The sequence below is a fragment of the Leptodactylus fuscus genome, chromosome 1, assembly GCF_031893055.1.
Source record: "Leptodactylus fuscus isolate aLepFus1 chromosome 1, aLepFus1.hap2, whole genome shotgun sequence".
Taxonomy (NCBI): Eukaryota; Metazoa; Chordata; class Amphibia; order Anura; family Leptodactylidae; genus Leptodactylus; species Leptodactylus fuscus.
The window spans coordinates 191,725,640-191,797,728 of NC_134265.1; the positions used below are offsets into that span (position 1 = coordinate 191,725,640).

The 72,089-nt window shown below is 42.9% G+C and overlaps 1 protein-coding gene across 1 annotated transcript; it reads left to right on the forward strand.

The window, feature by feature from the left end:
• Positions 1-8,246: 8,246 nt before the first annotated feature.
• On the forward strand, positions 8,247-44,637 carry TM6SF2 (transmembrane 6 superfamily member 2). Its single transcript, XM_075280458.1, has 10 exons — positions 8,247-8,401; positions 14,881-14,984; positions 16,287-16,384; positions 26,178-26,281; positions 29,301-29,383; positions 32,759-32,883; positions 32,983-33,084; positions 33,652-33,744; positions 44,047-44,166; positions 44,268-44,637. The coding sequence occupies exons 1-10, from the start codon at positions 8,286-8,288 to the stop codon at positions 44,472-44,474; spliced, it is 1,152 nt and encodes a 383-aa protein (XP_075136559.1). The 5' UTR covers positions 8,247-8,285; the 3' UTR covers positions 44,475-44,637.
• Positions 44,638-72,089: the final 27,452 nt, after the last annotated feature.

Consider the following 72,089-nt stretch of genomic DNA (forward strand, 5'->3'; position numbering starts at 1 on the left):
ATTCTGGGTCCTGTCCCAATTGGCGGAAAGTCTGTCCCAGATTCAATTCATCTGCATCCAGGGAGGATGCAGATAAGTTGAATACAGTGGTGAAGTGGGGGACATTAAACCAGGGGCTGCTAGAGAGGGACATTAATGTCCCCCTATAGTTGCCCCCAGTTTAATGTCCCCCTACAGCTCCCCTCACGGTTTATTGTCCCCCACCAGCTAGCCCCACAGTTTAATGTCCCTCTCCAAGGACATTAAACTGTCATACAATGAAAATGGGAGACATGGAAGCATACATATAAGTATTGTAAGTATAAGTATTGTCCCACAATGACGGGGCCTCCCTTCACTTGGGAGATCAGGAGTGAGGAGCCAAGTGGTGCAAATGTTGGTAAACTATGATTTACAGTCTTCTGACTGAGAAAGGAAGAAAACCAGTAGAAAAGGAAATAGAGAAGAGGCAGGATAGGGGGTAGAGAAATTTGTCACCATTGACACAATACCTTAAATGGCGTTTTATAACATAAATATATTTTGGGCCTTTTTACAGGTCGCCTGCTACGTTTAAGACCATTGCTCATCAGAAAAGGGAGAGCTTCAATCTGTTTCCCATTTAGGGACATAGGGAAGTTGGGTACGGTAGAAAGAGTAGATTAGACGAGTATATTTGTGTTATTAGTCCTCTAGCGTGTGGATATTTCAGGTAGAAATTTTTGAAGCTAGTGAGTCTAAGGGTTTGAGACAAGACTGAGACTTAGCGCCTAAACTAGATTTATACATTTACTTTGAAAATTATGACTAAGTTAAGTTTTTGCATTTTGGGTATAAGGGGAATTTCTGCTGCCATGTGCAATATGAAGTTGCTTCCACAGAGAATAAAGGGAAAATGTTCTGAAACTGAGATTGGGAGGGCTCTGAAAAAATATAGAATCTTGGGTAGAAAGGTCAAATTGATATAGTAGGTGTGAAGGAGCGCTATGTGGCTTTTGGAATGAAGTGTCATGTTTGCAGAGACCCTGAGGTACCAGTAAAGTGGAATCCACAAGGGAGTGACCCCATTTTGAAAACTTCTTCTACTTGTATGAATGGGGAGGGGGAAATAACTTCTGCTGGCTTTTCCCTCATAAACTGTAAATGTGGGGTGTACCCTGATATACGCTCGCACAGCTGATACATTTCTTTCTTGCTACAGCCAGATTTGTTCTTATAATTTGCTGATTTTTGGGGTTTTTGTCTTCATGTCGTGCAAGCTATGTTTTTTTTTCTGGTGATGTAGCCATATGAGGACTTATTTTTTTATGGTATGAGATGCATTTTGTAATGATACCATTTTGGGGTATGGTCAGGGGCGTAATTACCGGGGTAGCAGCTGCCACAGGGCTCGGCGACAGCCACTACCGCTGCGTTTTTGTTTATTTTTTAAATAGGCCGTTACCGGCTGTAGTAACTCCAGCCAGTAACGGGCCCTATTTACATACCGATCTTGGTTCATGCCCATGGCCGCCTGCGGAGGCTGCTGCGAGCAGGAGTGGGGGATCAGTAAGGGCTCATTCACACGGAGTAAACGCGGCACGCAATGTGCCACGTTTATGAGACGTTTGCGCCGCAATTTTGACTGTGCATGTTTACGGTTTGCGTTAGTCCTGGAATAGTTGGTAGGTTTTTATGGGCCCTTGGGTGACAGAGCCTCAGTGGGCCCTTTTGTGGAGCAAATCATGTGGTGACAGTAAAACAGCAGGTACCACAGAGACCCAAATATTTTATTTAGAAAAAAAAATATGTAAACTTAAAAAAACACTAGTGCAAAATAGAGAAAGTGCAAGATATCAGAGAAACTTTTGAAAAATTTGCCTCTCTGTAAGTTGTAAACTTCCAAACAATTTTAAACATTTTATGCTAAGTTTTGCTAGATTTTTAACAGTAGTTATTTTTAACAGTAGTTACTTTTCTTAGGCAGAGCCTCTGCTGAGACACTATTAAAGGGTCTCAGCAGAGGCTCTTGCTCTCCCCAGCCTGTACTGAGACCCCCTAATAAAAACAGTTGAAAATTCCATACTCCCCCTCTTCCTCCCTGCCTCTCTTCCCCCTTCTCCCCCCTGAAGAATACTCACCAGTGGGGGAGCCCGGTCCTGTTCTTTTTGTTTGTAGGAGGCGGGAGTCGGGACACTGCGTGCCGCTGCGGCCGAACGAAGCGAGTGACGTCATCACATCATGCTTACACAGCCACTAGTCGGAGCGCCATGGCAAAGCAAGGAGCTGAGCTGTGACAGCTCCTTGCTTTAGTTGTGTATGTATTCAACTCAGATCTGCGTCCGGAGGATGCAGATATGAGTTGAAATCGGGACATGCGTTCTGTGCTGGGGGAAGGCAAGTGCTGGGGCGGGCAAGTTCCGGGGGGCCCCAGAGGCTCTGAGGGCCCCAGCACTTGCCCGACTATGCCGTGTGCTGATGCCGGCCCTGGGTGTGGCCCTGGAACTATAGGGTAGAGGAAGATCTAGCCGTATGCAGAAGCTGTTCTATAGTCCAGTAATAGTGGAGTTTGAGGACGTTATCTCTAGGTTTACAGGGAGTGAGGGACTATGTCCATCTGCAGGGGTTCATTAGGGATGTGTGGTCAGAGTTCCTGGAAGATGGCCATGACAGTGTATTGCTGATCTTTCTGATCATAGCTATCAACTGTTTATGAGGGATTTGCCTACTGACTGCACAGCCCTGCAGGCAAACTAAGCAACACTTTCGTGTACTATTACCATATACATGCATTATGACTGGAACTGTTGCTGTATTTTCATGCTTGCAATATAGCAGTTATTGAAAATATAGTCTTGGCAGGGTCAAGGCATGAAAAATGTACAGTTGTGTGGCACACATCTTGAGCGCCCCTATACTGAAATCTGGATCTGACCCTGACTACACTATTCAAATCTTTATAGCTGAAAAAAAAAAATCTCATTTTCATTTTGGTTTGGGAAACATAAAATCTTTTTGTGGATTGTCATAATAAAGCAGGGTATATTGAGAAATCTTTCCCCTCCAACATGAATGCTAGATTTGGGTAGTATGCTCTCTATTGATGTGAGCGATCACTATATCTCTTCTGTGAAACACTGGGTACTATGAGCAACAAAAATAATTGATGCAAAAGAGAGTCTCTGTAAGCAGACTGACGTTATAACATGATTTATCATCAGTCATGTGTAACATTTCTAGAGATTTCCCAAATTGTAATTTAAGCTTCTGCAAATGCCACTTTGTCATAATTTATTTTTAGGCTGTGTTCACACGGAGGAATTTCCAGTGGCTTTTGGGGTGGATTTCACCCCCAAATGCAGAGGGGATTCCTCCCGGAATCTGCCTCCCATTGTTTTCAAACGGAGGCAGAGATCACAGCAGAATGCGGAAAAAAAGAAGCGTCCTGCTTGATCTTGCCGCAGCTCGAGACTCCCTTCTGACTAGACCCATTCATCCGGGCGTAATCAGGGGCGGGCTACCGCAACGGAACGCTGATGTGAACATACCTTATTGTTTTTTGTGGAAGTCATTGATGAAAGCTGTTTTTCAGCGCATTAATAAGAAGTAGCTGGCCCACCAACGGGGGAGGAGAGGAAGTGTAGCTTATGATGTCACACTGAGTAAACGCTAGCTTATTTTGTAGAATAAAATTATACTTGTAAATTTTGCTATCCCATTGACTTCAATGATATTTTTTACACGTGTAAAAATACGCCTGTAAAAATACGCCTGTAAAATGTCATTGAAGTCAATGGGAGTCTTATTTTTACATGTGTATTTTTGCACGTGTATTCTGCAAAAATACACGCACGTTTACTCAGTGTGAATGCACCCACAGCAGCACACTACTGGGGTATTTTTGCCCATGTGTGCTGGTAAGACATGAATGGAATTTTAAATGAACAAAAAAATGGTTAAATATCAACCCTTCCCCCTACTCAATACACACATTGGGTGGTTGGTACTTCATTCCTTACATTGTATAATGTAATAATATAATGTTTTATAATGTTTAATATAATTATAATGTTTAATATAATGTTTTATTTTACACTTTGTCTAACCCCTGTGAAGTAAAAGCCGAGTTCATGGCTGCCTTAAACCAGCGGGCCAAGGGGTCTTCGAAACCTTGAACCCTTTATTCTTCCCAGCAAATGACAAATAGAGGTCTTCCGACTGCTTAAAGGTAGAGTTCTGAGACGTTTGGCAACATCCAGCGAATTAATTTTTAAATTCCTCTAGGGTTGATGGCCTGGGACCAAAGCAGGACAGAAAAAAAAAACACTTTGGGGGTCGGTACTTCCTTCCTTATATTGCAGAGGGGTTAATATTTAACCATTTGCTTGTTCATTAAAAATTCCATACTGTCCTACCAGCACACAGGGACAGAAATGTCCCAGTATTGTGCTGCTGGTGGGATGGAAGGGTATGTCTGAAAATCGGTGGAGTAATAAAAGGTGTTCCATAGGAGCCACAACACTTAAAGAGGACCTTTCACCACTTTTGGGCACATGCAGTGTTATATACTGCCGGAAAGCTGACAGTGCGCTGAGTTCAGCACACTGTCGGCTTTCCCGATCTGTGCCCGGTGTGAAGAGCTTACGGTCCGGTACCGTAGCTCTTCTATGGTCAGAAGGGCGTTTCTGACCATTAGCCAGAGACGTCCTTCTGCCTCACGGCGCCAATCGCGCTGTGCTGTGGAGCGGGGAGGAACGCCCCCTCCCTCTGCTCACAGCGCTCGTCCATAGACGAGCATTATCAGGAGGGGAGGGGGACGTTCCTCCCCGCTCCACAGCACAGCGCGATTGGCGCCGTGAGGCAGAAGGACGTCTCTGGCTAATGGTCAGAAACGCCCTTCTGACCATAGAAGAGCTACGGTACCGGACCGTAAGCTCTTCACACCGGGCACAGATCGGGAAAGCCGACAGTGTGCTGAACTCAGCGCACTGTCAGCTTTCCGGCAGTATATAACACTGCATGTGCCCAGATATGGTGAAAGGTCCTCTTTAAGGTCTTTGACTTATTTCCTCAATAGTTTCGTACCACAAAAAAAAAACTGTGTGAATGTAACCATAACAATTTCAAACTATTTCTAAGATTAAAAATTGTTATTTTACACTTTTTTTTACCGTCCTAAAACAAATATTGACAGGTTGGAGATATAAAGTTAAAATATATGGTTCATTTGCTTTTGCACTTGGTAAGGATGATGTCATCCCTGGATAAAACAGATATCAGACAGCCACGTCACGTACTCTGTAGAAACCTTTCCTGGTTTAGGACTTTATCCTAGGCCTGCTGAATGAAACAAGGTCACAATACTGAGGAAATCCAAAGCATGTTTGATGAGTTGTGCCTGGACTCTGCTCTCTTATCTCCTTATCCTGCACACATACATGACTCTTGAACTGACCCGTATTTCTGATAGCAAGTTTCATTTTGATCTAGAAATAAAAGGTGAATAAAGAGTAAAAGTTAGGAACGTATTTTTTTAAGTTTTTATTATTAGAAACACCAATTTTTACCAGATTTTTACAATTTAAACTTTCAGAAATAACATTCCTGTTATATGGATCAGTGCAATGACAGTGTTTTACCCATTTTGCACAATATGAATTCTTTCTTTGCGGGGTGGGGAGGGGAATTAATGTGTTTTGTGTTGCCATGCTTTGAAAGCTTTTTTTTTTTTTTTTTACAAAATTAGATATAGTTTTATTTTTTATTTCCATGGGGAAAAAGGCATTACATTCAGATAAGTCTGACCTTTCTAGCCTTGTTGCTGTTTTAACATACTTGTTGACCCGGGTGACAAACTCCTTTTAACCTTTCGCTAGCAGGGATTTCTGGAACATTTTGCACCACTTCTAGCCAGGTCAATTTTCTCAATTTTGAAATGTACAAATAAACCCTAAATTACAAAATTAAAAAAAAAAATCATACTAACTAGAGATGAGCGAGTAGTATTCGATCGAATACCTCCCATCCATAGTTATTGGTGTACTCGGTCGAATACCACGTGGTAAACATTTGATTCCCCTCCCACCTTGCCTGGCGCTTTTTTTTTACACCAAAAACTATGAAGGGGGGGTTATTCAATCAAATATACTCGCTCATCTCTAATACTAACCCCTCGTATTCCTATATATTTTCTGAAAGTAGATGTGCGACATTGTCAAAGTGCTACTTAGGCACCTTCATGAAATTTTGATTTAAACTGTATGATATATATATATATATATATATATATATATATATATATATATATATATATATAGTTTATATACAGTATATATATAGTGTATATACAGTATATATATATATAGTGTGTGTATATATATATATAAACAACCCAAAAAACATGTAAATTCATATTAGTTTCTAAAAGTGTAACCCAAACAAAAGACTATACAACTAAAAATAGAGTTCAGCATGTGAGAAGTATATCACTTGGGCCTACACCTGCATGAACATATCTTCATAAAATCAAGCAAAAAAGCGCTGCGGGGAAAACCGTGGCGGAAACGCATTGCGGATCTTCCCGCATCGCTTTACAATTATACCTGTGGGGAAACCGCCACAGTTTCCGTAGGTGTAATTGACATGCTGTGATTTCCACAAAAAAAAAGCACCTGTTTTGAAAATTGTGGCGCATCCGCAACGGAATTTTTAACTGCAAAGTGGGCATGGGATTCACTAGAATCCCATCCACTTGGCCCTGACTGTAAAAAGCCACGATTTTTCCAGCGCCGTTTTTGTCGCGGGCAAATTGCGGTGTTTAAATCTTGTAGGGCCCCGGCAGCTGAAAATGTTAAAGTGTAGGGGGCGTTTACACTTGCGCCCCTGTCCGTCCACCGTGTTTCTGTCTTAATCACCGGAGAAACTGGATAGGGTACGGCTTGCTGACTGTCAGCTTTAAGGGTGCATTCACACTGAGTAAACGCTAGCTTATTCTGAACGTAAAACACGTTCAGAATAAGCGGCGTCTAAAGCAGCTCCATTCATTTCTATGGGAGCGGGGATACGAGCGCTCCCCATAGAAATGAATGGGCTGCTTCTTTCACTCCGTGCAGTCCCATTGAAGTGAATGGGGAGTGCCGGCGTATACGGCAAGCTCTGCTCATGCCGGAGCGTACACGCCGGCACTCCCCATTCACTTCAATGGGACTGCACGGAGTGAAAGAAGCAGCCCATTCATTTCTATGGGGAGCGCTCGTATCCCCGCTCCCATAGAAATGAATGGAGCTGCTTTAGACGCCGCTTATTCTGAACGTGTTTTACGTTCAGAATAAGCTAGCGTTTACTCAGTGTGAATTCACCCTAAAACCCATTTAGGGCGGGCGCCCGGTCTCCGCTTTGCAGGTCTCTGTTTCCTGCCCAAGAAACTGTACAGGAGATGGAAACCAGCAGGCAGTTTTCAAACTCATTCATTTGGGTTTGCAAAGTTTCCGCCCATGAGTGTCTTCTGGTGTCCACGGCAAAACCGTTTTTTTTTTTAACTGGACACAAAGTCAGACATGCAGGAGTTTATGTCCGGTTAAAAAAAAGCGTTTTTTCCGTGGAGACCAGAAGACGCTCACGAGTGGACACTGACTGCCGGGTTTCCGTTTCCTGTCGGCAGAAGACAGAAACCCACAAAGCGGAGATCGGGTGCTGGTGTGAACCTGCCCTCCGTTTTAAAACCCTGGCATCCGTATGCAGCCTCTCTGCCTGGAAAGCGTTTTTTTTTTTTGGATGGACACAAAGTCCTGTATGTCAGACTTTGTGTCTGTCCAAAAAAAACAGACACCAGCGGTTATCTCTAAGGCTGAGTTCACACAGAGTTTTTTGGTCAGGAATCCACCTCAAATCAGCTTCCAAAAAAGGGCCTCCCAATAGAACTCTTTTGGGAGGCTTTTTTTTTTTTTTTTTGGAGGCTGATTTTGAGGCAGATTCCTGACCAAAAAACCCTGTGTGAAAAAAACACCCATTGAAATGAATGGCTTTCTGACCGCCGGTAAAACCTCCCCTAATTCAGTTTCTCTGGGGATCAGGACGGAAACACTGTGAATGGACGGGTACAAGTGTGATGCCCCCTAAGGTGATGCCCCGGCTTTATCATATACTATGCTGTCAGGAGAATATGACTTCACACTGCCCTGGCTTTATCAGCCTTGTTATGTCGCAATATCTGAGCCGAGACAAAGCGAGCGAGTGAACTTTGTATGGGCAGAAGGACGAGCGCCCCCCCACTCCTCCGCCCGCAGCTCACAGCAGCAGTCAGACCTGTGCCGGGCTTCACCTCCTGTATGCCGGGAAACACCCTGACAGCCATGGGTCTCCCGGAGCCCACCGGGTCCTTTCTACTCTCCCTCACGGCTGTCCCCATCTCTTATATGGTGAACTCCATGTCTTCCGTGTCTGAGTGAGTACTGTGTATATACACGTGTATACGGCGGCACCTGGCAGGAGTGCAGCTCTGAGGTGGTCACTTCCGGCGGGCCCGTGGTTATAATAGTGTCATGGCTATCACATTAAGGGCCTGTCACCTCCATTCTCTGCTGTGTTATAGAACTAATGGAGGATTATTACAGCTAAAAGAAGCAGGCTGCTGACAACATGTCTGTACTTAGCCTCAAATTCACTTTACATTACATACTGTGTAACCAGAAGCCAGCACCCAGTCTATTTACTTCAAGGGGTTTACCACCTGGGACAGGCATGGATATGCAGTAAATGCCCAGCATATGCAGACCCCAGCTCTGATCCCTGCACCCTATGGCCAGTGTAAGTTAGAGGATTCCCTGCTTATAAAGCTCTCTTCATTTATATGTATATGAGTATATGTGATATAGATCTTTTCCATGTCATCCTGGTTAGTATGGCCTGGTTTCTACACATCTGGGTCTTCAATACAGTACAATGTTGAAGCAGAGAACTGCAGGGGTATGGGGTGAGGTGAGTATTATTTACTCCCCCCCCCCCCCCCCTGAATGGACTACCGAACGCATTGGTGAGCTTTTGAAAGCACATGGACCCCATAGACTAGAATGCAGTCCGTGTGCTTTCTGCGCGGTGTCCACATGAAACATGCAGACAGAAAAGTACTTCACGATCTACTCTCCTGTCTGCATGACTCGTCAAGACACCATGCAAAAAACACATGGACCCCATTATGGGTTTCAGTGTTCACCGCTTGCCAATGCGTTCGGTAGTTTGTTTGGGGGGTGGGGGTCCCCATGCGGACTCCCCGAACGGATTGCAGAACGCAGGCTGTAGGTCATTTGAAAGGGGGGCTCAAAGTTTATTGTAGGTGCATACTGTGCAGGGGCACAAAACAATTTGGGCGGAGCCAAAGTGGAATTGGACAGGTGTGAAGATGAGTCATATCATATGTTTGTCCCTCTTTCAGTCCTTTGAAAGTTGGGAGCTATACCATTGATACTCTACATTGGAATACCCCCTTATGATTTACCTCCAATGGCCATTTTTGCGTTTATTGTCGCATCATAACTTTATTTTTTTTTGTCAATGTAACTGTGTCAGAGGTTGTGTTTTGCATGAAAAAATTTGTTTATTGGGATATACATGTCATTGAATACTTTTTTATTTACGCTTTAAGGGAGGGAATAGAAAGAAAGCATAAATGCCACTATTGTTTTTCTATTATTTAAGTTTTGAGCTGTTTTTGCAGTCCAAAGGGAGTCTGTCACTAGGATGAAGCATGTTAAACTAGCAACACAGTTGGATTCGTCAGGCTAACCTGAATGTAATGCTTTTCCCCATGAAACTTCCTACCTCCATTACCGAGATATTAATTTATTTCACAGTATACGAATGAGTAGTCTGGAGAACCAAGTGCGGATTCATTGCATTAAAATGCTATGTCCCACACTACAGTAATACGCTTTCTTTCACCCCTACATTTCAGGGATGAATGCTGAAATCTCATATGGCCCTGTATTCTCTTATTCATGGCTGCATATTACGGTAGAGCAGTGTGGGTTGTAGTAGTTTGGAGCAATTGAGCCGCCCTTTGTGCTTTGTGTAATAAGTGAATATCTCGGCATTGGAAATTCACATTTTCATGGAGAAAAAGGTGCTGCATTCAGGTTCACCTGACCTATCTAACTGTTGCTGGTTTAATATTAGAGATGAGCGAGTACTGTTCGGATCAGCCGATCCGAACAGCACGCTCCATAGAAATGGATGCACCTGGTACTGCCGCTTTGACGGTGGCCGGCCGCTTAACCCCCCGTGTGCCGGCTACGTCCATTCATTTCTATGTGAGCGTGCTGTTTGGATTGGCTGATCCGAACAGTACTCGCTCATCTCTATTTAATATGCATCATGCTGGTGGCAGATTCCCTTTAGATAACATGATAAATGTATTCTCTGCGTCAATTCAATTGCAGTGATACTACTCTTGCACTAAAAAAACAACCTTTTTCTTATTAAAATAAATAAATAAATGACATCGCTATTCAGGGCCATAACTTTTTTTTATTTTTCTGTCAGCTGATTTCTAGGGCTTATTGATGTGAATGAATAATATTTCACATCTTTACAGACACAGCCATATCCAAGATATGTATTTTTTTTAATTTTAAGGATATTTTGGTGGGGAAAATTAGTGTTTTGGGCTTTTTTTATACGTTTTTTTTTTTATATGTTATGCTTTTATTTAAAGAGGACCTTTCAAGTCCTCAGGCACATGCGGTTTTATATACCATATAAATCCGCATTTGCCTGAGGACATGAAGGGTCCTCTTTAAATTTTCTAGCCTATTTTTTCATTTCTTGTGATCTTTTGATCTATTACATAATGCATTGCACTACTTATGTAATGCAATATAATAGGCTGTCAGTTTGAAAATAAAATAAACTATTTTGCTGCTTTTTTTTTTTTTTTTTTTTTTTTGGAGCCAAAGACAGGAATGGTTATAGAAGGAATGGGAAATATATAGGGAGTACTTATATTTCTACCTTCTGTTCAATCCACTCTTGGCTTTGTCTCAAAAACCGCAGGAAAATCTGTAACAAATAAAGCTGTGTTTCCACAACGTGGGGCCTTAGCCATATTCAAATTGGTTGCTTGAAGTCAAGGGTGTGGACAGCTAGCTGAATACATCAAGCTCTCAATGGCCTAAGAGTAAGTTCAGACAGGGTTTTTTGGACTGGAACCTGTTTTAGTTGGATTAAAAACTCTAGGTGGCGTAAATGCAGAGGTTTGGCCGTGTTAGAAGTGCCACTTCATTTTACATCACTTGCAAAGTGAATGAGATTCTTGTGAATCCCATCTACACATTGCAGACAAAATATGTCTAGCGGAAATGCTTTGATTTCCAAAACCGTTGCTTCTTTGAAAATCCAAAGTATGTCATTATACCTACGGAAAAGCTGGTGGTTTCCCTATAGGTATAATTGAAGCAAAAGTCTGCGGATGAAACCTCTGTAAACTTTGTGAAAGCGCTGGGGAAAAACCTACAATGAGTTTCCGCCGTGGGTTTTCCCACAGCTCTTTGTTGCTATGGCCTGCTACATGGGGCCTTAGCCTAAGCTGGATCCTGCTAAGTTCAGTTATCAATGCATCAAAGCTACAAATGCTCAACTGGAAATGTCAGATGTGTCTTTACATAATGAAACAGAATAACAACTATGGCTATAGCACAATCTAAGCCTTAGTACAGTCCAAAATGTCTATTTACCAAGGCTGACCTATTTTAAGCAAGTCATAGTGGAGTATCCAAGTGGAGTGATTGGCACCAAATTTCTTAAAAGGCTCCCACCTGTCAATAAATTCTATGATCTCAAAAAGGTAGAAAATTACCATAAGCATATATTTGTCACGAGTAAACACAGATTTGCACAAGAAATTGCTCCTTTTTTCAGTTTTGCATAAATGTGACATTCTCTTAGTGTACTCCCAGACCTTCTGGTATCGTAGTCAAGAATTCACCTTTCAAGCTACCCTGTAGGGTATAACATTTTTGTGGTTCTATGAATAAAACATGACCATATAATTCCCACCTCATTCCTGTTAAAGTCGCTGATTCCAGGCAGAAGCTTCAAATAATTCAGTTCTTGTAAAATGTATATTATATAGTAGCTTGTAAAAATGGGTATTAGCCAATGCTAATTTTGCCAGTTAATTGCTTTAAAACATATCTACTATGTCAACAAGTGGTGATATTTAGTAATACACATGACCTTTGACTCTCAGGCAGGGCCGCCATCAGGAATTTTGGGGCCCCATACAGCCTAAGTGTCTGCCCCCCCCCACACACTTTAAAACTACCTTATTTTGCGTCATACCAATTCTGTATTACATTTCCCTTTATTTAGCAGCATTACAAGGCTTAATCAGATTCTATTTGCAGGTAAAATCTGCTACGTGTGACCGCGCCTATAGAGAGCCAACACCATTTATAAGAGCCCTCCTAATAAATCCTCAGGGCTTATTCACGTTGCGTTTTTGGCCTCCCTTGCCGGGATATGTTGGTAACCAGTCAGAATCAGCTGTCAACTTATCCCTGCACGAAGAACTGGCCATTAAAAAAAAAAGGGGGGCCTGCAGTTCTCCGTGCAGGAATAAGTGGGTAGCTGATTGTGACTGGTTACCAACGTATCCCAGCAAGGGAGGCCAAAAATGCAATGTGAACACTCCTTTAAAGTGAAAGTCCCACCCCCAAACAGGCTGCTATGCTAGTAACATAGCGGCCTACATCATTATTATTCTCCAGCTAAAAACTTATATATTATTGCCCCAGTTCCCTCTCCGCAGTGCCGCACACCCGATGTCCCAACAATCCCCCCCCCCCCCCCGTCTACCCTCTAACATCTTTCCATTGCCTCCTGTACCCATACCTCCCAACTTTTGAAGAACCAAAAGAGGGACAAAATGTGCGGCGCGCTTTGCGCGCCGTGGGAAATTTAGCCCCACCCACTGTTATGTTGACTCCGCCCACTCATTAATTTTTCATGTGCCCGCACACTGTATAATCCTCCTACAGTCACCCGTAAATTATATGTCCCCCCTCTGTCTCTCCCCCAGCTTCATATACACCCTTCATCTGCCCCCAGATTCATGTCCCCTCCATCTCTGCCCCCAGATTCATGTCCCCTCCATCTCTGCCCCCAGATTCATGTCCCCTCCATCTCTGCCCCAGATTCATGTCCCCTCCATCTCTGCCCCCAGATTCATGTCCCTTCCATCTCTGCCCCCAGATTCATGTCCCTCCATCTCTGCCCCCAGTGTCATGCCGTCCTCTCCTTCATCTGCCCCCAGTTTCACGTTCCACTTACCTTCTCCTTCGTTCCCCCGCTGCTCTCTGCGCGCCTCTCTCTCTTACTGGCGCACAGTTGTAGACGCGATGTGACGTCATCACATCGCGTCTACACTGCCGGGTAGCCGGCGGCAGCGGCGAAGCGAGGAGCTGACACAGGTCAGCTCCTCGCTTCAGCCGCATATGTGTCAGCGAGAGAGGCCGCAGCGGCGAAGCGAGGAGCTGACACATATGCGGCTGAAGCGAGGAGCTGACCTGTGTCAGCTCCTCGCTTCGCCGCTGCTGCCTCTCTCCCTGACACATATGCGGCGGAAGCGAGGAGCTGACCTGTGTCAGCTCCTTGCTTCGCCGCTGCCGCCAGCTACCCGGCAGTGTAGACGCGATGTCAGCGAGAGAGGCGGCAGCGGCGAAGTGAGGAGCTGACACAGGTCAGCTCCCCGCTTCAGCCGCATATGTGTCAGGGAGAGAGGCAGCAGCGGCGAAGCGAGGAGCTGACCTGTGTCAGCTCCTTGCTTCAGCCGCGTAAGTGTTTAACTCAGATCTGCGCAAATCTGAGTTGAAACAAACAGGACATACAATGACTGCTGCCGGCGCCAGGGGGCCCAGGCCCCCCCCCAATTTTTAAATTTGGCCGGGCCCCTGACGCCAGTAGCAGTAGTACTGGCCTATCGGCGGCCCTGCTCTCAAGTATTAGAGGAATGAATTTATTCAGCAGTTAGTATACAGCAATGCTAGTAAATGCAGCTACATTATCCAATACAGTGGACAGGATTTTAATTTACTATCTTTTAAAGGGAAAGTGTTGATAGGAATCAACTTAATGTTTAAATCACATTTTAATATTAAACATGTTTTCAAAGAATTTTTATGATATTGTTTTAATTTTCCATGTAATTATCTATATTTCATAAAATTCTAAAAATTCCAACTCTTATCAGTAAGCCTAAATTAGTTTGTTGCTTCCTGTCTCCTGGAGATAGACCATGGGCCATAGACACAATGGTCTGGAGTAAACCCTATTAACTTTTATGGGAGAGTTTTCTAGGAATATATTGTGACCTCAGCAGAGGTTATTGCACAGAGGGGAGTAGATAAACTGTGAACATACCTGTTGTTACTGGTGAATTCTGTGTCTTCTCTACATATACTGATAGCTATTATCATCAGTGTGTTGTGGTGGGTGCTATAAAGAAATTTCCTACAGAAAACAGTCTCTGCCTATTATTTGGTTTAGTAGCCAGAGGGAGAACTGCAGGATTGTTAGGATTTTTTTTTTTTTACTAAACAAAAATGGAAATGTTTAAGAAAAAAAAAGCCTCACCAAAATTCTTTAAAAATATGTTTTACGTAAAGCTTGATTAAATATAATTTCTGGTGAAACATTCCCTTTAAGAATTATTTGTCCTAGATCACACATTACATATTGTATGCTGTTTTGGTTGTGTTTCTATTCACCGTAGAATATAATCAAAAGTGCCCCTACATGCTGATGTTTGGAAAAGCCCTTCAATCAAACTAACAATATCATTTAGTGACCATCCTTTCCTTCCAATTTTTTATTTTTTTTATGTGGAAGATGAAATGTTTCATGGTCTGATTATTTTGTTTCTCATTTCAGCCCACTTGTTGTAGCTGGCATTGGAGTGCTGGTGCTGCTGTCATTGTTAGTCATGTTATTTTTCTTTGTACAAGGAAACCCGCCCAAAGATCCTCTATTTTATGGTAAGCATCTTTGATTTCCTTTAATTGCACCTGGGGTGTGGCCACATCTGCACAAGCAACCAGTTTTAACTGTTGTCGCTGCACGTTAGGACCTGCTGATCTTTATCATCTTGAACATTTATCACTCATTTGTAGATTTATTGTTAATTTAAAGTCAGCCATACATATTAGATTTAAATAAGTTAAAAAGGTTTTACCATCTACCTTTTTCAGCATTCGGCCTGCTCTCTCTTATTAACTTCCTGTAGCCTTCAGCAAGCTGGTAGGAGCGCTTTGACTGTTTGATGGACAGGGTACTCCAGTAGATATAGACATTGCCCTTACCATGAGATGTTATTTATTATGATTACTAGAAGTCAATAATACATATCAAATATGTACAGTAAATGTATATTACATTACACTAGTTTGGAGAGAAAAAAACTTTCATACTCCCAGGACAGATTGTGAGATTGCATTACTCTTAAGACTTATATTTGTGAGATAACGGACACTGACCACCGCCTGTCCAAGCCCATATCAGCAGAATGCAACTAAGTGACCTGTAAGACCAGGAGATAACAGCTCATAAAGCTGATGATAGTATGTAAAACAATTTGTCATTGTTTAATTATACCTGATAATTTTTTTTTTTATTAAATTTAGCAATTTTTACCAACTTTAGTCTAATGTGAATGGGTACCTTAATATGGGGTGACAATTGGTAGCTGTAACACTTCCTGGCCAGCAGCTCCTCTATGACAGTTGTCTTTATAGGTATGTTCACAGCAATGAAGTGAGCATACTGATGGTCAACACTACAGTGCATTTGTAAGAATCACTAATTGTAATCGCTAATCTGTAACATTTGCTCCTTTCATTACACATAGAGCAATACTAACCCCATGGCATCAAATAAACCTCAGTCCAAATAATATATGCCATTATGTTGAGCACAGACAAATTGACAGATCGGAGCAGTTCACACTGGTGTTCAGTGGTCTCTGTGACAGCTGCATTTTTTGGACGCAGCATTAACAGTTTACCAGTAGCCTCAGGAAAACAATAAAAACCATCCATCTGGATAATTCTTTTAGTCTACACTGCTATCTACTAGCAAGCACCGAACTGGGAAGATTTGTTTCAACTCATTTTTCTTTATATGGGTTTAATGTGCCTTAAAATGTTTCATTTGATGTAAAGAGTAGGAAAATAATTCAAGTAATGTTTTCATGTTTAACGTCTCTGTCCTCTTCCTGGTCGTGCCACTTACCTATTTATGAATTTTTATTTCCTTCCTTTCCTTTCTTCAAACATATTTAGTTTTTGCAATCTTCTCCTTCACGAGTGTCATCGACTTAATAATATGGATGGAAGAAGACGGCTACATCAGCGGATTTATGGAGTTCTACATGAAAGAGGTAGGCATTATAGTCAGGTGCACGGTCCCTGCAGATGTGCCATGCTCTCCACTGGTGCTACAAATATGGGTAATGAACTTCTAGAAGAAGTGTTTCTAAGAAACAGCCACCTGCTTTGAGCTGTTGCCAGTTTCAACAAGATACATGTTGACTTTCAGCCCAAGCACTTTGCATTTCGTTTTGAGGCAAAAATACTCTATGGATTGAAAATCTAAAATCTCTTCAGTATGAGTAGTATGTGAAAAATAAATGCAACTTAAAGGGAATTTGTTTTTACATATAAAGAATTGAATGTTACAGATGTGTGTGTGTGTGTGTATGTATATATATATTTTTTGGAAATGGTTTTTGTTTTTTCACTTTATGTAATTATTGTATTTCAATTTTAATTAATTTAATTTAGTGATCTACATTTTGAAACATCATTTGCACATTTTTTATTTTTTTTAATTTTTTTATAATAACAAAGTTAACCATTTAAGGACACGGCCTCTTTCTGGGTGGATCAAAAAAACAAAATACATCAATTCTTGCATTGCCTTTATCATTTAGAATTTTTGCCATTCAGTATACAGCACAAATAGCATGTTACCTTTATTCTTTGGATCAGTACGATTATGACAATACCTAATTTATTTGTTTTTTTTTATTCATTTATTTTAGCTTAATTTTGAAGTACAAAAATCTATTTGGGGAGCGAAATCATTTGTTTTCTGTGTGTTTTTTTTTTTTTTACATAATAAATAGAGATGAGCGAATAGCATTCGATCGAGTACATGTTCGATCGGATATCAGGCGGTTCGCGATGTTCGATTCCAGTCGAACACCACGTGGCAAACTCACTAAAAATTTGATTCCCCTCCCATCTTCCCTGGCGCTTTTTTTGCACCAATAACTGCGCAGTGGAGGTTGGACAGGAACTACGACAACGGAGGCATTGAAAAAAATTGGAAAAAGTAATAGGCTGGCTAAATCAGGTGACCTCTAGAGATGAGCGAACAGTGAAATGTTCGATTCGAGTAGCCGCTCAATACTCGACTGTTCGATCGAACATCGAACCCCATTATAGTCTATGGGGAATAAATACTCGTTTAGGGGGAAACCACTGTTCGACTTAGGAGGGTCACCAAGTCCACTATGACACCCCAGGAAATGATGCCAACACCTCTGGAATGCAACTGGGACAGTAGGGGAAGCATGTCTGGGGGCATCTAACATGCCCAAGTCACTGTATTACGTCGGGATCCCTCTCAGCTTGTGATATGCGCGAGCTGACTTTTTCCCATAGGAATGCTGTACTCTGTATGGCATTTGGCCAATCAACGCTGGTTCTGCCGGAGCCTCGTCTGTAAGGAGGCGGGGTCTAATATCGGACCAGAATGGAGACTGCTGTGGACCGATCTTAGACTCCGCCTCCTCCAGCAGAACCAGCATTGATTGGCCAAATGCTGTACTCTGTATGGCATTTGGCCAATCAACGCTGGTCAATGCATTCCTATGCCGAGATGTAGCAGTGCTGGCTGTGCGCTCAGCACTACTACACCGGAGATGAAGCAGAGTATTGCAGTACATACAGTAAGTCAGCCTCTGCAGATGCATTGGTTGACTTCCTCACATTTGTGGGTAGGATCAACCAGGTTTGTGGGCTCAGGCAGACTTGGGGTCACTGATCAGTTCTATGGACATCAGCACACAACCCCCCCCCTTCAGGAACATTCCACCAGAAGGTGAACGAGGGGGAAGGGGGTGGTTGTAATCATGAGGACAACCGCTTAGATTGGTACAGTATCTGAGGACTTAATGCCGCAGCATCTCTACTTTCACTACTTGCCACTGTGTCTGTACTAGTGGCTGGTACTGAAAGGGAGATAGAGAAGAAGCCCCACACAGTGGAATTGCAAGGTGCTTCTCATTCATTTTTATTCTGTCTTAAGCCTGGATTTGCTCAGGAATTATATTCAATACACAAATATAAACATAGGGCATACAAGATAGAGGTTGACACTAAAGAAGTGAATACATTTGCCAGAAAAAACAGGCAAGACTACACAAACACAATTTATAAAAAAAAATATAACAAAGTTTATTAATAATGAATGCATAAAAACACAATTATTATACTCTGGGGTCTGAAAATACCCCAGAGTATAATAATTGTTCATGGTGTTCATTATGGGGCATAATCCCGTGTGCAGGGGCCACAATGGGGTATAATACTGTGTGCAGGGGCCACTATGGGGTATAATACTGTGTGCAGGGGCCACTGAGGGACATAATAGAGCGCGCAGGAATGCAGCGGGGGGGGCGTCGTTCGGTCAAGGTCTTCGGTGTCGGTCAGGAATGGGGGGGGGGGTTGCATGTCAAAAGTTTGCCACGGGGCCCCGCCATTCCTAGTTACGCCACTGCTTTTCAGGTTCTGTCCTGGAACCTCTACTGTTTTCCATTCATACCCTTGGCCTAAGCCAATGATGGCGAACCTTTATGAGACCAAGTGCCCAAACTGCAACCCAAAACCGAATAAATTATCGCGGAGTGCCAACATGGCAATTTATCCTTAAATCTCTGTGAATCCACCATTGCGGACCCACAAATTGCAGTCGTGTGAAATGGGGCTTTACAGAGCTTGTACTGAAAGGTAAAGGTCTCTGCATTTGGTACTTTTGAACAATTAATGTTCACTATTTACATCACATAGGATCTGTTTTATAGCAACCGTGAAATTTTATTACAGCCTGTACTAATATCATGTCTGCTATAAAACTATAGATACTGTGTGATATAAATAGTGAGGGGACCCCACACAGTACAATCTCCCCCACAGTGGCCCCCACACAGTACAATCTGCCCAACAGTGGCCCCACACACAGTACTATCTGCCCTGCAGTGGCTCCCAAAAAGGATTATATACTCCACAGTAGCCCCCTCCCCACACAGTATTAAATGCTCCACAGTAGTCCCCCCTCCCCACACAATATTAAATACTGCACAGTAATTCCCCCTATTCAAACAGTATTAAATGTTTCACAGTAGTCCCCCTCCCCACACAGTTCACACACAAATATACTTCCCTGAAGAGCCGCCGGGCGTCCTTCTCTTGTTGATTGTGGGCACTGGTGAATTACGTCACACAGCCCCCCTACTTGATCTATCAGAGATAATGGTGACTCACTTACCCGAGTCTCTGTTGTCTTTGGGGAACCTTCTCCTATGCATCCTCTATACCAGAGGTGGGCAATTAATTTTCCCTTGGGGTCACGTGAGAAATTAAAATTGTTCTAGATGGCTATGCGCGCTGTGGCATATTTAGCTCCACCCACTTCTACATTGACTCTGCTCATTCTCATCCATTTTCCTTTGTGTCTCCACACAGTATAATGCTCCTACAGTCCCTTACATTATATGTCCCCACATTATAACGTACCCCTCCAAATACCCCACAGTAATAAGTCCCTCTCCTCGTGCCCCAGTTTAAACTAGCAGAGACTAGAATGGGACATTAAACTGGGGCAGCTGGAGGGGGACATTAAACAGTGGGGGTAGTTGGAGAGGGACATTAAACTGGGGGCAACTAGAGGCAGATATGTCCCCTTCAGCTACCACCCCATGGTTTAATATCCTCCTCCAGTTGACCCCAGTTTAATGTACCCCTCCATCTGCCTTCAATTTAACTGCCCTCTACATTTGCTCCCAGTTCTCTCCTCTTGCTCACACATGCTGTCTTTTCTTTCCTCCTTATCTTCCATCAGTCTCCATTCCCAGCAGCTTGCTCTTTCTGTGTAACACAACCACACTGTCCCATGTGGCTCTGCCCACTAACGAGGCTTATCATATCCTAGTGAGCTAAAGGACCTTTGATGACGTCATCTAAGGTCCTTTAGCTGACTTGACATTCTGCATCTACCTTTATCCTACACCCTATGTGGGCCGTTCAGAGACAGAGGGTCGGATGTGGCCCACGGGCTGTATAATTCCCATGTCTGCTCTATACACTGGAAACTGCTACCACAGTACATAAGACTATATTCCACCCCCACAGTAACAACCTTCAGGAGGACCCTGAAGATTTATCTCTTCACTTCAGGAAAGACTGCAACCACACCACCATCTGAACAGCTTCTACACTCACCTGCTGTCTGTATCCCTCTTCACTTATAGAGTTTCTGAGCGGGTTCTTCTCTCCCACTGTACAAGCTAGCTAATAGAGCTGCTGATAGGGCTTGCACTAATTTTAAAGAGTAAATATGAGTTTATTAAAAAGGTATTTATTATTTAAGTCTCACATTTCAGCTTGTGTCAGGGGAAAGGCTATGAAGCCTCCAACAACTCTCTTATGTGTTATTTCCATCATACAGTAATACTTGCCATTACAGGAATCTTTGATACCTACTGTTATTGCAGTGCTAAGAATTTGATTATGCGACCATTATTGAAGTCTGTTTTTCTCTTCTATTATAGGATAAGAGCAATGGACTTAAAGGGGTATTCCCATGTCGCATACTCACCAGTCTTCACTGCTGTAAAATCTTCTTTCTTCCTGGTTTCTTGCATCATTTGGTGGGCGGGGTTTCACATGCAACCTGTCGTTTAGCTCCGCCCCCAAATTAGCGTGTCGTTCCGCCCACCGCATAGCGTGATCCTATGTGGCGGCTGAAGGGCCTGTGATGTCATCACAGGTCCTTAAACAACACTATATGCACAATATTGGACTATGAAGTACAGGCAGGAGCAACTCCATTCTGTGTTACATACAGACACTGCCTGTCTCTGCCATAATGAACACAATTGTATTAGCTAGCCTGATAACTGGGAGAACAGAAGACGTTCAGAAATGAAAGCAGCTCCTCTCCCCTATCTGAGTGCAGGACCTAGGTCACGTGGTGTAGACACAGGAATAGCTAGATACACAGGCTCGCTCCCTGCACTTAGCCCCTCCTCCCTCCCCCCTGAGAGCAGGCAGATACATCACTTTACTTTTGAGCAGATAAGTCAAGGGCTGTGTCAACAATGAATTGAATAAAGTAATATAGTGGACAAACAAAGCAGTTTTGCTGAAGCAGTGTATTTAGGAAAAGTCTTACATCCACATTAACAAGCAGTATAGATAGGATCCTTGTGATGGGACAACCCCTTTAAAGGGATTGTTCCATTAAGGACACTTTTCCCTTATCCATAGGACAGGGGATAATTGTCTGATTGCTAGGGTCATGAACTCTAGATTCCCCAGTGAACATAAGAACAAAAGTTCCCTTAACCACTTCAGTACCGGGCCAATTTGTGGTCCAGGTTTTGAGGTCTGTAAAATTTTTCTCGTATGTCTTAGTCAACTAATTTTTGCGTCTTTTTTCGGGGACGCATAGGGCTTTATTTTTATGTTATTTTTATTTTCAAATGTGTTTTAATTTTTTTTATATCCAGGAAAATATAAACAAAATAGGAGGGAAATTGTGTCTGGTTTTCAATTTATAATTTTTTTTTATTTAATAACACAAAGTGTCACTGAAAAACTTTATAATATAGTTTTTCCTCTCCGATACGGTAATTTTTATGGTACTATTCCGTTATCGGGCCAGCAGCAGCGCAGTTCAGCAGCAGCTTTCGGGACAGCAGTTCAGCAGCGGGAATTACAATGACATCCGAGGACTGCTGGCCCGATGCTTGTGCCCAGTAACCAGTACATCGATGACCCCCCTCCCCCATCCTTCTCCTCCTGCCAGTGCTGCCCCCCAGCTCTCCTTACATCTTCCCCGTACCCTCTCCCCGCCACACGACTAGGCCTCACCTCAGCGCTAGTACCGAGACCGAAAGGAAAGACACCGGGGCTCAATCCAGGCCCTGACAAGAAACACGCCGACTATAGGAACGGTGAGCTACAGCGAGCCGGAGGGACAAACTTTCTGCAGCGTCCGGCGGCTATCTAGTAGCATTCATTGCTCAAGATTTACGGTGAGGCCTATTACAGGGAGAGGGTACGGGGCAGATGTAAGAAGAGCTGGGGGGCAGCACTGGAAGGAAGAGGAGGATGAGGGCATCGATCGATGTACTGCCTACTACACACAAGCACGGCCTCTATCATCGGGCCAGCATCGGCTTAGTCATGTGGCGGGGAGAGGGTACGGGGTAGATGTAAGGAGAGCTGGGGGGCAGCACTGGAAGGAGGAGGAGATGGAGGGGGGGTCATTGATGTACTGGCTACTGGGCACAAGCATCGGGCCAGCAGTCCTCGGATGTCATTGTAATTCCCGCTGCTGAACTGAACTGCTGTCCCGAAAGCTGGTGCTGAAATGCGCTGCTGCTGGCCCGATAACGGAATAGTACCATTTTTATTTTGTATGGTGTCGTCGGGGGTGGGGCTATAACCTTTAATAACGGCGTTTTATTAGCGTATTATTTATTTATTTATTATTATTATTTTATTTACTTTTTTTAAAAACTTTTTTATTATATATATATATATTTTTTTTTTCCAGATTGTGTCCCCATAAGGTGATAAGAGACCTTTGGGGACATCTGATCACTTTTTTTTTTGTACTTGAGGCTGATTTCTCCTATAACTGGGGCTGGTACATTTAACCTCAGTTACAGGAGAAATACAGACTTCTGCACACTGTATACACAGCTTACTGAGCTGATCTGGGTCCTGTAGGACCCAGCAGCTCTGTCAGGACACTGCTCCCAGCGGATCACGTGTCTGCCGGGTCAGAGGGCGGCTAATTTATGGCAGCGTCCATAGCTGTGTATACAGCGCTCATTGAGCGCTGTATACACAGCGATCGAGATAGCAGAGGAGGTAATAAATCTTCCCTGCTATCTCTCTGGGAGCTCCGGCTGAAGTTACAGCCGGCTCCTAGTGAAAGCAGCTACACGATCTCCGTGCAGCTGCTGTGTTCTGACTTGGACGTACAGGTACGTCCTGTCAGAACAAGGCAACCACTTCCCGGACGTATATATTGTCTATGGGCGGTCCGGAAGTGGTTAAAGGGGTTGGCCACTTTCAGACCAATATTGAGAAACAATTGTTATTGTTTGTATAATAAAAAGTTATGCAATTTTCCAATATACTTTCTGTATCAATTCCTCATGGTTTTCTAGATCTCTGCTTGCTGTTCATTCTGTTACTTCTAGTGGATAAAACTCTGACCATGGTCATGTGATTTACAGTCCATGGTCATGTGATGAGGACACAGGTGTCGCTCGTTATAGTCACAGCACAGTAATCAGACATCAGCCTGGTAATCACCTGTGTGCTCATCACATGACCAGGGACTGTAAATCACATGACCATGGTCAGACTTTTTTCCACTAGAAGTAACAGAATGAATGACAGCAAGCAGAGATCTAGAAAACCGTGAGGAATTGATACAGAAAGTATATTGTACAACTTTTTATTGAACAAACCATAACATTTGTTTCCCAGTATTTGTCTGAAAGTGGCCAACCCCTTTGAAGCCCCTTGTTAATGGATTGCCAGTGTGCTTGCATGATCAGCGCTCCCTTCACTTCTATGGCAGAAATTACAGTCCTGGCAGCCCCAAAGTAGTGAATTTAGTGCAAGTCATGCAAGCGCACTGGGGCTCCATTCACAAGGATGCTTTAGGGGAACTTCTGGTCCACCATCCTCCTTATCACAGGGGGAACCCTATGGCCAGGGGATAAGTTTCCATAACAGGGCACCCCCTTTAAACGTCTGTAGAATTATTGGTGCAGGTGGAGCCTCCTCTATCTGCATTCACTCACATTGTTAAACACATGACAGAAGTTTTCTTAAAGTTTTTTACTTTTGTACATGGAAGCGCAAAACATACATGCAGGTCATTTTATTCAGTTACAAAAGTAAATAAAACAAAATAATTCTTGATGTGTTTTTTTTTTTGTTTGTTTGGTTTTTTTACATTACAGTGAATACAAATAGAGGGGCTCCATCTACATCAGTCATTCCATCATCATTTAAGTCTGTTGCTCTGATCCAATGATAGATGACAGAAATGGACCTCAATAATGGTAGTGTGAATGTAGCCTTATGCACCAACATTACCTGACATGTCACATATGCCATACAAAACCTTTATTGAAATGGGAATTTTATAAAAACTAGTGCTATCTAATGTAATTGGTCTGCTTGATTGCTTGATAGGTTTCTTGGTATGTCTGAAAAGCAGGAAACAGAGTCTATGACAGATTTGCTGAGGTTTACATTCAAGCAGTCACAGCATATCATACTAATGCTGTGTCGGCTTTCCCAGCCTTTCTTTAGGAAATTACTGTCCAGTAGGTTTTGACTCCTCTGAGATCACAGGACTCAAAAAAGAGGATTTTCTGGAGAGTGGCTTCAAAGAGCATATGTTACTCAGGAGGGTATGGCATCCTTTGATCAGATCAGGGCATCCTATTATCGATAATGCACTTTCTAAATGAACAGGGGGATAGAGCTGGATAACATAATTTACGCTTTTACGCAATATACAGAACAGAGGCCTCTTTTGGCCTGACCATGTGATTGTGCCCTTGGCACCTAATCAGAAAGGGGACTCTAGACAGCTTTTCCTTATTGGAGCGAATTTTTCTCAGTACTTATCTGGAAGTCAAATGAAAATCTTTTTTCTTTTTGTTTGCATTTTGTTGTGTTTTTTTTTTTTTTTTTTTTTAATAATCTTTCTATTTTAGCTGTAATTAAAATTGGTATTTTAAAACTACTTTCTCACTGTATTTGTAGTGTAAATCAGAGACAATGTTCTCAGGTACACCCTCAATGGATTCTATCATATAAGCTTACATTGGCATCTGTTGTCCATAGGTTCCTTTTTTAAAAGAAAATGTAGAGTTCTTTATTTTTCCTGAACACCTCTCTATTTAATTGTGTTGTACACTGTTCCATTCAGCCAAAAAACGAAAAGGTATACTGACGAAAACACGCTTTTAGCCTTCTTTGCATTAATTGCAAAGACGCATATGGCAAGGCAGCATTAGCCAACTTGAACTGTAGTGTACAGCGTGCGCAGGGGATATTTCAGATTGCTTATTCCTAGATGTGCACGACAGTGACATTGCATTATTATTCATTCATTCATTCATTCATTCAGTCACAGCATATCATTCGTTCATTCATGTGAATTGGGACTGTTCACATTAACAATATTTTAACAGTCTGTTGTATTTGACATTGTAATCAGAATATATGCCATGTTCTATTTTATGGATTTTAATGGATTTCTCCATACTCTAGTGTTTGAAGAATCGTTGAAAACGGGTGCCCCTTGGGTTCACGACAGTGCAAGATATACATTTTTCATGGCCATTTTGCACAATGTTTGTGTGAATGTAGTCTTAAAGTAGGTTAGCTGGGATCATTGATCACTGCTCCTATAATGAAGCAGAAGTTATATGAAGTGAAGCAGCCAAAAGCCGCAGAGTATAAAGCATCCGTCATGGGTTAAAACCAGCAGGCAATCACTTTTGTAGAATTGCTCATGATATATGCAGCCACAGTACCTAGAGTGAGGATTATATATTTTTCCTACATTTGTAGATTGAGCCTTCCTTTTGTAAAGCTCGCTAGCAGTCCACTAATGCATTGTTGTTCACTATATTAAAATATGCTCCTACAACAGGGGAGTACATGTACAGCATAGATATTTAGTGCACCTGGAGAAGTGTCTAGACTATAATCTCAAGGACATGCTATCATAAGCCTTTTACAATGTTGTGTTGACACAGATGGCAACAAGAGAATTATACTACAGTATATAATGTGGAAATGTCAGTAATAAGAGTTGCTAATGTTATTTTCTTCCTCTAGGGGGAGCCATACCTCCGTACTGCACATGGAATGCTGATATGCCTTTGGGATGGGACAGTGCATTACTTCCTCTACTTGGTTATGTTGGGAGCAATTGCTCGTGGGTAAGTAAAGGAATAATTTGCTTTGGGAATTGGATACATCTTAGAAACTTTACATTTATAAGATTGCCAGACATTTCTGGCATTCAGTACAACTAATAGTTTTAAATTATGTTAAATAGAGATGAGCGAACACTGTTCGGATCAGCCGATCTGAACAGCACGCACCCATAGAAATGAATGGAAGCACCTGCGCCGCCGGCCGGCCGCCGGCAAAGTCAGCATCACAGGTGCTTCCATTCATTTCTATGGGAGCGTGCTGTTCGGATCGGCTGATCCGAACAGTGTTCGCTCATCTCTAATATTAAAGTCATCGTTTTCCTCCTAAATCGCTAAACTGTATAAAAATAGAAATTTATAGTTCTGAAAGGGTCATCTATTTATTTTATTTTATTTTATTTTTTTCAATTGATGACTTTTATCCATGGGATAGGTGATCAGTATCAGGCTTGGTCAGCCTTGTGAAGGGTTCATGTTGCATGAACAATACTGCAGCATCTTTATTGTAAACATGTCACAGGACACTATTCACACCGATTAATACCGTGCTTTTGGTAGCAGCTGTGAAGGATATTTCAGGTTTTACTTGCAGTCCTAAAGTGCCTATCTCCTTTAACTATGTCTAGTTTGAACTCTTAGGCCAGGGCTGCGGTCTGAGAGCGCCAGAAATGCCGCTGAAAAAAAACATGGCATTTTACAGCGAATCCCATCCCTACTTTGCGGGAAAATACAGGAGACACTACAATTTCTCAAAACTAGAGATGAGCGAACAGTGTTCTATCGAACACATGTTCGATCGGATATCAGGGTGTTCGCCATGTTCGAATCGAATCGAACACCGCGTGGTAAAGTGCGCCAAAATTCGATTCCCCTCCCACCTTCCCTGGCGCCTTTTTTGCACCAATAACAGCGCAGGGGAGGTGGGACAGGAACTACGACACCGGGGGCATTGAAAAAAATTGGAAAAAGTCATTGGCTGCCGAAATCAGGTGACCTCCATTTTAGACGAATAGTGGATTTCAAATCCGGGTCATATGAGAATGTGAACTTTGTGACTATGAGACAGGGATAGCTGTACAGGCAGGGATAGCTAGGGATAACCTTTATTTAGGGGGGAATGTTATTAAAAATAACTTTTTGGGGCTCTATCGGGTGTGTAATTGTGATTTTTGTGAGATAAACTTTTTCCCATAGGGATGCATTGGCCAGCGCTGTTTGGCCGAATTCCGTACTCTGGCCAATCAGTGCTGGCCAATGCATTCTATTGGCGTGATGAAGCAGTGCTGAATGTGTGTGTTTAGCTCAACTACACCGGTGGAGTAGTTGAGCTAAGCACACAGATTCAGCTCTGCTTCAATCAGCGCTGGCCAATGCATTCTATTAGCTTGATGAAGCAGAGTGTGCACAAGGGTTCAAGCGCACCCTCGGCTCTGATGTAGTAGAGCCGAGGCTGCACAAGGGTTCAAGCGCACCCTCGGCTCTGATGGTGCTTAGCACACACATTCAGCTCTACTTCATCGGGCTAATAGAATGCATTGGCCAATCAGCGCTGGCCAATGCATTCTATTAGCGTGAACTGAGTTTGCACAGGGGTTCTAGTGCACCCTCGGCTCTGCTACATCAGATTGCTACATCTGATGTAGCAGTGCCGAGTGTGCATCAGATGTGTAGTTGAGCAGAACTGGCTCAGCACTGCTAAGTCTCTGCATTCGCATAGGAATGCATTGGCCAGCCTTCGGCCAATCAGCGCTGGCTCTGCCGGAGGAGGCGGAGTCTAAGGTCGGACCTGAATGGAGACTGGTGTGGAGCGATCTTAGACTCCGCCTCCTCCAGCAGAGCCAGCGCTGATTGGTCGAGTTCCGTACTCTGGCCAATCAGCACTGGCCAATGCATTTCTATGGGGAAAAGTTAGCTTGCGAAAATCGCAAACTGACAGGGATTTCCATGAAATAAAGTGACTTTTATGCCCCCAGACATGCTTCCCCTGCTGTCCCAGTGTCATTCCAGGGTGTTGGTATCATTTCCTGGGGTGTCATAGTGGACTTGGTGACCCTCCAGACACGGATTTGGGTTTCCCCCTTAACGAGTATATGTTCCCCATAGACTATAATGGGGTTCGAAACCCATTCGAACACTCGAACAGTGAGCGGCTGTTCGAATCGAATTTCGAACCTCGAACATTTTAGTGTTCGCTCATCTCTACTCAAAACCGTTGTGGTTTTGGAAATCGCAGCATGTCAATTTTGTCATTTTCCCTATAGGTATAATTGAAGCAAAAAAACTTTGGGAATAACCGCTATGTCTTGCCACTGCGGTTTTTCCCACAGCAAATTTTTGCTGCGGGACGCTATGTGGTGCCTTACCTAGCCTTAAAGAGAACCTTTCACCACAGTGAAAGGTCACAGTGGGAATCCTTCCTCTAGCTCCCATTTATGCAAGTTTGACTACCCAATATACATGCAGTGACTATCCAGCTCTGATTCTGGTGGACTTTGTCACCATGTACCACATGGTTCCCTATTTGCAGCTATGAACAGATAATGTTGTTGCCGGCAGCTTGCTTTTTGGTGGCTTTCTTTTGAAAAACGATTGTCTAGTTGGGACCTCTCTGTACATGGACCATTTGGTTTCTATCCTGAAGAGCTTTATATAAAGTGTTACAATTATCTGCTTACATCACTTTTTTTTTTTTTTTTTTTCTATAAATGTAGATTGTGAGCCCCATATAGGGATCACAATGTTTTTATACCTTTCCTTTGCCAGACTTTTTTTTTCTGGGCGGAGGGAAGAAAATGTTACAAGAGAAAAAAAATATTAAAGCATGAAGATTAGTGTTGTGAATGATGGGACAAGGTTCATTGGACAGAATCAGTTATTTTTACTGATGTATAGAAAAGCTATTGCTTTAGCAGATTGTTTTTTCCGGTCAGATTATAAACTGTACTGCTGAATGTAATTGGTGGTGCCACGCACAGCTTAGTTTCTAACAAGACAGGTTTTATTTTTATGTTTTTCTACCCAGAAAGAACTACAAGACCGTGGGACTTTACTGGCTGGGCTCTCTACTTATGAGCATGCTGGTCTTTTTGCCTGGAAATGTGATTGGTAAGTCAACATTTATAATTCATGTTCTAAAACTTTCTACTAGACCAGGGATCTCAAACGTGGATTGCGTGCAGGCCCCAGTGCTATTATTAGCAGGCCACAGACAGGGGTGGGTAGCCAGTCTTTCCTGGTTCTGCTTCTCTAGAAAATGAAGCCTGATTGCAGAACTGGGGAGAAGTGGAGCTATGACTCAATTCTGTAACTGGAAGAGCACGACACCTATTCCTACCACTTTCAGAGTTCACTAAATGTTTTCGGATATAATCTTCGTACATAGTACAGTACCTATGCGTCAGAAAGCGGTCTACTAGAGCTACCATCATCCAACATAGAATTAAATGCTAAAATTGACTGCTTGTAGCTGTCACTTTTTACATGAATTGTACACAAAATACTTTTTACATCTAATAAAAAAAAAAAAAAAAATATTAGTAATTTTCCCAACACATTTCTCATTGTGTCTAAACACTTGTCATGGTTTTTTCAAGTTGTATATTTTGCAACTGATTTCCAACATTTTATGGCACCTTTTTTTTTTTCAGTAGTGTTATGAAGGTGTATTTCAATAGCGTTCTATAGTCCTGTAGAAAACATCTGACACATTCTGGAGTATAAGAAATTATGAAGTGGGTAATGTGATCCTTTTTTTTTTTTTTTCCAATTGCAATTTTAATTTAATTTTTATACAAGAAAATGAACAAACAAGGGATGTAAAGCATCAGGAAAATACACCAGCCCACAACAAGAGAGTCATAAAACACAAAAAAGGAGAGACAAAGAAAAGGACAATTATGAAAAAATAAGAGGGAGACACAAGACCAGGGTTGGGAGTGAGAGAACAGAGGGAAGAGATCATCTCCAAACCACAATCAGGCCAGGGGAACGTAAGGTCTTACTCCAGGGCCTAAAGGTCATGGAGGGTCCAAAAAGTATCACAATGCCTCCAGATCTTATCAGACTTTTCTTCCTTCTTATGCATAAGGGCTGTCAAGTTCTTGAGAGTAATGGGCAACACGATGGTTCAGTGGTTAGCACTGGACTCCTGGGTTCAAATCCTACCAGGAACAATATCTGCAAGGAGTTTGTGTGTTTGCGTGGAGTGTAACCTCCTGGAGTTGGAGGGAATATGGGATGAGAATACCCCTTTATGGTTTAAAAATTGGGCATGTCTAAAATAAATGGCATAGGTCAGCTGATGATTTAGATTGTCAATGTCTACCTCTCGCCCAGATAAAACCACAGTTAAGGTCCTGAAAAGACCAAAGGTCTCTCAGGGGAACAGGAATCAGCAGGGTCTCAAACAGCTAAAGGAGCTTAGACAAGATGGAGAACTGGCCGAAAAGAGAGAGAGTGAGGGTCAGCCATTTAGTGGGGAAGAACCTAATTTGTCTGTAAAGCAAGGTGAAATTGGCCTGATACAATGAGACAAAAGAACCCATGAGCTTGATACCCAAGTATTTCAGGGATAAGTCCAGACTGATGTATTTAAAGGTCTATTTTAATTGTAGCAAATTGATTTGATGGATTTGAATGGGGATGACCCCAGTCTTGGAAGTGTTCATTTTATAGCCCAGGACGCGACCAAAGGGTCGCATCTGAGCATGTTAGTTAGGAAGGGTAATGTAAATTGGTGAGGGTGAGGAGTATGTTATCAGCAAATAGAGACAGTTTAAATTCCTTATGCACAACCTTGACTTCAGAGATATCTGGGTTCAAATGCAAAGAGCAAATAGGAGAGGGGAAAGTGGACATCCCTGACGAGTCCTGTTTTTCAAGGGAAATTAAAAAGTGGAGGTATAAAGGATTTTAGTGGTGGCCAAGGAAGTCAAGTAGAGACCGTGGATCGCAGTCAATAAAGGGCCCCTAAGGCCAAAGTCCCTCAGAGTGGCAAACATAAATGGCCAAAACAGGCATTCAAAGACTTTCTCAGCATCTAAGCTAACCACCAAGAGTTTGGAGCCAGATCAATCAGGTCAATCGTTCCAGTATTATCAGGTCCCTGCCAGCGGGAAACAAAGTCCTTATGTATTAGACACACCTTTCTGGCATCATTTTTGTTTTCATTTATGGTATCCACTTATGTTTGTTGACCCATTTTGCATATGTGTATATCTTCCTTGTTTGGGAATAAGTGTGAGGAATGAGAGGACAGTGGAGTTAGGTATAGGGGCACCAGTCAGGAATGCGTTAAGAAAGCAATGAGGTCATGGGATCTTTAAGTAGCATAAAGGTCATAGCATTTTTATACTTTCACCTCCAGGAGCCATCAAATATGACTTAAACAAGCTGTAGATACTCATGCCACCACTACAAAGATACTAGCAAAACTACAGACAAGTCAGTCAGAAAGTATGTGGGAAAAGTTATTGTTTGTAGTCACCACCCACCAACCATTTCTTTTTTGGAAGTTTCGCAGTTGCCTCTCCAGAGCACCTGTTGCTAATGTCATTTGCACCAAAGCAATTGCTCATGATTCCTGAGGGTGGTGCCACATGATATCCCTGGCCCACCAATATTTTCACTTCTTTGTAAGGGTAGGTTCACACTACCATTTTTTAATATCCATTGCTCTCATCTGTCACAGGATGAGAGCAACAGACATTGAATGACAGAGTCCCCTCCATTGGGTGTCTGTCTTCATTCTCCCCAATGTAAAAAAAACCCAAAACCTGTCAGAAGCTCTCTTTCATCATGTTTCGGACTTTTTTTGCCGGAAGAAAAAGCCCTTTGTGTAGGACATTTTCATTGATTACAAAACTAAACAAACATGATGGAAGACTACTTGTTTACATTAGAGTCAGTGGGAATGGGCACAGATGGAGGAGGCTCCATCTGTGCTGTCACTCTACTGCAGTTAATGTCCGTTGCTGTCAACCTGTGATTAATCAAAAAGTATATGCAGAATTCATGTAGTAATTTTTTTTTTTTATTATGGCACGTGTGGTTTTGCCTTTTTGGTCAAACAATGGAATGTGGTGATATTTATTGATTAACCCTCACTAGACCTCTTAACACTATCAGTGACACATAGCTGAACATAGACTGTTAAAACTAATATTTGATTTCATCAGACTTGGGAATAATACTTGTCTCCTATGTTCCACTGTGTCACTATGATTTATGTGTCGATGTGTCACAGTGACCTGGGAGACAAGCATATGCCTCTGTCACTTTCAAGATGAAAGATGGTGGATCTGGGGGCGTATATACCTTATTGTACTGCAATGAAATCTCACTAGGGGCTCATGACTCAGTCAGTGTCACTTCTATTGTACTGTGACATGAAGAGAGATTGTTTGGTCTTCTTCGTTTGTGATAGAATTTTTATCTCTCTGCTGCAGTGAATTTTTACAGAGTCGTGTGATTGTATTTCAGGGAAGTATGGGACAGAAGTCCGTCCTGCCTTCATCCTTAATGTCCCCTACCTGTTTCTTCCTATCTGGGCTGGAATGAGAATATTCAGAGAAAAGCATGTCTTTACTAAAATACCAGCTGAAAAGGTAACATTGGTAGAAATATCCTGATGTACAATATAAACTGTCTATTTTTATTTTGCCTATAAATATGTGGTTTGTTGGGGTTTTTTTTGTTTTTTTTAGGTGACAACAGCACACAGTGAAGGAATTTTTCAACGCCCAGTCGATATTGCACTGATTTTGTATCTGTTAGCAGCTATTACATTTACCCTTTTCAGGGGACTGGTAAGTATAAGTATAGCAATTTTTAATATCGTGTTGCAGTCTTGGTATGCTGTTAACCTCATGCCACTATATTAATGTCAGTGGCACTATTCACTTGTGAGAGAATGTGTGGCGAAGATGGACCAAGTCACTGTACATCTACTATTTTGTTGAAGTTTCTGATCAGCGATGTCCATGCTTGTCCATGGGCAGAAGGAGAATGACTTTATTATCTTGGTCTCCTACATCTGCTGTTTTTGCATCTTGTGCTCTTGTACTGAAAACCTGCAGTAATATCTTCTTCACAGACAGATACATACCTTTAGATGAGGCCACACAAGTCAGTAAAAAAAACAAAAGAAAAACAAACTACAAAATGCAGCAGTTTTGCATGTGGGCTTTGGCCATTTGTTAAGTTGTTGTTTTGTTTGTTTTTTTAACTTGTTTTGCCTGCAAATACCTTATGAAAGTGCACAATGGCTTTGTGTATGAGGCCTTAGTGTATTTTATGTTTAGGCTGTATATACTGTATGTATATATTCATATATGTTTTAATAAGTCATATCCTGCTTTCATTTCCATATGTAGCTGGCACTGGACTGCCCTTCCGACTCTTGCTTTACTTATATCTATCAATATGAACCATATATAAGGGACCCTGTGGCTTATCCTAAGGTTCAGGTAAGTGTGCCTTTTTTTTTGTGCTATTAAAAATGGAGCAATGTTTTAAAGGTGTTTTCAGGCTTGTAATATTCATCATCTATGCTAAGCTGCTTGAAGGGACCTCAGCTTTTTGGCGAGCGCTGCATCCTATTCACTCAATACCTAGCACAGTACCACACATTGTGTAGGGACTGTGCTTGAGGTAATGGGACTGAGTGGCCACATGATCACTGCAGCTGAGACTGTACTCTTACAATCTCCACTTAGATTGATGACCTCTCCTCAGGATATTTAATCAATATTTAACTGTCAGAAAACCCTTTTAAGGCTAAGGCCCCATGATGTGGAAACACAGTTTTTTTTGTTGTTTTTTTTTTGTTGCGTTTTTTTGTTGTTTTTTTGCGCCAAAGCCATGAGTGGATTGAGCAGAAGGAAGAACTATAAGTACTTCCTATATATTTCCCCTTCCTTTCGTAGCCGCTCTTGGCTTTGGCTCAAAAAAATGCAAACAAAATCTGCAACAAATAAAGCTGTGTTTCTGCAATGTGGGGCCTCCGCCTAAGTCCTTTAAGCTGCTTTTTAATATTAGATAACTGCTTTGTTATTATCATAATACCAGTATGACGCAAACACAGATGCATATTTAGATTCTATGTTTGTTTCTCCTTATGCTGTCCTTACACATTACTCTTCTTGAAAGATATCTTTGCTTTTGGTGAGTTTTGTTTATAATAACCTATATACAGTGCTATCAGATCCCTTCAGTTCTTCAATCTTGGGTCAAAAGAAGAATTGTTGTGTTGAATTTTAGTCCTCTTCAGTTGCATCTGGGATTAGTATTTTATTAGACACGTGAGTGTTGATAGCTTTTTAGTACATTGGATGCCTGTAACAAGCTATTCTCAATAGTGACAGTGTATAATGCAAATGTTTTTTTTTTTTTTATCATTATTTATTAGAGATGAGCGAACACTAAAATGTTCGAGGTTCGAAATTCGATTCGAACAGCCGCTCAATGTTCGTGTGTTCGAATGGGTTTCGAACCCCATTATAGTCTATGGGGAACAGATACTCGTTAAGGGGGAAACCCAAATCCGTGTCTGGAGGGTCACCAAGTCCACTATGACACCCCAGGAAATGATGCCAACACCTCTGGAATGACACTGGGACAGCAGGGGAAGCATGTCTGAGGGCATCTAACACACCAAAGACCCTCTATTACCCCAACATCACTGCCTAACAACTACACACTTTCCACATTCAAAAAAACCTCAATCAAAGTGGGAAAATACCTGGAAACCTTCTTTACTCCCCAAATGGATGGACACAAACCCCAATTTAAGCTCAACAAACAGTAACAACCACCCCTTTAAATCACGTTCCCCATGACAACCACAAATGGAATAGGCAATGGGAATTCCAAAAGCCCTCACCCTTAACTGTCATTTTGAGTGTGTGTGTGTGTGTGTGTGTGATGTGGTAAGACCTTCCAAAATTCACTTTTCTAGCCCTTAACATGAGCCCTTCCAAACAAAGTTACATGACCTTAAGCTGAGCTACCAGCAGAGATTGAGGCCCTTGGCATGAGTAGAGCCTTGCACCAGCAGTGTTTTTGGCACTTAGGGTGAGTTGAGCCTTGTACCAGCGTGTGTCCCTTAACATCAGGCGGGCCCTAAGTTCTGCGCTTTGCACAAAAGTTCCACATTAACTAGGCTGAATGGTACAAAGATTAGTAGGCCCGAGAACCAGGAACAGGTCTTGCAATGGCTGTCGGATAACGCTTAAAGCACATTGTCCACCAGCCAGGCAGCCTCTACCTCCTCTTACCCAACAGTCTTGTCCTCCTTCCACCCAAAATTCCCAATCTTCCCAGAACAACTGTGGCACCTCACTATGCCGTCCCTAGCCGTCTCAACTTCTCCCGGTGTGGCGTCCCCGCCTTGCACCAGCACGTGTCACTCAACATCAGGTGGGCCCTTAGTTCCGCGCTTTGCTGCAAGGTCCACTTGACCACCGACACTTGGACAAGCGCCTGTGGTCAGGGATGCTGCAGTGCTTATCTTTAATGACAGGCAGGGTGAATGTGGTGGAGTCTGTTCCCCGGGTGCAAACTGGGGTGGCCTATCTCCTCTCCCAGGCCAAAATTCATGGCAGGAGTAGACTGAAACCCTACGACGCTGCAACCTCCAACACAGCTACTAGCGGCAAACGCTAAAACACTGGTGTGGGGAGACGTCAGCAGGCGGTGCTGAAGCTCATCAGCTTGGGGGACAGACAGCACAGTGCCTCCGAGGTCAGGGATGCCATCCTGGCTGAGATGGCATTTTTTTTTCCCTGCTACACCTGGGGCCTGGCATTTTTACGCCTGTGATAATGGCTGGAACCTGGTAGCGGCTCTGGAGCTTGCCAGCCTCCAACACGTTCCATGTTTGGCCCACGTCTAACCTAGTGGTGCAAAGTTTTTTGAAAACATACCCAAATGTACCGAAGCTACTGTTGAAAATGCGGCGCTTGTGCGCCCACTTTTGCAAGTGCACAGGAGTCGCTGCTAGCCTAAAAACACTCTAGCAAGGCCTACATCTGTCCAAACACAGGCTGTTGTCCGTCATTCACACACGCTGAAACCCTACAATACCATATCTTGAGCAGGGTGTGTGAGCTGCACAGACCTTTGATGGAGTTCCATCTACAAAACCCAAGGGTTCCTCAAAGTCAGCAACCAAAGTTTCTGCACCATGAGTTTCCAGGGGTGGCAGAGTTATGGCTAGGGGAAGAGGCATGGATAGGGATGATGTCTAGGGGCAAAAGCAGTGTGGATGTGGAGGCAAGCTAAGCAGGAAAAACTGGGGGTACAAGCTAAGGCATGGACTGGGGTGATGTCTAGGGGCAAAAGCAGTGTGGATGTGGAGGCAAGCTAAGCAGGAAAAACTGGGGGTACAAGCTAAGGCATGGACTGGGGTGATGTCTAGGGGCAAAAGCAGTGTGGATGTGGAGGCAAGCTAAGCAGGAAAAACTGGGGGTACAAGCTAAGGCATGGACTGGGGTGATGTCTAGGGGCAAAAGCAGTGTGGATGTGGAGGCAAGCAAAGCAGGGAAAATGGTGGCTAGAGGCAAAGGGATGTCCATAGGCAGCAAGGGCAAAGATGCAGAACTCTCCCGTTTCAAGAATTTTCCTGACTTGTTTCCCCACAAAACATTCCTGGGAGGAGGGCTGAAACACCACCCTCCTCCTCCTCCGCTGTTAGATTGACCCCAGCTACGAGCTGAAAACGCTGCAACACTGGTGTGGGGAGACGTCAGCAGGCTGGGCTGAAGCTCATCAGCTTGGGAGACGGACAGCACACTGCCTCTGAGGTCAGGGATGCCATCCTGGATGAGATGGCAATTTGTTTATCCCCGCTGCCCCTGGGGCCAGGTTTTTTAGCTTGTTGGAGGGCTCTGGAGCTTGCCAGCCTCCAACACGTTCCATGCCTGGCCCACATGTTCAATGTAGTGGTGCAATGATTTTTAAAAACATACCCCAAATTAGCTGAGCTAAGGGTGAAAGTGCGGCACTTGGACACCCACTTTCCCAAGTCTACAGTACCTGGAGCTAGCCGCAATACACTCCAGCAAGGCCTACATCTGCCTGAAGCACCTACTGTTGTGCGAGGTCACCACACGCTCTAACCCTAGATACCGTATGTTCAGCAGGGTGTGTGAGCAGCAGAGACCTTTGATGGAGTACCAGCTACAAAACCCAAGGGTTCCTCAGAGTCAGCTCCCTCACTTTCTGCACCATGAGTTTCCATGGGTGGCAGACTTATGGCTAGAGGCACAGGCATGGATAGGGGTGATGTGTAGGGGCAAAAGCAGTGTGGATGTGGAGGCAAGCTAAGCAGCAAAAACTGGGGGTACAAGCAGCCGGTGACATCATCACTGACAAGCACAGCTGTCTGTCAGCTGACAGGCTGACTTTCACCAAAATGAACAGACAATGGATAGACTCATCATATACATGTCAGTTACATGACAAATTTAGTGCAATTTGCAAGTCCAAGATGGTTTGGAGATCTGCGGAGAGGAATCTCACCACCTCTTGCGGGTGCCATCATTTGGAAGGCAAGCCCTGGGCTCAGTGGGTGAGAGCAAGCGCAGGATAATCGTCGTTTGGCCTGGCGGCCACTGCCTCTTCCACTGTTGACAGGGCTGGCGCTGCAGTCCAGACCAGGAGCCAGGACACCTCCACATCTGCCTCTGACACTTTGGGGAGTTCACCCTTATCCTCACCTTTTCCTGCCATTTCTCCTTTTGCCCGCGCCATCATGCGCCTCTTCCCAGCAACTCCCCATCTCCCAAGCCTTTCATTTCATGCTAAAGTACAGCGCAACCCACCCACATGCCCAAGGCTTCAACGGCCTCATCTCAAGAAATCTGGCCCAGGAGATGTTGGAATCCCGGCTGGGGGACACTCTGCCCTTTTTGGGCAGAGTGTCTACTGCGCCACCGCACTGTGCCGTCCACACCAGCACTTTCCCCCAAACATGAGGCGGTCCCTAAATTCAGCGCTTAGCCCTAAAGTTCCATGTGACCAGTTACGAATGGACAAGTGCATGCGGACAGGGACGCTACCTTTCAATTTGGGCACAATGGTTGAATGTAGTTGAGGCGTGGACCGGGTCGCAAAATGTGGTGGCCTGACTTGTCTCCCCACACAACATTCCTGGGTGGAGGGCTGAAACACCACCCTCCTCCGCTGTTAAATTGACCCCAGCTACGAGCTGGAAACGCTGCAACACTGGTGTGGGGAGACGTCAGCGGGCCGTGCTGAAGCTCATCAGCTTGGGGGCCAGACAGCACACTGCCTACAAAGTGAGTCATGCCATCCTCGATGAGACGGCAATGTGGTTTTTGCCACTGCACCTGGGCCCAGGCATGTTGTCATGTGTGATAATGGCCGTAACCTGGGATTGGCTCTGTAGCTTGGCAGCCTGCAACATATTCCATGCCTGGGCCACGTTTTTAACTCATTGCTGCTAATCTTTTGAAAAAGGTACCCCAATGTTCCTGAGCTACTGGTGAAAGTGTGGCGCTTGTGCGGATAGTTTTTAAAGTGTATAGTTGCCGCTGCTAGCCTCTATGCACTCCTACAACGCCTGTACCTGCTGGAACAACGGCTGTTGTGCGACGTCTCCACACTGCTGGCACTAAACATATCATGTGTTGAGCAGAGTGTGTGAGCAGCACAGACCTTTGATGTAGTTCCAACTCCAAAACCCTCGGGTTCGTCAAAGTCAACTCCCTCAGTTGCTCAACCATGAGTGGCCATGGGTGGCAGACTTATGTGAAATCCCATCCCATCCATTGCACTGGACACGAAATATTAGCATGCGCTCAGCACAACTTCGGATATGGGTTAAGATGCGTTAAGCAGGGTGCAGGGTACAACACAGACCAGGCCCGAGCACCAGGAACAGGTGTTAGAAATACTGCAGCATCTGCCATTTCCTTCCAATTTTGGGGTTTTGGACCCGCCACCGACTTGTCTGGACCTAAGTGGGGATCATGAGACACAGTTGCCATCAAGGCAAGCTGTGGTCATGTGCGGTTTGCAGTAAGGGGGCAGTGCGCAATTGGAAGAGGAGTTGGTGGATGACGAGGCCACCGACCCCACATGGACAGGGGTGATGTCTAGGGGCTAAAGCAGTGTAGATGTAGAGGGAAGCTAAATCAACAAAAAACCTGGGTAGAAGCAAAGGCATAAACTGGGGTGATGTTTAGGGGTGAAAGCAGAGTAGATGTGGAGGGAAGCTAAGCAGCAAAAACAGTGGGTAGAAGCAAAGGCATGCAAAACTCTACCCTGTTGGAAGACTTATTCCTAGGTCTGGAACACGTTAATGGCCCCCCTGGACAAATTACTGCCACTCAGGGGCCTAGTGTCACCAGGAGGGACAAGTATAGGCGCATGTTGTGGGAATACCTGGCCGACACCAGCTCTGTCCTCTCCGATCCCTCTGTGCTCTACAGCCTAAACTTATTTTCTCATCTTTTTTTCTGAACTGCACATCTCTTGCCTGCTTCCTTTGGGATCTTAGAAATGGTGGTCCACTTCCACAGATGGTAACTTCAATAGACAGTGTAATGGGAGTAGCTGAGGGATCGCTGTCTTAACCACTTTTTGGCACAAAATTAACTTCCAAAGCCAAATATGGTGCAAGTATATGATGCAAGGACACCTACACACCTATCTCTGACACATTGGGGAGTTCACCCTCATGCACCCTTTTGGCCTGCACCATCATGCGCCTCTTCCCAGCTACTCCACATTTCCCAAGCTTTTCATTGCAGGCAGAAGTACAATACAACCCACCCCCATGCCCAAGCCTGTAACAGCCTCATCGATAAACTGCTGGCCCTGGAGATGTTGGTGTTTGTTTATGCTTCTGGAGACCCAGGCCTTCCGTCAGCAGATGGCAGCTGGGGCACCTCCCTATGCTGGGCCTAGCCGTTACTATTTCTCTTGGTGTGCTGTCTCTGCCTTGCGCCTGCATGTGTCCCATAACATCAGTCGGGCCCAGAGCTCTGCGCTTTGCTGCAAGGTCCACTTGACCACCGACACATGGACAAGCGCCTGTGGTCAGGGATGCTGCAGTGCTTATCTTTAATGACAGGCAGGGTGAATGTGGTGGAGTCTGTTCCCCGGGTGCAAACTGGGGTGGCCTATCTCCTCTCCCAGGCCAAAATTCATGGCAGGAGTAGACTGAAACCCTACGAAGCTGCAACCTCCACCCCAGCTACTAGCGGAAAACACTGTAACACTGGCATGGGGAGATGTCAGCAGGCCGTGCTGAAACTGATCAGCTTGGGGGACAGACAGCACAGTGCCTCCGAGGTCAGGGATGCCATCCTGGCTGAGATGGCATTTTTTTTTCCCTGCTACACCTGGGGCCTGGCATTTTTGCGCCTGTGATAATGGCTGGAACCTGGTAGCAGATCTGGAGCTTGCCAGACTCAAACACGGTCCACGCATGGCCCACGTTTTCCAACTTGTTGGTGCCATGTTTCTTTGAAACCTACACCATTGTGCCTGATATACAGGTCAAAGTGGGGCCATTTTCGTAAGTGAGAACTAGCCTCTGCTAGGCAGAAAACATTCAGAGCACACTCCTCTCATCTTCGCACCGTTGGCTGGCGGAGGAAGACGAGGGGGTTGGAGTGGCATCTGATGTCCCTATCCCACACGAGGCTAGAGGGTGCACTTCAGTGCATCCCATTGCTTCACCACAAATGGTGTGAAGGGGAGTGGAAAATGGAGGAAATGGAGAGTGACCCTTACAGTTGGGGCCAGCAAAGGCATGCCAAGTAACACACTGGCACACATGGCTGACTTCATCTTGGGTTGCTTTTCAACACATATTTCACATCATGAAGAACAAATAATACTGGATTTTTTCAAGCCTCGAACCCCGGTCTAGGTCTAATGTCTGTTCCTTTCTTATATTAGGGGAGAGGGAAAAAAAATTACTTCAGTGATACGTTTAGCGTACATAGACTGACTATTAATGTGTATCCCACTTAGTGTTGTTAGGGTTACACACCGTCACAACCTGGCTAAAGCTTCTATAGCTGTTAATAAAGTCAACATAACTTTACGGTATCCAAAAAGACAGCTGGTACCGACAGAGAGCAAGACAAATGTCACCCAAAGCTGTGAGCTCTGAACACCCACAGTGACTTTGGCGTCATCATCATTATAAGGGAGCGGGTGGTAATAAATAACTTGGCAGTGCCTAAAACCCAAAAAGCTTATACAACTATATTTACATTAAGATACACAAATGAAACTTTTCAGTAGCATGTCATGAGACAAGCTGATAAGCTCTTCCTTTGTGCAGTGCTATTTGAAAGTTAAACGCTGCCTTTATTTTAATTCTGGAGAAGGTGCAGACATTAGATTTAGAACATGTTGTCTTCATTGTCCAAATCCTCTATATAGGTAACGTGTTTTTCGGGACGAGCTGTCTGGGAACGAGCTGGTGCAGCACTGACAACCTGGGTGAATATGGCAAGAGCCTGAGATGTAGGGTGAATGAATCCCCAAATTATTTGTGGAATTCCCAGTGAGACAATGGCACTGTATACCAGTATTAAAAATTGTGGGTGCACATAACCCCCATATATTCTTTGAATTCCCAGTCAGACAATGGCACTGTATACCAGTAGTAAAAATTGTGGGTGCACATATCCCCAATATATTCTTTGAATTCCCAGTCAGACAATGGCACTGTATACCAGTATTAAAAATTGTGGGTGCACATAACCCCCATATATTCTTTGAATTCCCAGTCAGACAATGGCACTAAATACCAGTAGTAAAAATTGTGGGTGCACATAACCCCCATATATTCTTTGAATTCCCAGTGAGACAATGGAACTGTATAGCAGTAGCAAAAATTGTGGGTGCACGTAACCCCCATATATTCTTTGAATTCCCAGTCAGACAATGGCACTGTATACCAGTAGTAAAAATTGTGGGTGCACATAACCCCAATATATTCTTTGAATTCCCAGTCAGACAATGGCACTGTATACCAGTATTAAAAATTGTGGGTGCACATAACCCCCATATATTCTTTGAATTTCCAGTCAGACAATGGCACTGTATACCAGTAGTAAAAATTGTGGGTGCACATAACCCCAATATATTCTTTGAATTCCCAGTCAGACAATGGCACTGTATACCAGTATTAAAAATTGTGGGTGCACATAACCCCCATATATTCTTTGAATTCCCAGTCAGACAATGGCACTGTATACCAGTATTAAAAATTGTGGGTGCACATAACCCCAATATATTCTTTGAATTCCCAGTGAGACAATGGAACTGTATAGCAGTAGCAAAAATTGTGGGTGCACGTAACCCCCATATATTCTTTGAATTCCCAGTCAGACAATGGCACTATATACCAGTAGTAAAAATTGTGGGTGCACATAACCCCCATATATTCTTTGAATTCCCAGTCAGACAATGGCACTGTATACCAGTATTAAAAATTGTGGGTGCACATAACCTCCATATATTCTTTGAATTCCCAGTGAGACAATGGAACTGTATAGCAGTAGCAAAAATTGTGGGTGCACGTAACCCCCATATATTCTTTGAATTCCCAGTCAGACAATGGCACTGTATACCAGTAGTAAAAATTGTGGGTGCACATAACCCCAATATATTCTTTGCATTCCCAGTGAGACAATGGCACTGTATAGCAGTAGCAAAAATTGTGGGTGCACGTCACCCCAATATATTCTTTGAATTCCCAGTCAGACAATGGCACTATATACCAGTAGCAAAAATTGTGGGTGTATATAGCCCCAATTCTATTGCTAGGGGACTTGCAGGGTATTTCTGAGGTGAAGGTGGGGGGGCACACCGTTGGAACGGGGATTTGGGGTGTATATATGGGGTATACGGGAATACACTGTCAGTGTGTTCCATTCAGGATCCTGGGAAAGCTGGGTTGCGGCGATTGAGCCCGTCAGTGCCACGTTACACTGACAAGCTTCTCCCTGGAATTGAAGTTATATGTAAGCCCAATATATTCTTTGAATTCCCAGTGAGACAATGGCACCATATGGCAGTAGCAAAAATAGTGGGTGTATATAGCCCCAATCCTATTGCTAGGGGACTTGCAGGGTATTTCTGGGGTGAAGGTGGGGGGGCACACCGTTGGAACGGGTATCGGGGGTATATATCGGGTATACGGGAATACACTGACAGTGTATTCCATTCAGGATCCTGGGAAAGCTGGGTTGCGGCGATTGAGCCAGTCAGTGCCACGTTACACTGACAAGCTTCTCCCTGGAATTTAGCTCTTACAAGAGCTGTTGTGGTTATCTTCTCCTTCCTATCCTAGCCTGTCCCTGCCTACCCAGAATCTAACCCCTAGCTAGCTGGACGGAAACCTCCGTCCCCGGTGAATTGCAAGATCAGAATGACGCGAAGCTGGGCGGCGCTGTTCTTTTAAATTAGAGGTCACATGTTTTCGGCAGCCAATGGGTTTTGCCTACTTTTTTCAACGTCACCGGTGTCGTAGTTCCTGTCCCACCTACCCTGCGCTGTTATTGGAGCAAAAAAGGCGCCAGGGAAGGTGGGAGGGGAATCGAGTAATGGCGCACTTTACCACGCGGTGTTCGATTCGAACATGCCGAACAGCCTAATATCCGATCGAACATGAGTTCGATAGAACACTGTTCGCTCATCTCTATTATTTATGTCTTTAACTTGTTGTATTTGTAACATTTGACTGAAGAATGAACTAATAGGTATCTCTTCATTTCCAGATGTTGGTAAATATGTTCTACCTACTTCCATTTCTGTGTGTTTCTATCTACGGTTTGCTGACACCTGGCTGTACATGGATGTTGGACTGGTCAGTTGTCTATGCTGGTGCAGTGGCACAGGTAGGTTTAAGGGCTCGTTCACAGAGTTTTTTGGCAGCGGATTTTGACGCAGAATCCGTGTTTTGTAAAAATGATTTATCTATTTATATTTTTCTTAATAGGCTCAGTTTGCTCACATAGGATCTTCAATCTACCACCGAACACCATATACATATCGTGTCCCTCGAGAAGCATGGTGGGAGTTCATGATACTGAACGTTTTGTACACCCTAGGAATGCAACTACTGGCTTACCGATGTGTTCAAAACCCAGCCTACTTTCTCAAAGACACAAAACAAACTGTGGAGGAAGGCAAGAAACAAAATTAACAGGATTTCTGTTTGGACTACAGAGTTTCTCAAGTGAACATGAACAGGGCTCTTCATGGCCTACAGGACTCTATGCGCTGATATTAAAGTTATTGAAGAAACAAATAAGGACATGTTAACCTTAAAGGTCTCTAGAAGAATGTTTTCTGTGTTTTGCACTGGATTTCTGCTAATAAATATGATTTCTCAGTTTTCATTGCTTATCTCATACATATAAATATGCTTTGGTCTTAAGAATTTTATTTCTTAAATGTGGTGACAATCATTCCCATGGTCTAAGCCTGGTATTATAGTCCATCCCCATTTAAACCTTTAAAGGGGTATTCCTATAAACATAATCATATCTATATTTGTAGATAATTAAAATTTAAACATTTTTGCAAACATAAGTAGTTAAAAATTCTGCAGTTTTAAAGATTTTCTCTAACCATCTTAGTGGTGACGTCTGTTGTCTTGATCGGTTTTCAATGGATACGACCACAAATAAACTATCTATGGTCTGGGACTTGTCAGGAATCCCGCAATGATTTTCTTATTGTAGCCGGGTTATCAGGCAGGGACACTACATGTATCAGAAGATATCACGGCGACAATAAGGAAATCACGATGGATCTTCTGACCTTAGAAAGGTCCAGCATTCATGGTCATATTCACAGGCAACTGATCAAGACCACAGACTGTTACCACAAGATATCTAGAGAAAATCTTTAAAACTCTGCAAAATGTTTAATTACTTATATTTGCAAAAATGTTTAACTTTTAATTATCTACAAACATGAAAATAACTATGTACACGGGAATACCCTTTTAAAGATAAGTTGCTGGTGCTATTTTTAGAAGAAAGTGAATATATATATATATATATATATATATATATATATTTAAAATTCTTAAAAGGCCACAATCTTATCAGACAACTTAATCTCATTTGATAGAGACCTTCAATTAAAAAAGTGGATTCTTTCTGCCTCAAAACTTCTCTAATGTTAATGTCACTAGATATCCCATCTAGCTAATTTGCAGTTCACTCCATTATTACAGGGAAGTACGTCCATAGATATATTAGATAAATGAAACACAATCACAGTGCTCTATGCAAAGGACTGAAGATTCTACAAATCTCACAGCTTTCAATGTAGGAAAAGTCTCCTATTCTATCCACTTCTAGCTGTTTTTGTGATTACAGATGGGATATTATTCAGAGACAACAAGTAGCTTTCCTGACTGTGCTTATAGATGGCTCTTGTCCTGTGTGATTTATTTACCTTGTATTTACAGTTCAGTGTTCTTGGATCTCTTGGTCACTCTGGCTTTTCTTAGCTGTTTTTTTGCTATTTTACAGTTACTGCTGACAGTGTGAGTAAGGTATGGGGGGTGGGGGGAGACTGCTCCTTACTATACATGACCACAATTTCAGAGAGGAATAGGGCAGGACGGCGCTCACAGGTCCAATAGATTTTATTAATAAGAAGAATTGGACCTGTGAGCGCCGTCCTGCCCTATTCCTTTGCTGTTTCCCCGGTTGACACAACTGGTGCCTTTGAGACGTGCTGCTCCCCATACCTGGTATCATATACACCTTAGTACGGAGTTGTGAACGCTGTCACAACCAAACCAGGTGAGAGGCCACCAGGTCTGATACATTCATTACAATTATCTAAAAAGGTGAATAGACTATCTACACTATAAAGTGTGCTCGGTGTTTTTCTATCTTTCACAATTTGAGAGAGAAATGCAAAATGTGTTTGTCATAATGTGATTACTAGCAGAAGAAATATGCATAGGAAACCATGTATGAAGGCTTTCACAGTCATAGAACAGACTGCCCAGCAAGACCCTGCACATATTTCAGCTTTTTCATGAAAGCTCAAGTATCCTTTAAACATCTTTAATCTTTCTGAATTTGATAACATAAAAGACAGCAGGCGCATGTTCTTCATAGTGTGGTATGTTACAGGAAACACGAGAGTGCTTAGGAATTCTTTATTCATAGGTATAGAAAGGATTTGCTTACACTGTGTACATGTTGGAAATTCAGTGACTAGCAGCATGCTGTACTAACTCCTGTAGTAATCTCTTCTAAGAGCAGAATCGCATTTACTGAAAAAGATGTAGTGCAAATATTGCTATAAATAAAATTAAATAAAATTCCATCACACACATGTGAGCGTGAGGGCTTGATCACTTGTATTCACACACCGCAAAGGGACTCTTCCATCTCTCACCGTGGCTAAAGTTCGTGCCACCAATGGATCAACTCTATCCTCTTCGAGGAATATGGGCTCCACCAAAACTTCTATACCATCTAGCTTCCGGTGCGCCCCAACAGGTAACGTGAGGACAGTCTCTCAATTTGGTGGTAAAGTTATCTTGGTCCACCTTGGTACGCGGATCTTTCCTACTGGATATCGATTCCCGCCATTCCTCCTCAAACCGCTGGTGCGGATAAGGTGCTGGAAAACTTTCTGCGTGGGTCTGTCATTAGCGGTCTGCTTCCAGTAATCAGGTCCTTCTTTGTTGAAAAGCAGCTGATCCAGCTCCTTCAAAATATTCATGCCCATGATGGCTGGCACCACCCTGTTGTACTGTCCTTCCGTTAATATAATCCCCTTCTGGCCTAAGTCTTGGCCACAAGCACGCACCGCCATCCACACGACTCCCACTACTGGAATAGGTAGATTGTTAGCGGCCATCAGCTTGATATGGGCTCTCTTGTCAATGGACATGGTCCGTCCAAAGTGTTGATAGAAGAATTGTTCTGGCATCGTGGTCACCTGAGACCCAGTATCTAGCAGGCATCTCACTTTCTTCCCTTCAAATTCAGCCATAATCGTTGGAGTGTTTGCAACTATATCTTCAGGGCATTTATCTCCCATACTGGCCGTTTGGCCAGAAATGTAATGGGGAGCAGGTGATGATATACGCAGTAACTGCACAGAGCCACGGAATAACAATATATAACAGTTTAATAAAGAAAGGAGGGGAGGGGGATGAGAGCAGGAGAGAAGGTAAGAAATAAGTATACGGTAGCTAAGCAAAACATATAACTTCAATATGACAGTGCACACAACAGATTGTGGTAGTTACCCCTCTAGTGTCTTTAGTTAGAACCTGCATAAGGTGCACCTTATCAATCTTCCAGGCAGGGGCCTGCTTTATCTTCCAGGCAGGGCCTGCTTTGTCTTCCAGCACACAAAGCTGCTTTAATGCTTGACCGAGCTGTATGGCCCCTCACTCTACTCACACTCCAACATACCTCTGTTTACAAGCTGACACAAGGCAGGAATAGTGAAGTCTCTCAGGGTCCTTGTTCAGCAAAGGAAAGTCCTTAATGGGCAAAGCAGCCTGCAGCAGGTCCTCCTAGCAGGACATGTGTCCCCCTTCTGCCTGCAGCTTCCTGTATTCACACGCTTTTCCTCTCTGGAACATACCATCTTTCTCTGAGCTGTAGGGGGGGTTCTTTTGTGAATACATTTGCCCTGCAATTTAGTCTTTCAGCAGTAGATGGCAGCAGAAGATCAGACAAATGACACAGTTATTCCATAAGCCCCTTACACACATAGCACTAAAGGAAAACCAGAATTCATGCTTTATGTATTGAAAAAAAGAAAAGATATTATAAAATACTAGATTGCAATGAGTTACTGTACAATTATATTCTCTAAAATATATGTGATCAATATCATGCAACAAGCTGTGAAATTACCAGATATATAGTAACAAAGAGACAGTTCCACTATGGTAAAAAACACATGGAAATGACGCAATAAACAAAAGATAATGTAAAGGGGGGGGGGGGGATGAAGTTCACTACTGGCAATGGGTACAACAGGCATAGGCAATGTATTGCAAGTGAACAGTAACAATTAGCTATACATAAAAATCACTGCAATTTATAGGAAACTAGCAGGAGGACCCGGCGAGCACAGGCATATTTCATTTTTTGTTTGTGTAGTGGCCCCATAAGAATTGTCCAGTTTTGCACTGGTGTATTTTGTATATCGTTTGTGTGTTTCCATAAGCACCTCAATTCGCATATCTGTGAAAAACCTGTGATCGGTTGTTATGTGTAACTGTGTACAGATGCACGTATCTAATCCTCTTGCATGTGGAACTGTGCAGACGCTCGTATCTAATCCTTTGGCATGTGAAACTGTGTGCAGACGCGCGTATCTAATCTTCTGGCATGTGTTACTGTGTGCTGACATGTGTATCTAATCCTCCAGTGTGTGGTACTGTGTACAGCCACACGTATCTAATCCTCCCACGTTTGGTACTGTGTGCTGACATGCGTATCTAATCCTCTGGCATGTGGTACTGTGTGCAGACGCGTTTATATAACCCTCCCCGTGTGGTATTGTGTGCAGACGTGCGTATCTAATCCTCCATTGTGTGGTATTGTGTGCAGTGGTGCGTATCTAATCCTCTGGCGTGTGGTATTGTGTGAAGACGTGTGTATCTAATCCTCCGGCTTGTGGTACTGAGTGCAGATGCGCGTATCTAATCCTCCGGCCAGCGTGTGGTACTGTGTGAAGATGCGCGTATCTAAACCTCTGGTTTGTGATACTATGTGCTAACTTATGTATCTAATCCTCTGGCGTGTGGTTCTTTATGTAGATGCATGTATCTAATCCGCTGGCATGTGGAACTGTGTGCAGACGCGTGTATCTAATCCTTTGGCATGTGGAACTGTGGGCATGCGCGTTTATCTAATCCTCTGGCATGTGATACTATGTGCTGACCTATGTATCTAATCCTCCAGCATGTGGTACTTTGTGCAGATGCACATATCTAATCCTCTGGCATGTGGAACTGTGTGCAGATGCACGTATCTAATCTTTCGGCGTGTGGTACTTTGTGCAGACGTGCGTATCTAAGCCTCCGTAGTGTAGTACTTTGTGCAGACGTGAGTATCTAATCCTCTGACATGTGGAATTGTGTGCAGATGCACGTATCTAATCTTTCGGCGTGTGGTACTTTGTGCAGACGTGCGTATCTAAACCTCCGTAGTGTAGTACTTTGTGCAGACGTGAGTATCTAATCCTCTGACATGTGGAACTGTGTGCAAATGCACGTATCTAATCTTTCGGCGTGTGGTACTTTGTGCAGACGTGCGTATCTAAACCTCTGTAGTGTAGTACTTTGTGCAGACGTGAGTATCTAATCCTCTGACATGTGGAATTGTGTGCAGATGCACGTATCTAATCTTTCGGCGTGTGGTACTTTGTGCAGACGTGCGTATCTAAACCTCCGTAGTGTAGTACTTTGTGCAGACGTGAGTATCTAATCCTCTGACATGTGGAACTGTGTGCAGATGCACGTATCTAATCTTTCAGCGTGTGGTACTTTGTGCAGACGTGCGTATCTAATCCTCCGTAGTGTGGGACTTTGTACAGACGTGAGTATCTAATCCTCTGGCGTGTGATAATGTGTGCTGACCTGTGTATCTAATCCTCCATTGTGTGGTACTTTGTGCAGACGTATGTATCTAATCCTCTGGCATGTGGAACTGTGTGCAGATGCGCGTATCTAACACTCTTCCATGTGATACTGTGTGTTGGATTGTACATGTGGAGTGACCGTGTGTATTGCAGTTGGAATATGAGTGAAAGACTTGCAGGTTTGTTTTGGCTGATGGGGGGGTCAGGATGTTGGGAAAGCTGTACCTCCAGAACAGTACATCTGAGTGAGTTGGGTTCTTGTCTTAAACCTTCCCGGATACCTGAAGTATCTGTGTGCCAAATTTGGTGAAGATTGGTCCAGTCGTTTGATCGCGCATAAAGAACAGACAGACAGACAGAAATTCATTTTTGTAAGATAGAAAGATAGGTGCCCCCATACTGAAATACAATAAATTACTTGACTTAAAGAATTGTAATAAGAAGCATATCCATAATAATTCAGAAAATAACACGCTTCCAAGCCAGACTACTGATGCTACATTTTGTCAATCAGCAAGTGTTTTCTTCGTTATGGGATTTATCTTGTGACTTTTCAGGCATAGTCATCGTCTTGAAGTGTGTTTTTTCTGTTTCTTGGATTATGCAGAACTCTGTATTGACTGTTATATAAACAGTATTTATATGATAAATACTGGACGGTGTACCTATAGTTCCTATAGTGTACGTATAGATCTTACTGAACTGAATGTAGAGCCGTTTTACTAATAACCTAAAGAATAAAGTCAGTGACTGATGACACTTGTTGCAGCAGTTACTGGTTTAATGCAGAGTCTTCAAGGATGTGTTTGAGGACGGCGCACCTGAGGGAATGTGTATCTCTGTTTCCGTGGTTATAGCAGCATGGTATCAGGATGTAGTTTCTCTCATTTATTTTTGCATACTTTTAAGATTTATCACACTGTGCTTATTTTGGACTGTTATTATGTATCATTAGATAAAGTCACCCATACTTGAACTCCTTTTTATACTTGCAGAAAAATGTTTACAGTAGTGAAGCAAAGGGATGAAACTTGCATGTCCTGTTTATTATCCAGCAACATAAATCTTGTAGATATAATATCATAGGTGTTATACATTGATGGTTTATTCTATCCACGTATTTCACATGGTAGTACACAGATTATAATCACGTAAATTCCCTGTCTCCTTTGTAATTCATGTATTAGGCATAACCATGTTGGGGCCAATTTCATAGACCATTGTGCCTTGAAGCTCTGCAGTTGCAGTTTGTGCATTCTCAGTAGTTCCTTATTACAATTCAATAGTGGAGATTCAAGAAGATATGCATTTGTTACATGTGTATTTTGAGGCAAATTCGCAACAGATGTGGCTTTTCTGCATGTGCGGATTTTTACATGTACAGAATGAAAACTTTACGTATGTTCATGCATTATGCTGTGAAATTCTGCAGCAATTCAAATCCGTCTCAGATTTCATTCATACTGTTTTTCAAAGCTGTGCGCTGGCCATCTTGAACACAGGCAACACATTGATGCATTGAATGGAATGCATCCGTTCACACATCACTTTTTTTTTCACAGACTGAGTCATTTAAAAAAAAAAAAAAACCTGAAATATTCTATGTTGAAGAATGATTTAGCAAAGTCATGCTTATGGGTCAGTGAAGATCAAGAACAGTACACACATGCCGTATATATGAAAAAAGTGTCTCGAGCATTTTCTGTGTCAGCCTGGATGGCTGTGATGTGTGGCGGCTACACATCACAGCCGTCTGGACAGACACACCTACTCAGCCGTCCAGGCAGAGTAGGTGTGTCTGTCTCCTACTCAGGTTAGAAATGGGGGTGTAAAGTAGGCCCTCAAGTCTAGAGTGTGTGTGTTCCTCCACTGTGGTCTACTCCCAGTTCCCCCTGCTTTGAGATGTGTGTGCAGGGTTAGGTACTGGTGGAGCTACGTCTTAGGTGGTGAGTGATCACTAGGGTTGAGCCGATTTTGAAATGTCAGGATCATTTTTAAAATCCGATTTCTGATCATTTTCCATTCGAACCCAATCCCGAACCCAATTCTGATCCCAATGCAAGTCAATAGGATTTTTTTTTAATAATCAAAGATCGAATTTTAAAAAAGATCCTATTCAATACACAGCATGTAGTCCAAAAATTGTTTACATTTTTGCACTCCATGCTGTGTAGTGATTGAAAAAAAAAAATCCCCCAGCTACTTAGCCCCCCTGGTGTCGACTTACCTGCACAGATCCGCTGCCGCTCCCCGTTCTTGTCGGGCTGGTCCTCTCTCATTGACATGCCATCAGAGCGCCGTGCGCACCCCCACCTCCCTAGACTAGTGTTAGAGATTATGGGAGTAGGCGGGGCTTGTTGTGGCTTAGGAAAGTGTGGGTGGGGAGACGTGAGCATCACTTACGTCTCCCCTCCCAGTACCCACCCACACTCTCCTAAGCCACAAACCCCACCTTCTCCCAGCATCTCTAACAGAAGAGGAGCGAGAAGAACGGGCAGCGGCAGCACTTCTGTACAGGTAAGTTGAGCGAAGTTCGCGAGTAGATAGTATCTATCTACTCTTCTGCTTCGTCCCTGCTTTACTGTATACTCAGCTCTGCTACATCTCAGATGTAGCAGAGTTGAGTATACGGTAAAACGGATGAAGCAGAACAGTGGCAGGCTGCAGGAAATCCATAGGAATGAATGGACGCAGCCGGCATGCACTGGGTTAAGCGGCCGGATGCCAGCAAAGTCTGCCGGCCGTTTCCATTCATTTCTATGGATGCGTGCTATTCGAAACAGGAGTTTTGAATAGTACTCACTCATCTGATACTATAGCTTTTCCAACAATGATTGGCCAGTAGCCAATTATGGAAAATAACCTTCGACCTCGATCCCGCCGGAAAAGATCGGGATCGGAATTCCGATCACGATCGTAAAATTTACTCGATCGGAATCCAATCCTTTCCGATCCTGATCGCTCAACCTTAGTGATCACACCTTTCTCCTCTTAGCCACCTGAGTAGGAGTTTAGTGCCCATATGTCTGATATCCCAATATTTAAAATAGTTGTGAGTCTTATCTTTTAGTTGACCAAATAAAAGTTACATTTTAAGTGTGTTTATTCATTGCATTTGTATAGTCCCTAAGTTATACACATACCTCTTCATTCATTTCCCATTTTGGAACAATTATATACAATAGCCCACCTTATATATAATAGTCCATCTCTTATAATAATCCCCTTATATATAACAGTTTCTCCATATATATAGTAGCCCCCTTATATATAACAGTTTCCCCTTATAGGTGGTCTACCTATGATGTAAATTACAGACGCCTCTCATCTTTTTAAGTGGTGGAACTTGCACTATTGGTGACTGACTAAATACTTTTTTGCCCCAATGTAACTGATGGACACAGTAATATTTCAGGATTGAAATGAGGTTTATTGTACTAACAGAAAATGTGCAATATGCATTAAACCAAAATTTGACCGGTGCAAAAGTATGGGCACCTCAACAGAAAAGTGACATTAATATTTAGTAGATCCTCCTTTTGCAAAGATAACAGCCTCTAGTCGCTTCCTGTAGCTTTTAATCAGTTCCTGGATCCTGGATAAAGGTATTTTGGACAAACAATTCAAGTTCAGTTAAGTTAGATGGTCGCCGAGCATGGACAGCCCACTTCAAATCATCCCACAGATGTTCAATGATATTCAGGTCTGGGGACTGGGATGGCCATTCCAGAACATTGTAATTGTTCCTCTGCATGAATGCCTGAGGATTTGGAGCGGTGTTTTGGATCATTGTCTTGCTGAAATATCAATCCCCGGCGTAACTTCAACTTCGTCACTGATTCTTGAACATTATTCTCAAGAATCTGCTGATACTGAGTGGAATCCATGCGACTCTCAACTTTAACAAGATTCCCGATGCCGGCATTGGCCACACAGCCCCAAAGCATGATGGAACCTCCACCAAATTTTACAGTGGGTAGCATGTGTTTTTCTTGGAATGCTGTTTCTTTTTGGACGCCATGCATAACGCCTTTTTTTATAACCAAACAACTCAATTTTTGTTTCCAAAATGAAGCTGCCTTGTCCAAATGTGCTTTTTCATACCTCAGGCAACTCTATTTGTGGCGTACGTGCAGAAACGGCTTCTTTCTCATCACTCTCCCATACAGGTTCTATTTGTGCAAAGTGCGCTGTATAGTTGACCGATGCACAGTGACACCATCTGCAGCAAGATGATGCTGCAGCTCTTTGGAGGTGGTCTGTGGATTGTCCTTGACTGTTCTCACCATTCTTCTTCTCTGCCTTTCTGATATTTTTCTTGGCCTGCCACTTCTGGGCTTAACAAGAACTGTCCCTGTGGTCTTCCATTTCCTTACTATGTTCCTCACAGTGGAAACTGACAGGTTAAATCTCTGAGACAACTTTTTGTATCCTTCCCCTGAACAACTATGTTGAACAATCTTTGTTTTCAGATCATTTGAGGGTTGTTTTGAGTAGCCCATGATGCCACTCTTCAGAGGAGATTCAAATAGGAGATCAACTTGCAATTGGCCACCTTAAATACCTTTTCTTATGATTGGATACATCTGGCTATGAAGTTCAAAGCTCACTGAGGTTACAAAACCAATTTTGTGCTTCAGTAAGTCAGTAAAAAGTAGTTAGGGGAATTCAAATCAATAAAATGATAAGGGTGCCCATACTTTTGCACCGGTCAAATTTTGGTTTAATGCATATTGCACATTTTCTGTTAGTACAATAAACCTCATTTCAATCCTGAAATATTACTGTGTCCATCAGTTATTAGATATATCAAACTGAAATGGCTGTTGCAAACACCAAAATATTTAGAACAAAAAATGATTAAGATTAATAGGGGTGCCCAAACTTTTTCATAGGACTGTATAGCAGCCCCCTTATATATAAGTTTCTCCTTATAAATAATACTTCTCCCTTACAATAGCCCCCTTATATTTAACAGTTCCCCCGCTATAAATATTAGCCCACTAGAAATAATAGTTTTCCCCTTTATCAGGTGAGCTTGAGGAAATCCAGATTCGATGCAAATCAAATATTTTCTGAAATTCGGATTGAATTCCACTTCGTCAGCTTTGATTTGCTCATACCTAAAAATAGAATTTTTAAAGCAATATATTTAGGAAAATTCTTTAATTTACATAATCTAAGATATGATCCTTGAGATGGGAATACTCCTTCAAGTTCAAATGGGGGACTTTTTGTGTCGAAATCCGCCTATGCATGTCATTTAGCAGCTACCAACTTAGTGTGAAATGGTGAAAAATCGGTGGTTTGGCACGCTTGATTTTTTCCCGTTACGCTGTATACCATACAGGAAAAATATTTTTAGAAGTTTGTAGACCAGGCACTTTCAGACACAGGGATAGCTAATGTGTATATTATTTCATAGTAATATTTTATTTTATGTGTATTCTAGGGAAAAAAAGAGTGATTTGAACTTTGTGTTTTTTATTTTTATTATTTTATTAGCCCTCCCCCCATTCTAAAAGGTAGGGGGCTGGTGGGGCTGGCCAGCCCTGGAGGCCATTTTTTTTTATTGGGGGGGGAGGGCAGAGTAGGGGGTCTGGATGGATTAATATGCTTTGCAATTATTTCTTTCATTTCTAATATCCTCAAGGTGCTCCCCAATCCTTCTTCTCAACTCCCAATTTGTCTTTCCCATGTATTCAAGATGACATTGGAAGGTAATCTTATAGATTACTAGAGATGAGCGAGTAGTATTCGATCGAATACTTCGGTATTCGAAATACTTGTACTCGGTCGAATACCACATGGTAAACGCAGTAAAAATTCTATTCCCCTCCCACTTTCCCTGGCGCTTTTTTTTACACCAATAACTATGCAAGGGAGGTGGGACAGGAACTACGACAACGTAGGGCATTGGAAAAAAAACGTATACAGTCATTGGCTGGCTAAATCAGTAGCAGCAGCAATAATAATAACACTGGGGTTCAGGGTAAGGATATCCCAATGACATTGTAAGATCTCTCTTGCCAGTGACACCCCATGAAAAAATCAAGTCAAATCATCATCTTTTAATGAAGTGATAAAACATGTAGTTTTATTATGATGTTCAGTTTCTTTCTCCTTCAAACTAAAAAGCTAGCCTTGGTCGCATCTCAAGGAATCTTGAGACGCTTCCCTGAGGATTCCTTCCGGATCTCCTCGTTGTAATAATGCTGTAGAGTAGAAATGAATTTGTAGCAGCTGGTTTTCAAAAGACTCTTGTAGTCCTCTTATAGTCCTTTGAGATCAATGTATCCAAAAATGGATGATTATACTCCCTAAACTCATGGGTGAAGGATAGGCATATAAAATTTGAGTTCAGTTTACCCACAAGCTAAAAAAAATAATCTACGTTGCATTTCGACAAGACCAATACTTTGTCAATGTAATGTGCCCACAGCTCGTTGTCACTCATATGTTCTTCATTCCTCTCTGCATTAGTCAGTGCTCATGAATTAATCATGGTGGTAAACTGAGTTGGTGGTAGTGTCTACTATCAAAGAATGAAAAATGAAGTCTGAGGCCAGAAGATCAAGAACAAATTTGCAGTGGGCAGGGTACTGTGTGCATCCGGATTCAAGATAGTGTTCCACAACCTCTGGGCACCATAAATGTGAAATTGATGAGTACAGTGACGCCACATGTTTTTTGGGATGTTCTCAGACAGGATCTGGACATTTGAGTTCTAATCACCTTGAAACTCCATTATTACATATCGGAGGGGGTGTAACCTAGGTAACCGTCTTGTATATGGCCATCTACTCCCAGCAGACCAGCCATTTCTTGGTTGAGGAGCAATCGCCCTAATGAGACGTTTTCATGTGGGAGATGCAAGGTGTGTCAATTTATCCATAAGTGGGATGAAGTGGTGTCATATGCCATGGGATCTGTCTTCTGTATCTGTGACTTCATCAATTGTAGTACACAGGTTGTGGTCTATGTTGCTCTTGTCCAATTAATTATGTGAGCAAGACCAGGAGACAATTGAATTGTTTTGTAAAGAGGAATGGTCCAAAATCCCTTCATCCAGGATCCAGGGACTGATTAAAAGCTACAGGAAGCGACTAGAGGCAAAAGGAGGATCTACTAAATATTAATGTCACTTTTCTATTGAGGTGCCCATACTTTTGCAGCGGTCAAATTTTGGCTTAATGCATATTGCGCATTTTCTGTTAGTACAATAAACCTCATTTCAATCCTGAAATATTACTGTGTCTATCAGTTACATTGGGGCAAAAAAGTATTTAGTCAGTCACCAATAGTGCAAGTTCCACCACTTAAAAAGATGAGAGGCGTCTGTAATTTACATCATAGGTAGACCACCTCAACTATGAGAGACAAAATGAGAAAACAAATCCAGAAAATCACATTGTCTGATTTTGTAAGAATTTTTTTTTCAAATTATGGTGGAAAATAAGTATTTGGTCAGTAACAAAATTTCATCTCAATACTTTGTTATATATCCTTTGTTGGCAATGACAGAGGTCAAACGTTTTCTGTAAGTCTTCACAAGGTTGGCACACACTGTTGTTGGTATGTTTGCCCATTCCTCCATGCAGATCTCCTCTAGAGCAGTGATGTTTTGGGGCTGTCGCTTGGCAACATGGACTTTCAACTCCCTCCAAAGGTTTTCTATAGGGTTGAGATCTGGAGACTGGCTAGGCCACTCCAGGACCTTGAAATGCTTCTTACAAAGCCACTCCTTCGTTGCCCTGGCGGTGTGCTTTGGATCATTGTCATGTTGAAAGACCCAGCCACATTTCATCTTCAATGTCCTTGCTGATGGAAGGAGGTTTGCACTCAAAATCTCACGATACATGGCCCCATTCATTCATTCATGTACCCGGATCAGTTGTCCTGGCCCCTTTGCAGAGAAACAGCCCCAAAGCATGATGTTTCCACCCCCATGCTTTACAGTAGGTATGGTGTTTGATGGATGCAACTCAGTATTCTCTTTCCTCCAAACACGAAAAGTTGTGTTTCTACCAAACAGTTCCAGTTTGGTTTCATCAGACCATAGGACATTCTCCCAATACTCTTCTGGATCATCCAAATGCTCTCTAGCAAACTTCAGACGAGCCCGGACATGTACTGGCTTAAGCAGTGGGACACGTCTGGCACTGCAGGATCTGAGTCCCTGGCGGCGTAGTGTGTTACTGATGGTAGGCTTTGTTACATTGGTCCCAGCTCTCTGCAGGTCATTCACTAGGTCCCCCCGCGTGGCTCTGGGATTTTTGCTCACCGTTCTTGTGATCATTTTGACCCCACGGGGTGAGATTTTGCGTGGAGCCCCAGATCGAGGGAGATTATCAGTGGTCTTATATGTCTTCCATTTTCTAATTATTGCTCCCACAGTTGATTTCTTCAATCCAAGCTGGATGCCTATTGCAGATTCAGTCTTCCCAGCCTGGTGCAGGGCTACAATTTTGTTTCTGGTGTCCTTTGACAGCTCTTTGGTCTTCACCATAGTGGAGTTTGGAGTCTGACTGTTTGAGGGTGTGCACAGGTGTCTTTTTATACTGATAACAAGTTTAAACAGGTGCCATTACTACAGGTAATGAGTGGAGGAAAGAGGAGACTCTTAAAGAAGAAGTTACAGGTCTGTGAGAGCCAGAAATCTTGATTGTTTGTAGGTGACCAAATACTTATTTTCCACCATAATTTGACAAAAAATTTTTACAAAATCAGACAATGTGATTTTCTGGATTTGTTTCGTCATTTTGTCTCTCATAGTTGAGGTCTACCTATGATGTAAATTACAGACGCCTCTCATCTTTTTAAGTGGTGGAACTTGCACTATTGGTGACTGACTAAATACTTTTTTGCCCCACTGTATTAGATATATCAAACTGAAATGGCTGCTGCAAACACCAAAATATTTAGAACTAAAAATGATTAAGATTAATAGGGGTGCCCAAACTTTTTCATAGGACTGTAGCTAATTGACTATAGATGCATTATGCATAATTTTTGCCTGTACATCTGATAGCTATTAATAATCCTGTTGTGGCATTGTGGTTGTCCCCCATTGGACAAGGGATTTATCCTGTTTGGACTGATAAATATGTACATCAAACTTCCTCTGTGTTATCTATCCCTGATATAGGCTATCATTCATTTATGATTATTTTTTCATATATGTGCCACTCCACCATATTTTTAGGAACCATCTCTTTTCATCAGGACTGGAATGAAGTGTAGGTTATTTGTGTTCTGGTGCATGATAAATGATACAATGGTAGCCTTGTGTCGCGCCCCCTCTTGATGCGTCAGCACTATGGGTGGGACCAAACCATCTTATTGGCCTACTTATGATGATGTATGAGAATGGGGGGCATAAGGTCAAGTCCGGTGTCAGCTATTAAGTTCCTGCGCTCAGCATTAGGGCATTTTCTCTCTGTTCTGCTTACCCGATCGCATTGCTTTGACTCCTGATGAACTTGTAATATTAACAAGGGAAACGCATTGCGTCTCAGAGTCTCAGTAGAGTCTCATTAGCTGGGTCTATTTTTCCATCATATATCATTTTCTTTATTTACTCTGAGTGCTGTTTATTGACAAGATTCATTATTAGCCTCAGTGCTTCGGTATGTGAGGGGAGAAACCTGCCATTTATATACGGGTTAGGTTATACAGAGTCTATTCATTACTGTACTGGGAATGAGTTTCTCTGTATATTGTTACCTTTCCATGTTCATCTATGCAGGCGGTCTCTCCTCCACAAATATATACATGTGAGGTTGAAATGAGGATACAAGGAAAGTAGTTTTGCTGGCTTACTTTAGTATTAGCTTATCACTTGTGACCTCCTATACATTTCAGGTTGTGGACAGAGTATTTGTCTTCACCTGGTTAGCTACATTGGTTATCGGTGGGTGTTTTTTCAGGGCATGCATAGCGGTTCGGTGGTTTATGTGCCTTAGCTTATCCACTCACAACATGCTTGATCACTGATGCTCATATATCCATATGTTGTAATGTGGAGAATTCTACACTGAGCACTAGGGGATACACTATATATATTCGGGTTATCTGATGTATGTGGCCCTTGAGGTACTCCTCCTCCCCGTGTCCTTTATTGGTCTACAATGACTTTTAGTGTATATATGTTTATCCATTTTTATTGATATCAATAAAAATTATGTTTTATTTTATTGTCTTGTTTTGATCTGGGGGATCCCCATTCTGTGATTCCATTGGGAAGGGGCCCATCAGCATGGACATATATCACATGATGCTGAGCCCCTTTCCATTAACATTGTCGCCAGGCCCAGCCCTGCCTGAGCCCACCTAGGACTGGAGGACAGTCTAATACTCTATGGATATATTCTAAAGTTTCCTGCAATGGCAGTAAAAATTTGGATTATTCTGATGATATTACTGCAGCAAATTTCTTCTTGACCATGGGTCAACTAACCCATACTTAATAGGGATCTATGTAAGTTCAGGTCATTAGACCTAAGGTCGGAACAGAATTTTCAGCTGTATCTAAGAGGCTATAAAAGTCAGGTTTTAAAAAACAAGGGCATATATTTATTTCAGTTTTCTGGCATCTATGCTGCGTTACATAATTAGTAGCTACATCTTGTCCTACAAGCCTTAAGGACAGATGTTCCCAAACTTTTTTTTCTTGTAGACCACTTTCAAAATTTTACTGGTTTCGGTGGACCCCGTGCTGCTACATTTCTACCATATTCCCAAAACTCGTCAAAAAATGTGAAGATTAGATCCAATGTAGACCATTTTCGAGTCTCCCGTGGACCCCTGGGGGTCCACCTTGGACCACTTTGCGAATCACTGCCTTAGGGGCTTGATATTTCTTTTTCTGCAAATCATTGGGCACATTTATGAATACTAAATATTACTACACCTAATGACTAGTTCCAAGAGATGGTAAACTTGCCAATTACTAAGACTTCCTGTTTCCAAAGGTGCGCCAAGGACCTATATCTTTAGGTTCTGAAGTTGCCTAGAATCCTATTTTCTATAAAACCAGCCTTTGCACATCTGTGAAAGCAATGTGTGTGACCAATATCAGGTTGCATTTAATGTTAGTTTGTTAGTCACACGTCCCCCTTTATACAATGCAACCTGTACAGTACATGGTTGAGAAGACCCTATCATGATTTTCCTGTACCTCTCCTTTACAGGGATTTGGAGTGTTCTCAGCACCAAAACCCTTTAAAAACCTCTTGCAAAACTCTTCACATGTACTATTACGCTCCAGGCCGGAGACTCCGCGCGCTGCACGGAAGCTGCCAACCCACTCTGTTCTCTGCACCGAATCCGATGCTTCCGGTCCCTACAGGAGGAGGGCTGGAACCTCCACAATAGTCTGCGGGGGATTCCGTTCTCCTCCTGGGAGCGGAACTATACTTCCAGGGTCAGGGGGATCAGCGGCAGGCTGGAGGCTATTTAGGCCTCATTCTTACTCTGGCCCTCTGCTGGTTATTCAGTTTCTCCTCTGGGAATCAGCTCCCCTGCGTCTCACTCCTGACTGTCTGCGTTTCCCTTGCCTTTCTTGTGTTCCTGTGTTTTGGCCTCCTTGCATGACCCTGCTTGCCTCCTAGACCACCTTTCCTTGACCTCTGATTCGAATACCTCATGACCTCCTGTGTATGATCTGGCTCTTTTGACTACTCTTCCGCTGCACCCTCTGTTACCTCGGGATCTCCAGTGTACCGACCCGGCTTGTTTGACTATGTCCTGACTACCCTTGGATTCTGCATAAGCTCCTGTGTACTGTCTCAGCCTGTATGACTTTCCTGTGGTGCTCCTGCATCTCCTGGTGACCATCCATACTGCACTCAATCCTGCTGACCAGTTTCTCCTGTTTCTTCACCTACTAAGGTGTGTGGTTTTCTGGTTCCATTGCAACTTGGGGTGCGCTGAGTGTGTGATGCTCTCTGGGTTTTTGAGGTTCTGGATCCCAGAATTTACCAAGTCCAACTCCACCATCAGGAGCTCTGGCAAAGTCCTCTGGGGCCTGGATCGACTCTGGTTTGGAGAGTGTTGGACACTCTGTGCTGTTTTGCCTCGGTGTGCGTGGGATTCTGATTGCCTGGGACTAACTGTCCGTTATTATTGTACTAGGTTCCTAACATGTGCATTGTGCCCATGAGGTCGAGAAGAGTGTACCTCAAATATGTTCAAAGCCAATTAGCTGAATCCCAGATTTGTCTCCAGACTGAAGAAATGGCTGCTTTTGATAGTAACAATTTTGGGATGCTAAACTGCAGCTGTACACTGACTGGTTGATGGTTTGGTGGTCCCAAACCTGCTGATAGGTTCTTTTTAATAACTTTCATATAAATATTTACAATGCAGTGGCGAATCCAGGCTTTGCGGGGCCCTGGGCAATTGACTTTGGCGGGGCCCTACTTACCGGGGGGTCTGGAGGATAAAACTGACCTTATTTGTGTACTATTAGCTGCATTGGGAGCGTGCACACAAGGCCAGCGGCATAGAAGCAACGTCATTTCGCTGCTGGCTTTGTATATGAAAACCCGCCCACCAAGCCTCGCGCTTGTAACCCATACCTCCCAACTTTTGAAGATTAGAAAGTGGGAGAAAATGTGCGGCGTGCTGTGCGCGCCATGGCAAACTTGGATCCGCCCACTTTTATGTTGATTCCGCCCATTCTCATTCATTTTTCATGTGCTTCCACACAGTATAATCCTCCTAAAGTCACCTGTAAATTATATGTCCCCCCTAAATCTCTCCCCCAGTTCCATATACACCCTTCATCTGCCCCTAGTTTCATGGCCCCCCCTTCCATCTCTATCCCCAGTTTCATGTCCCCAGTTTTTGCCCAGTTTCATGCCGTCCCCCCTTCATCTGCCCAGTTTCATGTCCTCCCATCTCTGCCCCAGTGTCATGCCGTTCTCCCCCCTTCATCTGCCCCAGTGTCATGCCGTTCTCCCCCCTTCATCTGCCCCAGTGTCATGCCGTTCTCCGCCCCCTTCAACTGCCCCAGTGTCATGCTGTTCTCTCCCCCTTCATCTGCCTAAGTGAGTGTCATGCTGTTCTCCCCCCTCATCTGCCCCAGTGTCATGCTGTTCTCCCCCCTTCATCTTCCCCAGTGTCATGCCATTCTCCCCCCTTCATCTGCCCCAGTGTCATGCCATTTTCCCCCCTTCATCTGCCCCAGTGTCATGCCGTTCTCCCCCCTTCATTTGCCCCAGTGTCATGCCGTTCTCCTCCCCCTTCATCTGCCCCAGTGTCATGCTGTTCTCTCCCCCTTCATCTTCCCCAGTGTCATGCCGTTCTCCCCCCCTTCATCTGCCACAGTGTCATGCCGTTCTCCCCCCTTCATCTGCCCCAGTGTCATGCCGTTCTCCCCCCCTTCATCTGCCCCAGTGTCATGCCGTTCTCCCCCCCTTCATCTTCCCCAGTGTCATGCCGTTCTCCCCCCCTTCATATGCCCCAGTGTCATGCCGTCCCCCCCCTTCATCTGCCCCAGTGTCATGCTTTTCTCTCCCCCTTCATCTGCCCCAGTGTCATGCCATTCTCCCCCCCCTTCATCTGCCCCAGTGTTATGCCGTTCTCCCCCCTTCATCTTCCCCAGTGTCATGTCGTTCTCCCCCCTCCATCTGCCCCAGTGTCATGCCGTTCTCCCCCCTTCATCTGCCCCCAGTTTCATGGGCCCCCTACATTATGTTCCATCTTAAAGTTTAACATAAAAACCACACTCACCTTCCCTCGCTCCCCTGCCGTTCTCTCCACTTTCTCCCTCATACACATATTGTAGATGCGATGTGACGTCATCACATCGTGGCTACAAATGCCGGAGCGCAGCGTTAAAGCAAAAGCTGAACTTTGACAGCTCCTGCTTTAAACGCCTATGTATTCAGCTCATCGGAGTCCAACCGGGACATGCCGCCTGGCCCTGGATCCGCCCCTGTTCCAATGTTTATGGGGCAACACGGTGGCTCAATGGTTAGCACTGCAGCCTTGCAGCACTGGAGTCCTGGGTTCAAATCCTGCCAAGGACATCATCTGCAAGGAGTTTGTATGTTCTCCCTGTGTTTGTGTGGCTTTCCTTCCATACTCCAAAGACAGACTGATAGGGAAAAATGTACATTGTAAGCCCTATATTTCCAGTGTTTCTCCTGGATCTGTAAAAGAGAATGAATTTCCAATTTATCCACTTCAAGATTCAGCATAGTTGCAAATTGAAGTTAAAACATTATATAAGTTTGTGAACCTGACTCTCAACACAGTTTAGCATTCATGTGTAACAACAGTTGTTTTCTTCTGCACTGAGCATGCTTTGCCTTATTGTGCAAATTCCTTGTATTAATATGTGTTGAGTGATTTTTTTTATGTGTTCTTTACCCCCTACAATGCACCTCTTTACTTTCTATTACCCTTAGCTCTTGTTACCTGTATATAATTCACATAGTTTTATTATTTTTGTTATTTGTGTTGCTATTTTTCTTTCTGCTTCCCTGTTCTGTTCACGCTAATCCTTTCTGTTTTGTTCACAATGCGAGTCCTTTTCTTTTTGAGGTTATTGTTACTCTCCAGTGGCTTTATTGCTGGCTCCTCTCAGTTCAGGCAGCCTATGTATTATTTGTATTTTCTATTCATTTTGCTGCTGTATCACAAATTTAGGCTATACTCAGTGATATCTGGGGATGGATCCATTAGGAGAATGCAAATTACATTTTTTTCCTCTAAATTTTTACTCTTAGATATGTGTCTCGCACTGAGCTATAATACTTTTCAATACAATGAAGTAAGTGGAAACATGAAAAAAGGAAGCTTACAATCTTTCACTGTTATATTATGTTTTCTATCACAAAAATACAGTCCTATGAAAAAGTTTGGGCACCCCTATTAATCTTAATCATTTTTAGTTCTAAATATTTTGGTGTTTGCAACAGCCATTTCAGTTTGATATATCTAATAACTGATGGACACAGTAATATTTCAGGATTGAAATGAGGTTTATTGTACTAACAGAAAATGCGCAATATGCATTAAACCAAAATTTGACCGGTGCAAAAATATGGGCACCTCAACAGAAAAGTGACATTAATATTTAGTAGATCCTCCTTTTGCAAAGATAACAGCCTCTAGTCGCTTCCTGTAGCTTTTAATCAGTTCCTGGATCCTGGATGAAGGTATTTTGGACCATTTCTTTCTACAAAACAATTCAAGTTCAGTTAAGTTTGATGGTCGCCGAACATGGACATCCCGCTCTCAAATGATCTGAAAACAAAGATTGTTCAACATAGTTGTTCAGGGGAAGGATACAAAACGTTGTCTCAGAGATTTAACCTGTCAGTTTCCACTGTGAGGAACATAGTAAGGAAATGGAAGACCACAGGGACAGTTCTTGTTAAGCCCAGAAGTGGCAGGCCAAGAAAAATATCAGAAAGGCAGAGAAGAAGAATGCTGAGAACAGTCAAGGACAATCCACAGACCACCTCCAAAGAGCTGCAGCATCATCTTGCTGCAGATGGTGTCACTGTGCATCGGTCAACTATACAGCGCACTTTGCACAAATAGAAGCTGTATGGGAGAGTGATGAGAAAGAAGCCGTTTCTGCACGTACGCCACAAATAGAGTTGCCTGAGGTATGAAAAAGCACATTTGGACAAGACAGCTTCATTTTGGAAACAAAAATTGAGTTGTTTGGTTATAAAAAAAGGCGTTATGCATGGCGTCCAAAAAGAAACAGCATTCCAAGAAAAACACATGCTACCCACTGTAAAATTTGGTGGAGGTTCCATCATGCTTTGGGGCTGTGTGGCCAATGCCGGCACCGGGAATCTTGTTAAAGTTGAGGGTTGCATGGATTCCACTCAGTATCAGCAGATTCTTGAGAATAATGTTCAAGAATCAGTGACGAAGTTGAAGTTACGCCGGGGATGGATATTTCAGCAAGACAATGATCCAAAACACCGCTCCAAATCCTCAGGCATTCATGCAGAGGAACAATTACAATGTTCTGGAATGGCCATCCCAGTCCCCAGACCTGAATATCATTGATCATCTGTGGGATGATTTGAAGCGGGCTGTCCATGCTCGGCGACCATCTAACTTAACTGAACTTGAATTGTTTGTCCAAAATACCTTTATCCAGGATCCAGGAACTGATTAAAAGCTACAGGAAGCGACTAGAGGCTGTTATCTTTGCAAAAGGAGGATCTACTAAATATTAATGTCACTTTTCTGTTGAGGTGCCCATACTTTTGCACCGGTCAAATTTTGGTTTAATGCATATTGCACATTTTCTGTTAGTACAATAAACCTCATTTCAATCCTGAAATATTAATGTGTCCATCAGTTATTAGATATATCAAACTGAAATGGCTGTTGCAAATACCAAAATATTTAGAACTAAAAATGATTAAGATTAATAGGGGTGCCCAAACTTTTTCATAGGACTCTAAGTACCAAGTTAGACAATAAACATTTCAGTGTGCATTGTATTAGCAGGGTTGTGTATGCCGTGCAGCAGAGCCGTGTAGCAGGCTATGTATGTGCATACTAAAGGAATATTTGTGTATAATGTGTGGACTACAGAGCTGCGTGTGCAAAATTTCAGAGCAAAAAACCCCAGAAAACCATAAAAAAAATGTCAGTTTGGTTAAAGATTAGGACATGCTAAGTGTAACAGGACTTGACTTTTAACTGCTAGTCCCCATACCTACCATAGGATTCCTTTGACTTACAAGTGATTCTTGATTTGTATTTAGTGGCGTAACTAGGAATGTCGGGGCCCCGTGGCAAACTTTTGACATGGCCCCCCCCCACTGACACCGATGACCTCGACCGACCCCCACCTACGTATTCCTGCGCGTTTTATTATCCCCCATAGTGGCCCCTGCACACAGTATTATCCCCCTAGTGGCCCCTGCACACAGTATTATGTCCCATAGTGGCCCCTCCTCAGAGTATTATCCCCCTAGTGGCCCCTGTACACAGTATTATGTCCCATAGTGCCCCCTGCACACAGTATTATCCCCCATAGTGGCCCCTGTACACAGTATTATGTCCCATAGTGCCCCCTGCACACATTATTATCCCCCATAGTGGCCCCTGTACACAGTATTATGTCCCATAGTGCCCCCTGCACACAGTATTATCCCCCTAGTGGCCCCTGCACACAGTATTATGTCCCTTAGTGGCCCCTGCACACAGTATTATCCCCCATAGTGGCCCCTGCACACAGTATTATGTCCCACTGTGGAGACCCGGGGGAATAAAAACATAAAAAACTACTGTTTCTTACCTGTCCCCTGGCTCCTACGCTGTTGGCCTCTGCTGCCGTCCTTCTTCAATGGACATGAACCCGGGACGCAGGCCGGGTTCATGTGACGTCAGACAACTAGGTAGGTGGCCTGGCCAGGATCGTGGAGAGGTAAGTAACAGTGTTTTTTATGTTTCTTACCTCTCCCGATCCGCCAATCATTATACTCGGGGGCTCGAAAAGACCCCCGAGTATAACGATAGCAGCGGTAGTGGCTGTCACCGGGCCCCTAATGTCCTGGGCCCCGTGGCAGCTGCCTCTGCTGCTATGGCGGTAGTTATGCCACTGTTTGTATTAAATATTATTATTATTATTATTATTTATTTATATAGCACCATTAATTCCATGGTGCTTTACATTTGGGGGTTACATACAATACACAGAATATACAGGTAGATATAATACTAACAATGACCGACTGGCACAGTGGGGTAGAGGGCCCTGCCCGCGAGGGCTTACAATCTATGAGGTATTCCTATTTAGGCTTAAGGCCCCATGTAGCGGTCAACAGTGAACAAAAGTGGTGTGTTAAAAAACTGTGGTGGAAACACAATGCGTTTTTTCCTGCAGTGCTTTTCACATAGAGTCCGCAGAGCTTTCCAGTCCTGACTTTCTTCTCATTATGCCTATAGGGAAACTACTGGTGTTTCCATAGATATAATTGACATCCTGCGATTTCCAAAACCACAACGTTTTTGTAAATCGTACGTATTTTTCTGCAATATGTAGATGGGATTCGCCATCCACACATCCACGCCACGTGGGGCCCCGGTCTTATGTTGTCTAAATCTACAGTGTGTCTTACAGTCTAAAAAGTGTGTTATTTTTGTACTTTTAATATGACAACGCTGTGAGGAAGCAGATGTGCTTTCCACCTACAATTGGGTTATAAAACATAAGCCATGTATAGCTCCCATTTTTTTTTTGCAATAGTTGAGAATGTAGCAAAAACATTGTCGTTGTCATGGTAACTGCTCTCATCATCCGGATACCTTAGTACTACATCATATGACAGAGATATTTATAACAGCTTCTCCTGATATCACTGCCCTCCATGCACGCTGACTCAGAAATAGTTCCCATTCATTTAAAGGCTTTTTACAAAGCAGATATTTTATTTTTTGCTATTGTTTCATTGGGAGTGGATTGATGTTTTGTTCATTATTAAACAATAGAACTTGCTTTAATCAAAGCACAATGTATCGGTCAGGAGCAGACGACGCCATACAATATCATTACATTCTCAACAATAGAGATTACCGGGTTTTTTTGATTTCCATGGTAACGTCAAATGTCTTGCCAATTAGTATTAAAATGTAGATCCAGACTAGACATGGCTATTTTGCATATATCTAAAAAGAGGATTGTGAAACATATAGGACGCTGTCTTGGACAGGTTGGCAGATTAAGCCACTTGGTATTTGTATGTGCGATCCCTAATCTTTTATGTAATGAATATTTGCTTATAGTGTTCTTTTTATCTTTCCGATACAATACGTTACACTAAAGAGAGGTGCTTGTTGTCACTCTGCGCACTGCCCAAAAGAGAATCAAGAACTAGCACAAAGCAAAAAAACAAAGTTACTGAAGTCTGAAGTCGAAATTAGAATATTGAGAGCCATTGAAGGGATTATCCACATCACGCTGACTCGGTACCAGTGGTCTGTGGGTAACCCCTGTAGATCGAAGGCCTTTACTAAGGATAGACCATGAATTGTAGAAAGTAGATAACCCCTTTAAGGATTTGCAGTCTGTTTGTAAGAAACCTCATTTTCATGTACCCTATTAGAGAGATTTGAGTTAATACAGGATTCCTGTGTATCCGTGAACATGCGCCTATGAGTATGTGTTACTATGGAGAACCTACCCTGTATTGCACAGACAGTCCATTAATATAGATAGGAACAATACAATGCCTAACAGCTATATATGTTTTACGAAATAAACATATTACTATATATTATATATACATATAATATATATATATATATATATATATATATATATATATATATATATATATATATCCCTTCCATCCCTGCAGCAACAATACCGGGGTCTCTCATTCTAGAGTCAGACGCTGGTCTCAGAAGTGGTATCCACTTTTATCAGGCATTTATGACGTATCCTATGGATATAGCTATGAAAGTCCAGTAACAGTATCACAGATATGTGGAAGCCCTTTTTATTTTCATACACTTACATGTAATAGTGTTTCCATCTTTTACTAAACTTTACAATAATGATATGATCAGTCCGAATTACAGGACCCTTTCCGATTCTGAGAAATTTAGCATGTTTCCTGCAGAATAGCATTTGTATCCCTGTGCAGTGCAGTGAAAGAAATAGTGCTCAATCCCACTGAATATGTCTGTGTGAGGGCTCGTGCACACGGAGTTAACGCGAGCGTATTTTAGCACAATACACGTGTATAGAATACACGTTTAAGAATAACATTCCCATTGACTTCGATGAAATCTTTTACACGTGGAAAAAAATGCACCAAAAAACGCAACTTTTTTTGGCGCGTTTTTTACACGTGTAAAAGATTTCATTGAAGTCAATGGGAGTGTTATTTTTGCACGTGTATTGTGCTAAAATACGCTCGCGTTAACTCCGTGTGCACGAGCCCTTAGTTCCCTGCATAGCAGTGTGTAGGAGAAGTCTGTCAAGCAGTCACTAGTGACCAATTAGTACTGCAGGTCCTTCATTATTAGGATTGGTAGCGAACCCAGCAGTCGATGCCCGTTGATCAGTAAGTGATGACATATCTTAGTAATATGCAAAAAAGAGTGGAAATGTGTTGCTTTTTTACAAAGTGTTTTTCATTGCATTTTTGCTGAGTTTTTTTTTCTCAGCTGATTTTCTTCCTGGGTTAAACTTAAGCTGAGTTCACATAGTTTTTTGGACCAGATTTTGACGCCAGATTTTGAGCCATTCACTTCTTTTTTTCTGCTAATGTTTTTTTCCCGCTTGCAGGAAAAAAAGCGAGCTGCTCTATCTTGATGCGGATTCCGTGGCTGAATTTGCCGCGGCGCGAGACTCCATCCCGACTAAGCCCATTCATTTGGGACTAATCTGAAGTGGAATGCCGCCAGCATCCAGTTGCGGCTAGCTGCGGGAAGCGTCTTTTGGAAGTGGATTGTGAGGCGACCTCCGTGTCAAAATCCGGTCCAAAAAACTCAATGTGAACTCAGCTTTATAGGGAAAACACCAGCGTGTCTACTAGTATAATTAAAATGCTGCGACTATCAAAAACACGGGTGTTTTTGAAAACGCAACTTTTACACAGCAGATTTTTTTCTGCAATGTGTGGATGGGATTAACCAGAATCTTATTAACTTTGCAGGTACTGTAAAACTAAGGGGCTAAGACTCCACATTGCACAAAAGCTGTTTTTGTTGCAGATTTTGCTGCTCTGACACTTGCCTGAGTGTGCATTTATCCTTTATCCTTTTTCAGTTCTCCCACCTTGTGACAGCTTGTATCATCCAGTTATTGTTTTGTAATCACATTAGAAAATAAATAATAATAATAATAATAATAATAATACATTTTATTTATATAGCGCCAACATATTCCGCAGCGCTGTACAATTTATAGGGTTCAGATACAGACATACATAACAAAGAACGTCATTTCACACAATGGGACTGAGGGCCCTGCTCAAAGAGCTTACAATCTATGAGGTAGAGGGGGTGACACAAGAGGTAGCAGGGGTGGCATTGCTTATACAGTGTTCAGACAATTTTGTGCATTAGGAATTGTGATAGGCTTGTCTGAAAAGATGTGTCTTTAGTTTGCGTTTGAAACTGTAGAAGTTGGGAGTTAATCTTATTGTCCGGGGTAGAGCATTCCAGAGAAGTGGTGCAGCTCGGGAGAAGTCTTGTATACGAGCGTGGGAGGTTCTGATAATAGAGGATGTAAGTATTAGGTCATTGAGTGAGCGGAGAACACGGGTTGGGCGGTAGACAGAGATGAGGGAAGAAATGTAGGGAGGTGCGGCATTATGGAGAGCCTTGTGGATGAGAGTAATAACTTTATATTTTATTCTATAATGAATAGGCAAGAATATACTCTCCATATAAATTGTTTGTTTTGTACACATTATTTTGTTCTTCGGATCTAGGGCCAATTCTAAGCAATATTTACTAAGATAATGCTATCATTTCCATAGTGTGAGATGCTTCCTACTTCACAGAAGAATCTCATCAAAGATGGCTCCTCGTCCAAAACAAAGCACAATACGATGCTTTCTCCAAATAACTGCACAATCTGAGCATGTTTGGCAGGATCACAAAAGAGGGAAGACTTGACATTTCTTAGAAAGCAGGAATATTGGTGAAAATAAATCACTTATACTATGTTATTATTATTATTATTGTTTATTTATGTAGCACCATTAATTCCATGGTGCTTTTACATTTGGGGGTTTACATACAATACACAAAATATACAGGTAGATATAATACTGATAGGGACAGCAATGGATCCCTCCGTATGTTGTAGAGGTCCTAATTAGAGATTAGATCGCAGGCCTGCAGAAGACACACGCACACAGCTGATGGTGTACCAAGTGAATTCTAATTTTATTGTAAGAAAAAGGTAGTTTAAATACATTACAGACAAAGAGCTGGCTTGGCTATTCTAATTAGTATATAACGTGATTGGTTATAGAGATATAAGACAAGCCTGGCACATGACTATTGGCTGAGGCCTGATATAATCTGCATCTCATTATAATTTTCAGAACTGGGATGGACTTTCCCATGAAACAAAGAAGGATTCAAATACTTATGTGTGAGCTAACATCCCAGACTATCTATATGTATATATCATGGCAAAAGAGATAAGATGACATGTTGCAAC

Excerpts from the sequence above, each read along its gene's own strand:
- TM6SF2 (XM_075280458.1), top strand. The coding sequence starts at position 8,286 with ATGCCGGGAAACACCCTGACAGCCATGGGTCTCCCGGAGCCCACCGGG. Across the intron at positions 29,384-32,758 it reads TTTGCCTGGAAATGTGATTG|GGAAGTATGGGACAGAAGTC; the intron begins GTAAGTCAACAT and ends ATTGTATTTCAG. Across the intron at positions 33,085-33,651 it reads TTACCCTTTTCAGGGGACTG|CTGGCACTGGACTGCCCTTC; the intron begins GTAAGTATAAGT and ends TTCCATATGTAG.